The sequence below is a fragment of the Trichechus manatus genome, unplaced genomic scaffold (assembly GCF_000243295.1).
Source record: "Trichechus manatus latirostris isolate Lorelei unplaced genomic scaffold, TriManLat1.0 scaffold00122, whole genome shotgun sequence".
In the NCBI taxonomy this organism is placed as follows: domain Eukaryota; kingdom Metazoa; phylum Chordata; class Mammalia; order Sirenia; family Trichechidae; genus Trichechus; species Trichechus manatus.
In genome coordinates this window covers 3807856-3877387 of record NW_004444058.1, presented here as the reverse complement: position 1 = coordinate 3877387, position 69532 = coordinate 3807856, and the positions used below count along the sequence as shown (strand labels likewise).

At 51.8% G+C, this 69532-nt stretch overlaps 3 protein-coding genes across 3 annotated transcripts; 2 read left to right on the top strand and 1 right to left on the bottom strand.

Moving 5' to 3' along the window:
• The first annotated feature begins 5084 nt into the window (after positions 1 to 5084).
• On the top strand, positions 5085 to 9613 carry MEF2B (myocyte enhancer factor 2B). Its single transcript, XM_004384354.3, has 8 exons — positions 5085 to 5161; positions 5712 to 5915; positions 7593 to 7727; positions 8252 to 8399; positions 8523 to 8656; positions 8744 to 8837; positions 9005 to 9116; positions 9388 to 9613. The coding sequence occupies exons 1-8, from the start codon at positions 5108 to 5110 to the stop codon at positions 9611 to 9613; spliced, it is 1107 nt and encodes a 368-aa protein (XP_004384411.1). The 5' UTR covers positions 5085 to 5107.
• A 7979-nt stretch (positions 9614 to 17592) lies between these two features.
• Positions 17593 to 34736, top strand: TMEM161A (transmembrane protein 161A). Its single transcript, XM_023738734.1, has 12 exons — positions 17593 to 17620; positions 18298 to 18401; positions 18893 to 18973; positions 19310 to 19398; positions 19488 to 19644; positions 20425 to 20576; positions 33089 to 33149; positions 33269 to 33412; positions 33509 to 33622; positions 33728 to 33902; positions 34116 to 34212; positions 34323 to 34736. Exons 2-12 carry the CDS (start codon positions 18346 to 18348, stop codon positions 34574 to 34576), a joined length of 1380 nt encoding a protein of 459 aa, XP_023594502.1. The 5' UTR covers positions 17593 to 17620; positions 18298 to 18345; the 3' UTR covers positions 34577 to 34736.
• Positions 34737 to 42450: 7714 nt separating this feature from the next.
• Positions 42451 to 51752, bottom strand: SLC25A42 (solute carrier family 25 member 42). Its single transcript, XM_004384482.1, has 7 exons — positions 51672 to 51752; positions 47933 to 48038; positions 46970 to 46995; positions 46241 to 46407; positions 45672 to 45788; positions 45048 to 45199; positions 42451 to 42758 (listed from the first exon to the last, which is right to left on the bottom strand). The coding sequence occupies exons 1-7, from the start codon at positions 51750 to 51752 to the stop codon at positions 42451 to 42453; spliced, it is 957 nt and encodes a 318-aa protein (XP_004384539.1).
• Between the last annotated feature and the right edge of the window lie 17780 nt (positions 51753 to 69532).

Sequence of the window (69532 nt, the reverse complement as noted above, 5' to 3'; positions counted from 1 at the left end):
AGGCTTCACCCAGAGTTCCCCATGATGGCTCTTCCCTTGCTTGGCTGTCTCTCTCACGTGCTTCAGGTCTGAGTTCAAACGCCAGCTCTTCAGAGAGGTCTTCTTGACCACCCTGGCTAGTATAGTCTCTTTCATGATCAATACTTTCTGTTTTTGAACTATCTTCATCAGGTTTTGACATAAAGGAGTTTCATAAAAGTGACTTGGGGAGCTCCCCTCTATTTCAAAGGTCTGAGTTACTGTAGCACTGGGCTTTCCTGTTCTTTGAGGTTCAGTAAACACCCGTAAAATCATCTGGGCCTGTTGCCCTTTTTTTTTTGTTTGTTTGTTTTTTAATTTGGCTTGTAAGAACAGAAATTCATTTTCTTATGGTTCTGGAGGCTAGGAATCTGAATTCAGAGTGTGGGTAGAGCCATGTTCTCTCTGAAGGCCTTAGGGGAAGATCCTTTCTTGTCTCTCCCAGCTTCTATGCCTGGTAGCCCCAGGCATTCCTTGGCTTGCAGCTGCAGCATAACTGTCTTCATGTGGCTGGCTATCCTCCTTCTGTCTTGTCTTTTTTAATGACAAATCTTGAGTCACTTTTCTAATCTTCTATAATCATTGGTCTACTTAAGCTTTCTACTTCTTTTGAGGTCGGCTTAGCTCAGTGCTTAGCACACAATGGATGCCTAATAAATGCTAAGTATGAGGGTGCAAAGAAAGGGATAGAAAGTGCTGGACCCTTGGTTTCAAATGCTTAGGTTCCCAGCCAGCCTGTCCATCTCAGCCTAGTTACGTGCTCCTTCCCTTGAGATGCCCTGTGGGATTTCTCCTGACCCTTTCCTCCCTCCCTGCTCTTCTCTCTTCAGGTCAGTGGGTCCATCTCCCTGCCTCCATGCTCAGCAGATGCCTCAAGCTCTCTGCTTTCTGTCTGGATGTGGGGGAGGGACATAAAAGAGGCCTCCCCAAACCTCAGCCTCCCCATTTGTGCCCGTGCACGGCACATTCATGTGCACTACCCCATCCCCCAACAGTTCCGATCACGCCAACATCTGGAGAATGGGTCTCCAGGGTCTGTCTGCGGCTTGGGGCAGGGAATTTGCATGTGAGGACAAATATATATGCACACCCCAGCTCTACACCTCCGCATTCCTCAGCAGACCCCTTCACACCTGGGCCAAGATAGGTCAACCCTGGGTGGCTGGATTTGCATGCCCGTGTATTTCTGGGCTGGGGGTCGGCTGGGGGAGTCTAAGAGGAAGTTGTTGAGGGAAGCTGGGGTGTTTCAGTCCTCTCTCTCATGCCTGCTCAATTCACCAAGTCTTCCCAGTCACCCTCATGCCTGGTCCTGAGTGGCTCTCAGTCTGGGGAAAACTGAGCTGGACACACACCCCCAGCCCTGTAGGGGTAGGGCTGGAAGGGGAGGGCAGGAACTGTGGGAATTCAGAGGGAGGGCAGAGAAGGCTTCCTGGAGGAGTGGACTTTTTGAGCCAGGTTTTGAAGGGTAAATAGGAATTGGCCAGATAAAGAAGGGGCAGAAGGGCCTTTCAGGCAGAGACATTTATTGAAAGGAGAGAAAGGTGGGCAAGGGCTAGATTGAAAAAGGCCTCCAATGCCAGGCTGGAGGCTCGAACTTTCTCCTGAGGGCAATGAGGAGCCATGGAGGGTATGAGGGCAAGGAGGGGTGTGTTGGAGAGATTCCTTAGCGGCTAGAGTTGTGGTTCCCGGGTGATGAGGGTTCTAGGGTCAGATGCAGCCCTGTACCATTCCCAACCCCTGCTGTCTCCACCCCAGCCCCAACAGCTCTATTCCCCATGGCAGTCACGGATGATGTTTTAAGAATGATAAATCAAATTACTCCCCTTCTCTGCTCAGGACTCTCCTATGGCTCTCCCATGCTCTTAGACTAAAACTCACAGGTCAGAAAGCCCATTGTGGTCTGGTCCTGAGATTCCCCCCCTTGCCTCCCCACACCCTCACTACAGCCCCATTGGTTATTCCTGTGCCTCCTCAGGGCCCTTGCACAGGCTGTTCCTTGTGCTTGGAACTCCCTGTCTCAGTTCAGAGACCCTCCCTGCCCTCCCAGCTCCTGGGCCTCCCTGTCATCTGAAGCCTGCCCTGGCCACAGTGTCCTTGTCTGTGAACGGGACAGGCTGAGAGTCTTCCAGGACCAGAGCTCAGGCCAAGCCCCGCCTGGCCCTGCTCTCCGTGGGACCCTGGGCATGGGGGGCATTTCCGGAGTCATCTTGGCACCAGGGCCTCTGGGCCAGGGCCCCCCTCCAGGCCCCCAGGGACCCGTTGTGGCAGAGGCAACACATCCCAGCTGTGGGAACTCGGCTGATTCTGGCTGGGGTTTAAAATTAGCCCCAGAGGTTAAATTTAGCAGGCCAGGCAGGAGCTGGGGGAAACAAGGTGGGGGCTCCAATGGGCTGGGCTCTACATAGTTGTGACCACTTGAATATGGGCCCAGAGAGGAAGGAGGATGAGCCTGGGGTCACACAGTGGGCTACACATGGTGGGGGGACTCCTTCTACTGGGCCCTGGGACCATGGGGTCGTGCCCAGATCTCTTGGGCTGGGTCCCAGCAGACTGACCTGCATTTCCAGACACTTACCATGCCCACTGCGGGGATCTGTCATCTGCCCTGTCACAGAACAGCAGACTGAGGGGGGAGAACAGCAGAACCCAAGGGAGGGCGGGTTCCCTTGCTTAGGGCACCCCAGGGGTCAGAATTGGGGCCGGAACCATGCAGATCTGTGTGATCCTGGGCGCACGAGGGTCAGGTGACCACAGAGTGGGTGGGTGGGTGCCTGGGGGCCTGACAGCTGCCCTCTTTGGGGACCCCTGCCAAGGAGTTCCAAGAACCCCATGGGTTCCTCCCAGCCGCACAGCAGATCCCAGGTCCAAACCCTGTTTAAAGGCTCCAGGAACTCAGGCCTCAGGCGTTTCCATGCAGCTGCCGCCTCCTCTCAGAGTTGGGGTTTTCATTTGTTCTTTTCCAAAAATTAAAACGAAACATTTTAATAGAGATAATCTATAATCAGTGAGTGGAAGAGGGAGTTAGAAAATTTAGATAATCAAAAAGGAAAAAAGGCCACATATGATTCCATTTATATGAAATGTCCAGAACAGGCAAATCCATAGAGACAGAAAGCAGATTAGTGGTTGCCAGGTGCTTGGTAGGGGAATGGGGAGTGACTGCTAATGGGTACGGGGTCTCCTTTTGGGGTGATAAGAAAGTTCTGGAACTAGATAGAGGTGGTGGTTGCACATCCCTGTGAATGTACTAAAACCCGTTGTGGCCAAGTTGACTTCAACTCCTGGCGACCCCATGTGTGTCAGTGTAGAACTGTGCTTCATAAGGTTTTCAGTGGCTGATTTTTAGAGGTGAATTGCCAGGCCTTTCTTCCAAGTCACCTCTGGGTGGACTCAAAATTCCAGCCTTTCGGTTAGCAGCCAAGTGCAAACCGTTTCTGCCACCCAGGGACCTTGTGATTGTACTAAATGCCACTGAATTGTTTACTTTATAATGGTTGATTTTATGTTAGGTGAAGTGCACACCTCATAAAGGGAAAAAACTCACCCCAAACCCTCTACCCAGAGGTAACTGCTACCATGAGCATTTCCTTCTAGTCTTTTTTCCCTTCTCAGTGTATCTTGCTGAGGGGTGGGGTTGGATGGGATGAGGCACGTTGGTTTGTTGGTTATGTGTGCAGCCCCTTACGTGTCAGCTCCGTCAGCTCCCTGCGTGAGCGGGGTACTTGTTCTTGCTCCCCTCCAGCAGCCGGCGTTTCTGCTGGAGGCCGGCACTGGTGGCCTCCAAACCCTGGAATCAGCCGGGGTGCCGGTATTTATAATCGCAGAACTTTTATGGTGCCTGCTATATGCCCAGCAGATCTGAGTGCCTCGCGTGGGTGAGCTCGTTTTTAAGTTTTTAATTACAAAAACTGTTTTATTGTGATAAAATATTCATAACATAAAATTTACCATTTCAACCATTTTTGAGTGTACAGTCCAGTGACATTAAGCATATTCACAGTGTTGTGTGACCTCACTACCGTTTATCTCTGTATCTTTTTGATCATCTCAAACAGGAACTCTATACCCGTTAAACAATAAACTGGTTGCTGTCAAGTCAATTCAAACTCATGACGACCCCATGTGTATCAAAGTAGAACTGTATGCTCCATAGGGTTTTTAATGGCTGATTTTTTGGAAGTAGATTGCCAGGGCTTTCTTTCGAGGTGCCTCTGAGTGGACTCGAACCTCCAACCTTTTGGTTAGCAGTCGAGCACGTTTACCGTGTGCACCACCCGGGGATTCCCATTAAACAGTAACTCCTTTTTACCTCTTCTGGCCCCTGGTAACCACTAATCTACTTTCTGCCTGTATGAATTTGCCTATTCTAGGGACCTCATACAAATGGAATCACACAATATGTGGCCTGTTCTGTCTGACTTCTTTCACTCAACATGATGTTTTCAAGGTTCATCCAGGTTGTAACATGTATTAGAACTTCATTTCTCTTTACGGCTGAGTAATATTCCATTGTATGGACAGATCACATTGTGTTTATCCATTCATCTGTTGATGGACACTTGGGTTGTTTCCACCTTTTGGCTATTGTGAATAGTGCTGCAGTGAACACTGGTGGACATGAGTCTGTTTGAGTCCCTTCTTTTGGGATTAACTCATTTCATCTGTGGACAACACTGGGGAAATTAGGTACCATTATTGTCCCTACTGTACAGATGGGGAAACTGAGGCCCAGGGAGGTCAGGCGGCCTGAAGTCCGCGGTTTCCAGGGCGGGGCCTTCTGCACCCCTGCTCTTTCACCCCTGGTCAGCCTTTTCTTTATGTAGAATTGGTCCAATAGTGTTCATTGAGCATTTCTGCCCCCTCGGGCTGGTCTGGGGCAGGGGTGCCATGGCCCCCACAGCAGACCAGGGTGTGTGGAGGCCCAGCCTGCCCTGACTTCCCCCTTTATCTACCCCTTAGTGCCTGGCCAGGGTCTGGTGGGGCTAGAGGAGGATAGGAGGGTAGCTGGGGTTTCCGGCCCCACTCTCTACCCCCACACTGTCCTCTTTCCCTTTTACCCCACCAAGGTTGTACCACCCATCCTGGGACGATGGGGAGGAAAAAAATCCAGATCTCACGTATTCTCGACCAAAGGAACCGGCAGGTGAGTTCCCGGAGGGGGAGTGACAGGGGTTGGGGAAAAGGCATTCCTGGCAGGGGTCACCGCCTGGGCAAAGGCCTGGCCACTTTGGAGACCTTGAAGTAAAAGCTGTGGTTAGAACCCAGGGGCTGATGAGGGGGACGGGCCTGGATGTGCTGTCAGGAGTTTAAGATTTAGCATCTGCTCATTTTCATAATTTACTCATTTGTTCTTTCTGATGGCGGGAACCCCCAGTCATAGGTGAGATGGAGCTGGACACAGACACACCCAACCCCGGGGATCATGATGGGCCAGAGAGAGGTGCAGAGCTGGGGAAGCCCAGAGAGGCAGTGTGGGCCCTGCCTGGGAGGACAAGGAAAATGTCCCAAAGGAGTGGACATTTGGGCTGGGTTTTGCATGAATAGGAGTTCGCCAGGTTGAGCCGTGAGAAAGAGCAGTGCAGACAGAACAGTATAGCAGAGGCACATGCTTGTTTGGGCAACACTGAGACCCCTCCACCTCCCCCACCCCACCCCAAATGTGTGTCTTCTCCCACCCCTGCCTGTGGGTCCAGGTGACGTTCACGAAGCGGAAGTTTGGGCTAATGAAGAAGGCCTATGAGCTGAGCGTGCTTTGTGACTGTGAGATCGCCCTCATCATCTTCAATAGCGCCAACCGCCTCTTTCAGTATGCCAGCACAGACATGGACCGCGTGCTGCTGAAGTACACGGAGTACAGTGAGCCCCACGAGAGCCGCACCAACACTGACATCCTCGAGGTACCCAGGGCCCCACCTGCCCACAAGGCCCAGCACACACTGTGCTCCCAGCCCAGTGACTCCTGGTTTACAGTGGGCATTACATCTGGTAAAAGCAGGTTTAGGGGCATGGAGGGCCCTTCCGAAGGCAGCTGCCCGGACAGTAGACACAGTGTTGGCCGCTGTGCATCAAGGCTGACCATGGGCCCCACACACATTGTGCCAGTTTGGTGAGTGGTTGGTCAGCCACCTCTGCAGGCAGGGACACGAGGCTCAGAGGAGTTCTCGCCACCTGCTGAGGTCACATGGCAAGTATGTGGAGGAGGCAGAATAGAATCCAGGTCTGTCTGTCTGTCTGTCTCCAGGATGTGTGCTCTTAAACTCCTGTTGTGATAAATGGGGAGAGAGAGAGAAGGAGACAGACAGACACAGAGAGAGTCAGAGACAGAGGGGAAGAGACAAATACAGAGAAGGAAAGATGGAGAGAGAGAGAGATGGAGATGGAGAGACAGAGGCAGAGGCAGAGAGACAGGGAGAGATGGAGACTGAGAAAGAGACAGAGTCCAAGGTAGAGATGTGCGAAAGCAGAAACAGAGGAGAGGCAGAAAAACAAAGAGGGAGAGAGATTGAGACAGAGTCAGAGAGAGAAATAGAGACAGAGAGAGACACACACAGAGGGAGAGCCAGACAGAGAGGGAGAGACAGATGGAGAGGCAGAGCAAAGGCACAGGCATGCAGAGACAGGGAGAGGTGGCTTGGAGCGCATCGACATTGTGTCTCTTGGACTTGACTCTCCCATCTCTACACAGAGATAAAGAGAAGCAGGGAGAGACTGAGAGAGACAGAGGGAGAGACAGAGAAATAGGCCACCTAGGACCTCGGGAGCGTTTCTGTCCGAGTCCAGGCATCTTTGGGAGAAAGCGGCCCTGGCACCAGCTGGTTCAGTCCCGTACCACCCAGTGTGGGCGAGGTCATTTTCCTGTTAGTGGTGGAATCTCCACCCATCATGCAGAAGCTGGAACCAAACGGCTGGGGAGAGCAGCAGGGCTAGGACTGCACCCCAGGACTGCCGGTGTCTGGGAAGCACAGGAGGATGCAGGTCAGCGATCCCTGGGAGGCAGCTTGGGAGAGCCCATGAAGTTGTCCTCAGACCCTCATTCTGCCAACATTTATTAAGCGTCTACTGTGTGCAGGCTCTCAGACTGCACGTGTGGGTGGAATGGAGGTACCTGAGTCCAGGCCTGGGAGGACCACAGCCCCTGCTTGGTGGGTCCATTGTCCTCTCTGGTCCAGGAAGGGACAGCCCCTCCCTTGTTTTACAGCAGTGTCTGGCACACAGTTGGAATTCCATACATGGTAACTCACTGAGGTTTTTGGTCACTAGGGTTTGCGTGGAGCAAACTGTGCCTACACTCCACCCCCTACACAATTGGAACTTACTGGATGGTAACTCATGGGGATTTTGGTTAGTGGGTTTGCCAGGAGCAGGCCATGCCTGCACTTCACTCCACACACAGTTTGAACTTCCTAGATGGTAACTCACTGGGGTTTTGGTCAGTGGGGTTGGGCTAGAGCACGCTGTGCTTGCACTGCACCCAGCCCACAGATCTGTATGGAGAAGGTCTCTCGCTGCCCTCATAGAATCAGTTCCCTGGCTAAGGGGTTGAGGGTCTACTCCATTGTCTCCTGTCCCCACAGACACTGAAGCGGAGGGGTGTGGGCCTTGATGGGCCAGAACTGGAGCCAGACGAGGGATCTGAGGAGCCAGGAGAAAAGTTGCGGAGGCTGGCGAGTGATGGGGGCAACCCAGCTCTGCCCCGACCACGGCTTTATGTAAGTGACTTGTATCCCACTGTGAATGGGGTCCTCACCCCACCTCCTAGGCCCCAGTGGTTGAGGCTGAGGCTGAGGGAGGGACCTTGGGCCAGGGGAGCCTAGAGTTTGGGGGTGGGTTTCTGCCTGGGTTGGTAGGGAAGACTTCCTTGAAAAGTGGGCATTGCAGCTTGGTCTTTGAAGTATGATTAAGAGTTTTGTAGGAGGTCAGTTCCTTCCTTATTTGTTTCTTTGATTCGTCAAACACCCCGGGCAGCCCCCTCAGTGCCCACCCCACGCTGAATGAGAAGCCTCAGCCCTGGACCCAGCAGTTGAGACAGCCAAATGCAGGCTCCTCCAGCCCTGTGAGGTTCAGTCTGGAATGGAGGGAAGGGTGGGGGTAGCCCAGAGGAAGAAGCAACCAGACCTTCCTGATGGTATATGTTGGTCTCTGAGTTCCTTGGGATTTTCTTCCTAGGATTTGGTCCTCCCACCCATCCTTCCACCCACCTCAGCTGACCAGTCCTTCCTTCCTATGCCCATAGCCAGCAGCCCCCACTATGCCCAGCCCAGACATGGTATACGGGGCCCTGCCCCCACCAGCCTGTGACCCCAGTGGGCTCGGGGAGGCCCTGCCTGCTCAAAGCCGCCCGTCCCCCTTCCGGCCAGCAGTCCCGAAAGCCGGGCCCCCAGGTGAGTGTGGGGGCATGGGCCCTGGGGGGCAACAGGGTTTCAGGGGACTGTGCGGGTAGATCTTGGCACTCGCAGTCTGGTCGGACCTCACACTGCTGTCTCTGGGGGTTTCCTCTCCTCCAGGCCTGGTGCATCCTCTCTTCTCCCCAAGCCACCTCGCCAGCAAGACACCACCCCCGCTGTACCTGGCTGCGGAGAGCCGGAGGTCAGACCTGCCTGGGGGCTTGGCCGGAGGCTGCGGAGGGCTGAGCACCTCGGTGAGTCTGCGAAAAGGCAGATTGGGCAACCGGGGTGTATGGCCTGGGCGTGTGCCTCAGTTTCCTCTTCACCTACTCTCCCCACAGAGAGGCCTCTATGGCAGCCTGCAGAGCCCCTGCTCGGCCACAGCCTCGGGACCCCCGCTTGGGGGCTTCCCTTTCCTCCCCACTGGTCCCCCAGGTAGGCACCACCACCCTGCTCTGCCGCAGGAGTTGTCCACACAGCTGTTCTCTGGGGATCCGCGCTCCCCCACTCACTGGCGCTGAAAACTGACTCGTAGGGTGGGTTAGGCTTGGGCCGAGGTTTCCCAGAGGTCTAGGACTCAGTCCACTCCTTCTGTCCCCCAGAATATGGCCTAGGAGACCCTCCACCGCCCCCTGGCTTGCTGCAGCCTCCTGCCCTGGCACCCTGGCAAACTTCGAGGGGGGATGGACCCCCGACAGCCACCGCCCAGCCCAGGTAAGTGTCCCAGTTGTCCCCCTTCAAAGTCGGAGTCAGGGTGGGGCCCCCTCCCGGTCTTCTGAAATTCCAGCCTCTTCTGCCCCCCAGTGGCCATTCCTGGTATTGCACGCCCCTCCCACCTGCTCCTGGGAGGGTGGGCAGCTATTTTGGAGGCCCCAGGAGGGCCGCCACCCCCTCCTTTCCCAGGGTCCCCCCGCCAAGTCTGGGCTTCCTCCCTTCCCCCACCTCCCTGAGCTCATGCTCGCTCTCTCTCTCTCTCCCCCTGCAGCGGGGGCCGCGGCCTGGGTGAGGAGGGTCCGCCCGCCCGCAGCGCCTCCCCGCCGACCCCCCCAGTCAGCGTCAAGTCCGAGCGCGTCTCGCCGGCCCCCGGAGGCCCCGGCGACTTTCCCAAGACCTTCCCCTTCCCGCTGCTGCTGGCCCGGCCCCTGGCAGAACCGCTGCGGCCCGGGCCCCCCTTGCGCCGGTTGCCCTCGGGGGATGGCTGGCCTCGGTAGGGCCGGGTGGGCGTGGCCGGGCACCCAAGCGGGACGGGCGAAGGACATGGGACCCCTGCCTCCAGGCCTCCTCCCAGGTGACCCCAGCAATATGGCTCCCTCCGCGTGGGGGGTACGGGGCACTGGATTCATCTACCATTGCTGGCTTGCCTTACTCCCTCTGTGTGTGTGTCCGTCCACCAATAAAACACGCGCGGCGTTAGTCGAAGAGATGATGCCTGTCGCTGCTCCGAGCCCCGCCCTCTCTCCAGCACCTGTCTTGGTTTGCGTTCCCCCGCAGGCGACCCTGAGACTTGAGGGCCTGTGTGGTATCTGAGAGGTGACCTTAGGAAGGCCTGTGGGGGGTGGGGACATGGGACACGCAGAGGTCCTGCGCAGAGGACCACTCCTTGGACTGGCCGCCAGGGCATCTGGGGCACAGGCACAGCGGGGTGCTTCATTCTGAGAGGTGAGAGGCTGGGGGTTTATCCAGCACACCAGGCATTAGTTAACCCACTCACTCCGGCCTGCCCCGGGTGTGAGGGCCGAGTCAGGGGTCCAAGAGCCAGAGGGCTCCCCCAGCAAAGATCCATAGGTGCCAATGGCATCCACATGTCCATCCCTACCCCCCCCACCCAGTGGCCTCAATGGAACATCCATGGCTTCTCCTAGGGATAAAGCGGAGCTCCCCAGATACCACCCCACCCCAGCCCAGTGTGTCCGGGTCCCTGTCCTGCTCCCTGAGCCACTGCGAACTTCTTGCAGCTCTAACGTGAAGGCCGTGCTGTCTGTGGTCCTTCCTCCTGGACCACATCCCTCAACTCTAAACTCACCTCCTTTTTAAACTCCTACCCAACCCCTAGGGCCCAGCTCCATGCCCCCTTCTCCAGGAAACCCCTCGCACTTCTCTTTCCTCCAAGAAGCCCTCCAAACTGCCCCTGACGAAGAGGTGGCTCTGACTGCTAATGTAAGCAGAACAAGGAGTGGGTTGAGTAGATGTCACAGATCTGGACACGAAAATGGAAAATAAGGAGTTTGACGTCAGTGCTTGTAAGATCCTGACCCCACCCCCCATCATTCTGTACAGGATCCAAAAATGATTGGCCCAGCTCTGGATTAGCGGGTCATCTTAACTGTCAATTCCACCGAGAACCGAAAGGGGTGTGTCGGCCCATCCAACTCCAGGGGGCTGACTGGCAGCCCTTCAAGTCCCCACTTGTCACCCCTACACCCCACGGAGAAGTCACTTCAGGAAAACCAAAGCCTTGCATTCCACCATTAGCGTGCACAAACTAAGCAGTGGGTACATAGGGTAGGAGCATAAGGGGGCCTTGAAATCGGTCCGTCCCCCTGTAATTGAGCCTCTTCCCCACAGCCCTCTAGCCAAGGCTTCTGGGATGGACTCCTTGTGGGGAGGGGCGAAGTATTTAGAGTGACAAACTTTTTTTGCGCGGGGGCTGCTCACTTAGGCGACAGTGTATTGAGTGCAATCAATCTACAGATCCGTGCAATCCACGTAGTCTCTTGGGCCTCCCCCAAGAAAGTCGGGGCTTTGGGTCCTCAGTGTCCAGGACAGGGAGGGACATGGTTTGACATGGTTTGTAAAAGGCCCCCTTCCTCCTTGGGGCTCCCTGGGAAGGAGGGACTTGGGGGTACAGGTGTGGGAGTGGCAGGAGGCCCAGGGGAGGCAGAGGGGTGTCTGCCTGTGAAGTGGCTGCTTTGTGGGTGTGTTTGGAGGCAGATCTATGACGCCCCTGGGTGGCTCAAAGGTGGAAGGTATCCTGGGAGACTCCAGCTCTCTGACCTGTACCTGGGGAATGGGGAAGCCACTTACTACACTGGGGAAGCCTGCAGAATGAGGCTGTTTGGGGTTAAGCGAGGTCTCTGCGCATATGAATTAGAAGAGATATCTGTCACTCAGACAGCAGTCCTAAATCTTCCCCATGTTCCCTTCTGGCTTATTCGGAGAGGGGTGAGCCTCAGCCCCCCGTCAGTGGACAGCAGGGTTTGGCCGCGCACGTATCCACCGACACCTGCGGCGGCACCGTGGCAGCATTCACACGGCTGGTCACCCCACAGGTGCAAATTCTCCACCCAGGTCACCTTTCTCAGGGACGCCTGGTCACAAGGACCCTGGCCAGCAACACAGATGCACAGCTGCCCACTTGGTGGCCCCCACGGTTTCATGGCCACAGTGTCTCATGCACCCAGACACAGGCCCAGGGACTGGGGAGGAGGAGAGTGGCCAGGGTGGTTAGTCCCCCGAGGAAACTGAGGCATGGCTAAGGAGAGCCCTCTCTTAGCCCCAAGATCTCACCCCCACAGTAGACAGGAAGCAGAACCCTTCCTTGAAGTCAGTATCCACAGGCTATGTGCTCAGTATGTGGTTCGTAAAATGGGGGCCTGCTTTATAAGGCTAGGGGTGCCCAGGGCGGGTAGGTGTGGTTCCGCTTTCTCACCCCCAGGAGGCTGCACTTACACCACCTGCCACGAGGTGGCGCCCGACAATGTGCTTTGGATTGAGTGCTCCCCACCCAAAAGTAAAACAAAGTATCAGTAGTAATTAAGTAAGTAAAATCCATTTTGGCTTCCAGGGGACCCACCCCAGGTTTTCAGGCCCTCAGCCTGAAGACCTAAAGAATGTCAAGTATGGCTCCAGGTGTCCTGGGCCATGGGGGGACAGTGGGCTGGGACCCTGGGTTCCAGAAAGGCCTCTGGGATCAGACCCCATCTCTGCTCCCACTGGCTGTGTGGGTCTCCCCTTGAAGGAGAGAGAGGAGGGAGGGTTGGGTGGAAGCATCCTGCCGCCATGCCCTTCTAAGGACACCATGCCGGCGGTCAGGGAGATCCTGGGTCTGCCAGGAGCTGAGTTGCTGGTAGGAAGGAAGCCCCTGTGGAAAGCACGGCATCCACACAAATGTGATAACGGGGTCAGAGTGCAGCCACTGCGGTGTCCATCAGAGATCTGAGAGATGTGTTTTCAGAAAAAAAATAAACATTGCTGTTGAGTTGATTCTAACTCACAGCAACCCCCTGTGTTACAGAGTAGAACTGAGCTCCATAGAGTTTTCTTGGGTGTAACCTTAACGGAAGCAGGCCTTTCTTCTGCCACATCACTGGGTGGGTTTGAACCACCGACCTTTCTGTTAGCAGTCAAACACAAACGATTTGCACCACCTGGACCTTGTGTTTTCAGAACCACCACAAATAGAGATGGCCGAACAGTCCGTGTTGAATGAGTGATGTAGGTCAGAGAACGTGAGACATTTGATGTGGAACAAAGACGGGGAGCGTATAGTGAGGAGCAGGGGACCTGGAATAGCCAGTGTGGAATAGAGAACGTGGATTTGGCCAATGAAGAATAGAGAACAAGCCATGTCCAATGTAGAACATGCAATATGGTGTATCCAATGTAGAACAGAGTAGGAGGAACTTCAAATGTAGAACTGAGAAGGGGGATTCCAATGTAGAACAAAGAAGTTGGACAAACAGTGAGGGATAGAGTTCATGGAACTTCCAGTGTAGAACAGATGACTTCGGCTTTTGCTCTGAGCAAAGCAGGAGCCATGGAAGGTTCTGAGCGGGGAACAGGCGCCCTTAGCTGCTGGGGGTGGGGGTGGGGGACTGGAAGCCAGAGACCAAGGAGGAGGAGACTGCTGGCAGTGATAATGGTGGCTGGACGGGGGAAACCAGGTTGAACTCTTGTTACCCTTGGATGGAAGAGCCCTGAGGAGGTGCTGATGGATCAGATGTGAGGGTGAGGGGGTGGCTGAGCTGGCTTCAGAGTTCATGGCTGAGCTCTTGGAAGGATGGAGCTGCCGTTTTCTGAGGCAGGGGAGGCAGTGGAGGGTCTGGTTGGAGGGCAGAAGTGGGACCTGGACACATGTGAGTTGTCCATGGGACATCCATGTTGGGGTGCTATGGTGCAGCTGGAATCATGAGTTGGGGAGGTCAGGGTGTGAGGTGGAGATTTCAGCCTCTCAGAGCCTCAGTGGAGTCCCTGGGTGGTGCAAATGGTGAACATGCTTGGCTGCTAATTGTAAGGTTGGAGGTTCAAGTCCACCCAGAGGTGCCTCAGAAGAAAGACCTGGTAATCTACTTCTAAAAATCAGTCATTGGGTTTTAGAACCGTGGATTAGAACTACGGAGCACAATTCTACTCTGACATACATGCGGTAGACATGAATTGGAGATGACTCGATGGTATCTGGTTACTGGTGAGAGCCTCAGTATCTTCATCAATAAAATGGAAACAATTCCCCATCATCCATGTCTGCTAGAGGGAGCACATGAGCTCACGCCCCCCACCCCACCACATGCCCTGTGTACAGTGGGCGTGCAACAAATGCTCCCCCCAATCCTCCTTTCTTTCCTAGTCTCTTTTACGTGGCGTCCCACCCCCTTTTCTAAGAACCGCCCTCCCCAAATCCAAGTTTCCCTGGATCCCACCTGTATGCCCTATCCCTGAGGGGCATCTTGTGGTCCTTGACAATCCCAGTGACCATCATTGCTGGTCATCTCTCTCAAGGGGACACTCTGACCCAGAGGACCTATGTCTGGGTCTCCTGGGAGGCATGTCCATCTCCCAGACACACAGGAACTCAGACACAGTGAATCCCCTGCAAACAGAAACATCTGCACGGACTCATGAACAAAGACAAAAATACCCACAGAGACAAGGCAGTGCAATGACACAGGCCACACTCACAGGCACCTAACCCCATAAAGACCCTCAGACACCCAGCTACCCGAAACCCATTGCTGTCCAGTCGATTCAGACTCAGCAACCGTATAGAACAGAGTAGAGCTTCCCCATAGGGTTTCCAAGGCTGTAAATCTTTATGGAAGCTGACTGCCACATCTTTCTCCCTGGGAGTGGCTGGTGGGTTCAAACCACTGACCTTTTGGTTAGCAGCTGAGTGCTTAACCACTGCACCACTAGGGCGCCTTAGAAACCCAGCTACGCCCACATATATGTCCACATCCCTACAAACACAGATGGCAAAACTCAAGCATGTATAATAGAAGCCCTTTCCTCCAAGCTGTGAAATAGAGATCCTCAAATATCTGAGGCTGACATTTGGTCCTTGATCTAGCTGTGCCTGAAGGTGGCCCTACCCCTAGAATTTTTCCTGGAGCCCATTTGAGTTGGATGTTTTGTAGCCTACAGCTAGAGTCCTGGCTGGTGAAAGTGAATAAAGATTTTTCCAGGTGTGAAAGATTGAAAAAGGAAGCGTCCCAAGATTTAAGGGCAGCATGTTTACAAACGCCTGGAGGTATGAGATAGCATGGCCGGTGGCAAGATAGACTATAGTGTGTAGGATAGTACTGGCGGCAGATTGAAGTCAGTGGGGTTTGGTTTGAATTTAGTCTGAGCACTTAAGAGTCTAGTCCGTGGGAACCATTGATTGTTCTTGATCAGGGGAGTTCCAAGCTCAGAACTCTCAGACGGCAGACAGTGTGTGGCTGAATGAATGTTTTCGCTGTAGACCTGTGAGGTGGGTGTAGGTGAAGAAACCCAGCCTCAGAGACAGGCAGCTTTTGGCTCGGGGCCCCACAGCGCCTCCTAGGCACAGTCGGGACTCGAATCGCAGTCCGCACTTGCCGGGCGTCCGAGAACTACAGTTCCCGGCATGCGCCGCGCTGCGCCAGCGAGCCTGTGTCCCTCCTCACTGGCCCCGGTTGCCAGCCTGCTGATTGGTTTTACGGGCTGCTAGTCAGGGTGCAGTCGGGCGCAAAATGCTCCAAGCCCTGTGATACGCGGACTGTGCTCCCCGCCTGCGCCATGGTGAGCTGGGGGTCCCCGGCGCCCGGCCGCGCGGGGCTAGGGTCCCGCTGGCGGGATCCGGGGGGATGCCAAGGGCCAGGGTCCGTCTGTGATGGCTAGGGGAGCTGAGAGTCTGGGTCGCGTCGAGAGGTCGGGGCCCGTCTGGGTCTCGGGTCTCGCCGCCGGGACTGGAAGTCCCCGAGCGTCCTGGGGGTCCTGTCGAGTCTCCGGGGACACTTTAGGGGTCCTGGGGTCCTGCTGGGGGTCTTGGGGCCCCACGGGGGAACTAGGAACCCGAGCACTTTCGGATCCCCATAAGGGGGGCCCGAGATCCCCCAGGGGCTAGGGTCCCCCCTGAGGCCGGGGCCCCAAGGGAGAGTAGGAGCTGCTCCGGTGGGGTCCCTCGGGGCGCCCTGAAGGCTCTGGGAGGCCCTGCGGGTATCAGGGTGTGCTGAAGGGCCGGGGGAGCCCTAGGGGGAGCAGGCCGGGGGTCTTTGTGGCCCCAGGGGTGGGGTGGGGGGGCGGTCTCAAGTTCAGAGACAGCGCAGCCAGAACCCCCACGTCTCGGGCGGCTCTGGCTGGAACCCATAGTTTATTTTTCAAACTTGGCACCTGTGGTTCAGGCTGGTGCCGGGAGAGGGCGAGGAGACCCCAGCTCCGAGGGGTCCGGCCTGGGCCAGGGGAGGACGAAGACTGGGTGCCGGAAAGCGGGCCTGGCTCTTCCTTGGGGCTTCCCGAGGAGGAGCATTGATAGGGGTGTTAAAAGGGAGAAAGTCGTTCTGGGCCAGCAGTCCCGGGTACGAGACGGAGGGGCGGGAAAGGACCTTGGGAACCAAACGTGGGAACTTGGAGTTGATCTTAGCAGGTTCTCGGTTTGAGGCATGTAGGTGCATGGAAGGGCCTTGAGCAGTGGGGCGAACGTGGCTGTGAGGTCCCGAAAAATTCGGAGGGAAATGGAGACAGCTGGGGGGCGAGGCCGTGAGAAACGTCCCCGGAGGGACCTCTGACCTCGGAGCCTTAGGTAGAGGGAGGGATGCCTACCTTCCCTCCCTCCCGGTGCCTGGAGCCACAGTGTGAACCAGAAACAAGCCTCCTCCCTTTGCTTGGGAAGATTCCCGGCAGGTGGGGAGCCAGGCGGCAATGCTGAGATAAAGAACTCAGGAGGTGTTGGAGGGAGCCCGGGTCTTGGGAGACCTAAGTGGTCCATGTTGAGAGGGCCAGGAAGACAGTAGGGCAGTGAAGTGGGGCTGATGGCCAGCTGGCTGCAGAGCTGTTTACTGTGAGACTGGGAGGGCTGGGCTGCCTGAAGGGCACCAAGTTCGGTTTCTGAGGAAGTGATGGTAGATACTGGGAGGAAGCCTGGTCTGAGGGAAGACTGGCGTGGGCTGGCCAGGTTGCAGGTGAAACTTGGGGCTGGAGGTGCCCCTTTGGGGCAATGTAACGCTGAGTTGGTGGTTAAATCCTGGCAGGGGACAGGACCACAGGGAGGGGCTGCAGAGGGAGGAAAGCAGGCAGAGTCCCCCAGGCTTGATGTTTCAGAGGCAGGGGGAGAACTGAGCATGTGTGGGGGGCAGAGGAGGCAGGGTCTTAGGAAGGAGGGCACATGCCAGCACCCCTAGGGCAGGGCCATTAGTGCCAACCCTGTGTGGGTAAGTGAGAGTGAGGATGGGGAAACTAGGGAGATGCCCCCCCCCCCACTTTATTACTGAAAGAATATCTGTGGTCTCAGTTTACAACACACTAAAAAACCAAAGCCCTTCATAAGCGTAGAGAAAATGTCCTTTTAAGGACTCTTTTCTCCACAGCTGTTTTGAATTAGTATTGTGTTACACTACAGTATCTCCTGTTGGTTAGCTCACTTTTGCCTTGATTAAAAGGCCATTGCCGTGGAGTCGATTATGACTAATAGTGACCCTATAGGGTTTCCAAGGAGCAGCTGGTGGATTTGAACTGCAGACCTTTTCGGTAGCAGCCAAATGCTTAACCACTGTGCCACCAGGGCTCCTACCTTGGTTAAAGGAGTGTTTTAATAATATGAGTTAATCTTAAAATGATCTTTATTTCATTTCATTGGTGATTTTCCGTACCCAATCCATAACCCTAGTGGACAGTCTCGAGCAGAAAACTGTAACAATTACTGATAGATTAAGCAGGAACACCTGCCTTCAGTTCAGGCTGATTACTGGTAACGTTGTTTTTTTTTTTCCTAAGACGTTTAAAAATAACTACAGGAAAGCTTGGCCTGTATTATTGTTGAAAAGGTGAGAAAATTCCTAATGAAAATAAATCCATCACACTCAGTCATGTAACTCTATCTGAATCAGGTAATGAGGCTGGCTTTCAGAGAGGTTGACTGCAAAGGGAGGAGGGGGGCAGATGATGGGCTGGCAGGGCAAGTAAGGGGCTAAGAGGAATGTTGGCACTGAGAGCTTAAGGGAGACTCTGGGGGTCCTCCTGGGAGAGGGATGGCTCTGGACGTCTGCTGTGTGATGGGCGTGTTATGGCCCAAAGGTGGTCTTGACGAATAAATGAAACAAAATAGGAACTACCCCATTTCCAGATGAGGAAACTGAGGTTCAGAGAGATTAATACTGAAAACCCCTAGCAGAGGCCATAGGTGCGCCCCCTCTGGGCCCCAGCGGGTCAGGGTGAGCTCAGGGTGAGGTGAGATGGCCCAAGGCCCGGGAGGTAGGGCCCGGCTAGGTGGGGGTGTGCCCAGCAGGGTCTCCCAGGTGGGCTGGGGTGGGCCTGGGGTCATCCCGGCCCGCATTCCCCTCCCCGAGATGGCTGGCCGGGGCAGTCTGAGCATACAGGCCTCCCTCCCCCCAATCTGGCTTTTCTATAAATAGCCTGGGCATGGTGCGCACCCAGCTGGCGCAAGAGGGAGGGAGGAGGAAGCTGGTGACCGCTGGGACCATGCCCGTCTTGTCCTCCGCAGGCGGTGCTCGGAGTGCAGCTGGTGGTGACCCTACTCACGGCCACCCTTATGCACAGGCTGGCTGCGCACTGCTCATTCGCGCGCTGGCTGCTCTGCAATGGCAGGTGAAGGGGGGGCAGGAATGAGCCAGGGGGCGGGGCCGAAGAAAGAGGTGCAGGGTGAAGCCCGGGGTGGGCGGAGCCCTCAGACCCCGGAAAGCCCCGCCCACCAGTCTCCTCCCTCCCTCCCATCACCACAGATGTTAGCCCCTGCTGCTTTTTATTCTGGTTTGGGTCTCCGACCTGGACCGGTTCTGAGAACCTGGCAGAGACTATGACCTCTCTCTCCAGAGACAGGTGCCTGCCTGCTCCCCCAGGGGAGTTAGCAGGTTTGGGGTGTCCAGGACCCCAGCCCACAGGGCCTGGGTCAGCTGGAGACCTCTCCGCTCCCTTCCCAACCTACCGACACCCCGCCCCTAGCTGGGCTCCACCATCTCCCCACACCCCATCCTTGGGACCTTCCTCCTGACCCCTCCCTCTAACACCAGCCGCGAGCTTGGGGGTCACTTCCCGGGAGCCTCCATGCCTGAGCTTCTGTCTGTCCGTTTTGCCTTCAGTTTGTTCCGATACGTGCACCCATCTGAGGAGGAGCTCCGGGCCCTTGCAGGGAAGCAGAGACCCAGAGGCAAGAGGGAGCGGTGAGTGCACCGGTCCCTGGGACTCCTGGCGGCAGCTCACCAGGGCTGCGGGCCCTGACACGCCCAGGTGTGGCTCTGGGCACAGAGGCAAATCAGGGGATTCCTCATCCGTCATTCATCGTTGCCTCAAATTAACATCTAGCATTATTGGAAGCTCGTTGGGGCAGCCCTGTGGGCGGTGGTACCCACACGTTCTGGAGTGAAGTCCTTCCAGATCAGCCCCTTCCATGCTGAGGCGGCAAGAGAGCCTCCCAGGCTGGGGTGGGGTGAGGAGGGCAGCCCTTGTAGACCTGGTGGTGAGTGGGCGGAACCGCTCTGACCCTCCCCTCTCCCTAGGTGGGCCAGTGAGGAGAAGCCGCTGTCCGTGCCCCGAGACGCCCCCTTCCAGCTGGAGACCTGTCCCCTCACGGCAGTGGACGCCCTGGGTAACAGCCCTGCTTGTCCCCAGGTTCCCGCTCCTGCGCTGCGCTCCCTCCTCCCTAGCCCGTGCTGAGCCGTGTGCCCCCTCCCTTAGTCCTGCGCTTCTTCCTGGAGTACCAGTGGTTCGTGGACTTCGCTGTGTACACTGGCGGCGTGTACCTTTTCACAGAGGCCTACTACTACGCTACGTGCCCGGCTCGGGAGGCCAACATCGCAGTGTGCTGGTGCTTGCTGGCCGTCGCCTTCTCCATGTGTCCTTCCTCCTGCTCCCTGGGGTGGATCGTGGGGGCAGGATCCCTAGCTCCTGTACCCCTCCGTCGCTGGGGCCACAAACTTCCCCAAAATAACAGCCCTTGGATTTGCTCCCATGGGTCAGTGGTCTGGGCGAGGCTCGGCTGGGATGGGCGCGTCTCTGCTCCGTGGGGGTTCAGTCTCGGGGCCCTCGAACTCCGGACACCAAAGGAACAAGAGGACGCTTCGGGGCCTCCTCAAGACCAGCCCCCTCTTCCACCCTCCCATCACATTCTTCGGGTCAAAGCACTATCAGAGGTGGAGGAGGCACACAGAAAGAACGCCTGTGTTGGGTTGGCTTGTTAGGAGGGAGACTCGTCTGGAACCCACCCTGTTTCCTGAAAGACCCCCAATCTCTCTCAGGCCAGATTGGAGACAGCCCTTTCAACTATAGCAGCTCTGCAAAGGGCCTGTGAGAGGCTTGCTTGGGATGCCGCTCTAGGAACCCACCTATGATGGGTCAGGGGGCTGGAGGGCACCTAAAGATGCCCCTCAAGGGAGGGGCCACAGGGCTGGGAGGCCTTGTAGCCTAGGTGTCTGCCCACCTGATGCTGACCCGCCATCACACCTGTGCTGGCCCTGCCCCATCTGCCCATCTACTCTCCTCAGCCTCTCTCCTGCACCCCCAGCTCACTCTCCTGGGGCCCCAGCTCCCCAGGCCACTGCTAGGGCTGTCTTATGCTGGGAGTGAGGGGCGTGAGGCACCTTGGCTCTCGTGGCTTCCTTAGCTCTGCTACCAGCAAGGTGTTCCTGACAGTGACACGGCTCTACTTCAGCGCAGAAGAGGGCGGAGAGCGCTCTGTGTGCCTCACCTTTGCCTTCTTCTTTCTGCTCCTGGCTATGCTGGTGCAGGTGGTTCGGGAGGAGACCCTGGAGCTTGGCCTGGAGCCAGGTTAGTGCATCTGGGTGCGGAGGGGGCATGGAGTGGACTTGTTCCAGCATGTGCCGTCTCCACTAGCGACCCCAGTGGTTCCCAGCCCATGGGGCTCACCCAGGGTGCCCCGTGAGTTTTGAGTGTCAGCAGCCTGTGAGGCTTCAGGGACCAGAGGACCCCCACCTCTCCTGGTCTCTGACTGCCACCTGTAGCCACTGCTTCTCACGCAGGTGGTCCAGGTGACCCCTCCTGCCTGTGCTGTCCCCAGCAGCCATCATGATGTCTTCATTTATATACTTGTTGTTATTAGTTACCATCAGTCAATTCTGACTTATGATAATCCCATGTATGCAGAGTAGAACTGCTCCATAGGATTTTCAAGGCTGTGACCTTTTGGAAGCAGGTTGCCAGGCCTTTCTCCCCAGGCACCTCTGGGCAGGTTCAAACCACCAACCTTTTGGCTAGTAGTTGAGCACTTAACCGGTTGTGCCACCAAGGGATTCCTCTTTATTGTAATATCATTTTGAGGGAGCAGAGGTAAATGGTAAAAAATTCATAAAGTACAGGAGGGTGAACAGGAAAACCACCCTCCTACACCCATCCTCTTCCTCTGAGAAAACCGAGAGGATCACTTTCCTATTTTTACACAAAATGGTAATGTATAAGGCTCTACACGTTGCTTTTCTTTAACTTAAAAGCCATACATGTTGGAAGTTGTCCCTTGAGTCTATGTAGATTGTCTTTGGGAAAAAAAAAAAAAAGCTACACAGTATTTCATTGTATGGATGTTCCATGATTATTTAACCAGGCCCCGATTTATGGACATTTAAGTCTTTTGCAAGGAGCCCCTGGTGGCGCAGTGCTCTTCCGCTAACTGAAAGGTTGGGGGTTCCAACCCACCAGCTGATGGACGAGAGAAAAGACCTGGCATCTGCTCCTGTAAGGATTACAGCCTTGGCAACCTTTTGCTATTAAACAGTGTTGCACAAAACAATTTGTTTTACAACAATGTTTTACAGGAACAGCCTTGTGCATTTTGTCCCTGTGCAAGAAAGTGCATTTGTAATTTCCATAATATTGCAAATTGCCATCTAGAAAAAGATGTGGGTTTGGGCCCATTCCCCTATTTCCTCTCCAGGGGTGTTTCCGCAACTTTTTTGTCTTTGCTTACCTGATGGGTGAAAACACGAGGTTGAGCATCTTTTCACACGTTAGAGTCATTTGTGTTTCCCTTCGTGAAAAGGTCTGTTCCTTTGCCTGGTTTTCTATTGCATTGTTGGACTGTTTTTATTGATTTGTAGGAGCACTTTATCAACTAGATGGCAACTGGTTTTTTATATACTAAGAAAATTAACCTCTGTGTGGGGTAAGAATTGTGTGTATTTTTTTCTCAGTTTATTATTTATCTTTTCATTACTTGAATGATTTTTTAAAAAATTGTGGTAAATGTGTATAGAACCTAAAATTTGCCATTTTAACCATTTTTAAGTGTACAATTCAGTGACATTAATTGTGTTCACCATGTTGTGCAACCATTACCACTATCTAGTTCCAAAACTTTTTCATCAGCCCAAACAGAAACTCAGTGCCCCTTAAGCTATAACTTCCCATCCTCTTCCCCAGCCCCTGGGAATATCTAGTCTACTTTCTGTCTCTATGCATTTGCCTCCTGGGGACATTTCATGTAAGTGGAGTCGTACAGTATGTGGCCTTTTGTGACTGACTGCTTTCACACAGCAGAATGTTTTCAAGGTTCATCCATGTCATAGCCTGTATCAGTGCTTCATTCCTTTTTAGGGCTGAGTAATATTCCATTGTATGGATGGACCACATTGCGCTTATCCATTCATCTGCTGATGGACACTGGGGTTGTTTCTACCTTTTGGCTATTGTGAATAGTGCTGCAGTGAACATTGATGTGCAAGTGTCTGTTTGCATCCCTGCTTCCATTTCTTTTGGGTGTTGTAAAAAATGGTGAGGTGGCATCAGAGGTCCTGAAGCTTCACTAGGGGGAAGAATCACCATCAACAGCAGCCCAAGGCTGATTCCTATGAGGCTGAGGTCAAACATATTCCATCCTCCAACCTTTTTACCAATTCTAACACCAGCCGTCCCTTCCACGCTCTACATCTCTGCCAGGTGCAATAATTTGTTGCAGTGGCTACACAGAACTTACAGTTAAGTGGTTTATTAGGGAAGTAACAGGTTATAATTCACGATCAGTAATGACTCAGGATACAGTTCTTTGATCAGGACAGCTTCTTCTCAGCCATAACCACAGGCCGGCCTCTCTCTCTCTGTCTCTCAGGCCCCCGGCTCCTTGTCCCCGCCTCTGCCTGGCTCCGCCAAGTGTTACAAAACTCTTTAGCTCCACCAGTAAGTGCCTGGAAGCACCCCACTCCTCCAGCAAGCCTCCTGCTCAAAGGTGCTCAGCTCTCTCACTCCATGGGTTGGCTCCGTGGGCCGGGAAGCCCACCATACCTTCTCGTGCCAGTCTCCTGGTTCTGCTGCCATTTCTCTGCCACTTCTTCATGCTATCTCATGCTGTCTCTGGTTATAGCTCCCTCTCCTTCTGTCTCCTCGATCTAGGAGGTTCACAGCACAGGGACCCTGGGTCCAAAAGATGTACTCCACTTCTGGCTCTTTCTTGGTGGTAGTGAGGTCCCCCCTCTGCTCTAGAATTTGCTCTCTTTTTAAGCCTAGCAAGATGGCAAAACTGACCAATCTCATTAGGGTTCCATATACCTTATTTGCATTATTAGCAAGCTGTCCAATCCCCCTGGTGGGCCACAAGCATCTTATTTGCATAGTCCCACCCAATCACTGTGTGGAAGTTACAAGACCATGTATGGCTAAAAGGGCCATATTAAGTAATTCACTGCACCATAGGTGTATGCCTATGAGTGGAATTGCTGGGTCTAATGATAACTCTATTTTTAACTTTTTGAGGAACCACCCAATTTTTCCACATCCTCATCAATACTTATTTTCCATTTTTTTTAATTAATTTTTTTATGGCCATCCAAGTAGGTGTGAAGTGATAGTTCATTTTGGTTTTGATTTGCATGTCCCTAATGACTAAACAGGAGCCCTGGTGGCACAGTGGTTAAGAGCTATGGCTGCTAATCAAGAGGTCAGCAGTTTGAATACACCAGTAGCTCCTTGGAAACCCTATTAGGGCGGTTCTCCTCTGTCCTGTAGGGTTGCTATGAGTCGGAATCAACTCAATGGCAATAGGTTTGGTTTTACGGGTTTAATGACTAGACATTGACCATCTTTTCATGTGCTTATTGGCCATTTGTATATCTTATTTGGAGGAATGTCTAATCAAGTCCTTTGCTCACTTTTTAATTGAGTTGTTATTTTGTTGTTATCAGATATATGTTTCCCAAACATTTCCTCCCATTCTGTAGGTTGTCTTTTTACCTTATTGATAATGTCTTTTGATTCTCAAACATTTTTAAGTTTGATAAAGTTCAATTAATCAATTTTTTCTCTTGTTGCTTGTAATTTTGGTGTCATATCCAAGAATTCATGATCAAATTCAAGGTCATGAAGATTTACCCCTGTGTTTTCTTCTATAAGTTTTATGGTTTTTGCTCCTATATTTAGGTTGTTGATCCGTCTTGAGTTAATTTGTGTATATGGTGTGTGTTAGGGGTCCAACTTAATTATTTTACATGTAGAAATCCTGTTGTCCCAACAGCATTTTTTGAAGAGACTATTCTTACCCCATGGAATTTTCTTGGTACCCTTGTTGAAAGTCAATTACCCATAGATGTGTGGGTTTATTTCTGGACTCTCAATTCTATTTCATGGGTCTATATGTCTATTCTTATGCCAGTACCACATTGTTTTGCTTATTGTAGCTTTGTAGTAAGCTTTAAAATTGGGAAGTGTGAGTCCTCCTACTTTGTTCTTCTTTTTCAAGATTGTATTGGCTATTTGGAGCTCCTTGCAATTCCATATGAATTTGAGGATAGGCTTTTCTTCAAAAAAGGCTGTTGGAATTTTGATAGGGATTGTGGTGAATCTGTAGATGTCTTTGGGTAGTATAGACATCTTAACAATGTTAAGTCTTCAAATCCATGAACCACAGGATGGATGTCTTTCCATTTATTTAGGTCACCTTTATTTCAGCAGTGTTTTAAATTTATTCCTGAATATTTAAATTGTTAAATTTACTCCTGAGTATTTTATTCTTGTGGATGCTGCTGTAAATTTATTTGTTTTATTAATTTCCTTTTCATATTATTCACTGCTGGTGTATAGAAACACAACTAATTTTGTGTTTTGATCTTGTTCCCTGCAACTTTGCTGAATTTGTTTATTAGCTCTAGTAGCTTTCTTGTGAATTCTTTGGGATTTCAATATGTAGGATCATGCCATGCAAATAGAGATAGTTTGACTTATTCCTTTCCAATTTGGATGCCTTTTATATCTTTGTTTTGCCTAAATGCTCCAGCTAGAACTTCCAGTTGAATAGCAGTGATGAAAGCAGGCAGCCTTGTCTTGTTCCTGATCTTAGAGAGAAAGTTTTCAGTCTTTTCCCACTGGGTATGATGTTAGCTGTGGGTTTTTTCTATATGTCCTTTATCATACTGAGATAGTTCCCTTTTATTCCTAGTTTTCTGAGTATATTTTTCATTAGGTGTTGGATTTTGTCAAATGTCTTTTCTGCTTCAATTGAGATGAACGAATGGCTTTCTTCCTTCATTCTATTAATGTAGTGTATTACATTAATTGACTTCCTTATGTCGAACCACCCTTGCTTTCCTGGGATAAATCCCACTTGGTCATGGTGTATAATCATTTTAATATGCTATTGGGTTCTGTTTGATAGTATTTTGTTGAGGATTTTTGTACCTATATTCATAAAAGATATTGGTCTGTAATTTTCTTTTCTTGTGAAGTCTTTATCTGGCTTTTAGTATCAGGGTAATGCTGGCCTCATAGAATGCATTAGGAAGCATTCCTTCCTCTTCAGTTTTTTGCAAGAGTTTGTTAAGAATTGGTGTTAATTCTTTTTAAATGTTTGGTAGAATTCATCACTGAAGCCATCTGGTGCTGTACTTTTCTTTGTTGGGAGGTGTTTGATTCAATCTCTTTACTTGTTATAGGTTTGTTGAGGTATTCTATTTCTTCTTGCATCAGTTTAGGTAATTTGTGTGTTTCTATGATTTTTTTCGTTTCATCTAGGTTATCTAATTTGTTAGCACACATTGTTCATAGTGTTCTCTTATAATCTTTTTATTTCTGTGGGGTCGGTAGTAATGTCCCACTTTCGTTTCTGATTTTAGTTATGTGCATCTTCTCTTTTTTCTTTGTTAGTCTAGCTAAGAAAGAAGGAGTTCTTGATTTATTTATTTATTTTTAAAAAAAATCAACTTCTGGTTTTGGTATGTTGAATCTACATTTCACCCTAAGTCTTTTCCAATTTCTCTCTTGGTTTCTTCCTTGACCCATTGGTTATTTAGTAGTGTGTGTGATTTCCACATATTTGTGTATTTCCCAGTTTTCCTTCTGTTATTAATTTCTAGTTTCATTCCTTTGTGGTTAGAGAAAATACTTTGTATGATTTCATTCTTTTTAAATTTATTGAGATTTGTTTTGTGACCTAGCATATGGTCTACCTTGGAGAATGTCCCATGTGCACTGGAGAAAAATATGTATTATTCTGTTGTTGGATACCAAAAAAAAAAAAAGCCAAACCCATTGCTGTCGAGTTGATTCTGATTCATAGCAACCCTATAGGACAGCATAGAACTGCCCCATAGGGTTTCCAAGGAGCGGCTGGTAGATCCGAACTGCCAACCTTTTGGTTAGCATCCAGGCTCTTAACCATTGCACCACCAGGGCTCCAAATGGTGGGGTCTATATATGTCTTTTAGGTCTAATTGGTTTATAGTGTTGTTCAAGTCCTCCATTTGCTTATTAATCTTCTAGATGTTTGATTTTAGCCATTTTAAAGCCTACAATTCAGTGCCATTTAATACATTCACAGTGTTGTGGAACCGTGTTTTCTATCTAGTTCCAGAACATTCTTATCACCCCAAAAATGAAATTCCATGCCCACTAGCAGTCACTCCCCATTCCTCCCTTCCCTCAATTTTGGCGACCACTAATCTACTTTCTGTCTCTGTGGATTTGCCTATTCTGGACATTTCATATAAGTGGAATCATACAGTATGTGGCCTTTTGTGTCTGTCTGCTTTCACTGAGCATAATGTTTTTGAGGTGCATCCATATTGCAGCATGAATCTATTCCATTGTATATATAGATCACATTTTGTTTCTCCTTTCATCAGTTGATAGACATTTGAGTTTTTTCCATCTTTCGGCTATGAATATTTGTGTACAGGTTTTTGTTTGAACACCTGTTTTTGATTATCTTGGTTAGCTACCAAGGAGTGGAATTGCTGGGTCTTATGGTACTTCTGAGGAGCTCTAGTGGAGCAATGGTTCAGTGCTAGACTGCTAACTGAAAGGTTGACGGTTTGAATCCACCAGCTGCTCTGCGGGAGAAAAGACCTGATGATCTGCTCCCATAAAGATTTCAGCCTAGGAAACCCTATAGAGAAGTTCTACTCTGTCTATAGGGTCATTATGAGTTGGAATCGACTCGATGGCACACAAGAACAACATGTTAGTTCTATATTAATTATTTGAGGATTGCCAGTTTTCTACAGCAGCTGCACCATTTAATATTTCAACCAGCAATGCTCAAGGGTTCCAATTTTTCCACATCCTCATCCACACTAGTTATTTTCTTTCTTTCTTTCTTTTCCTTTTTTGCTAACAGCCATCCTGGTGGGTGTGAAGTGGTATCTCATTGTGGTTTTGATTTGCATTTCTCTAATGACTAGTGACATTGAGCATCTTTTCATGTGCTTGTTGGCTATTTATGTGTATTCTTTGGAGAAATGTCTATTCTATGTCTTTGTCTTCTTGTTGACTTGTAGGTTTTCTTTATATATTCTGGATACTGATTCTTTGTTACATATGCACATACTTTATTATATCAAATCTGATGCACCATTATTTTTTATGAAAAAAAAACACTATTATTTAAATTATTACATGCCATCAATTGTCATACGTATCCTGATTTCAGAGAAGTTAATATGTGAAAAAAATGTGTATTGGATTTGATTAAATTTCCAATTTGTGACGTGTCATCAGAGAAGTTGGAATAGTCTGATGAACACACCCATATGCCCTTGAGCTATTTTCACTGATCACCTTTGCATTATTTTCTCTTTCTACACCCAAACACACACACACATATTTTTGCTGAGCCATTAAACATAAATTGCAGCTACCTTCTCTGGTGTCTTTTGATGAAGAGAAGTTCATTATTTTAGTGTAGTTGATTTTTGTCTTGAAGAAATCCTTCCCTAAGGAACTTCTATATTGTCTTCTAAAAAATCTGCAATTTTGCCTTTCACCTAAGCCCTTAGGCCCCTGGGCATTAATTTTTTTTGTGTTACGAGGTATGGATCAAATTTGAGGTTTTTTTCCCATGGAATAACCTTGTCCAATGCTTGTATTTTTAGTGAATTGGGAATTCTTTTTGTTTTTCTTTCATCCTTTCCAATCTTTCCCCTTCTTTGTCTTTTCTGTAGCTGAGACCTCGTCAGCAATTGTTATTTCCTGTTTTTTTGCTAATAGCCATCTGGTGAGTGTGAAGTGATATCTCATTGTGGTTTTGATTTGCATTTCCCTAATGATTAATGGTGTTGAGTATCTTTTCATGTGCTTGTTGGCTATGTAAGTAATTCTTTGGAGAAATGTCCATTTGTATGTCTTTGTTTTCTTGTTGTTTGTAGGTTTTAGAGCAGTACTGATAGGCTTACTTTTCTTGTTTCTAGTTTCTTAGTTGGGTACTTAGCTCGTTAGCCTTTTCTAACATTTATAGCATCTGAGCTATAAATATTTTACTAGCCCCACTTTTGTTCCATACCTTAATTTTTTCCCTCATGTTTGTGGTAGAAATATATGTAACAAAACATTTGCCAATTCAACATTTTTTACACATACATAAGTGACATTATGTTCATCATGTTGTACAACTATGCAGTACAATGGATCACTTTTGTGTGGCCTTTCTAGCCATGGTCTTGTAACTGTGTGATAGGGTACTTGTTGTCCACCAGAAAGGATTAATCAGTTTTACTATCCTGCTGGGCTTGATATGAGCCACCCTAGAGGTGGGAAAGAAAAAAGATACCACCACCACCAAGGAAGAACAGCCAGGAGCAGAGAGCCCATCCTTTGGACCCAGGATCCCTACACTGAGAAGCTCCTGGAACCAGGGGACCGAGAGAGAATGAGCTGTAACGCTGAAGATGGTGAGAAGCGGTGGTAGGAGAGACTCAGCAGCAGAGACCTGGCAGCAGGAGATGGTGCAGTGGGCTTTCTGGCCCATGGAGAGAGAAAGCTGACTGCCTTTGGGCAGAGGCAGAGGGCCAGGGAGAGGCGTGCCTGCTGGGAAGCGGCTGTCCTGAAAGAACTGTATCCTTGAGAGTTCCTGAGCCTGAATTGTAACCTGTTAATTCCCTAATAAACCGCATAATCCTGGGTATTGACTGTGAGTTCTATGTGGCCATTGCAAAGAATTATTGAACCCAGTAGAGGTGCTGTGGGAGGGACAGTTGGTGTCAGAGTTGGTAAAGATGACAGAGAGAGGAGGCATGTCTGACCTCCGCCTCATAGGAATCAGCCTTGGGCTGTTGATCTTGATTCTCCTTCCCCCTTGTGAAGTTAGAGGAGGTCAGACTCTGCCCCCACACCATCACCATTCCACTATCCATTTTCAAATTATTCCACCACCATTAACAGAAACTCAGTGTCCCCTAAGCAGTGACTCCCTCTTTCACCTTCCTTCCCACCTCTGGTGGTAGTGACGTTAAGTGCCGTCGAGTTGGTTCCAACTCAGCAACCCTATTACAATAGAATGAAATACTGCCTGGTCCTGCGCCATCCTCGCAGTCGTTGCTGTGTTTGAGCCCATTGTTGCAGCCACTGTGTTAGTCCATCTCGCTGAAGGTCTTCCTCTTTTTCGCTCACCCTCTACCTTACCAAGCATGATGTCCTTCTCCAGGGACTGGTCGCTCCTGATAACCACCTCTGGTAACCAGTAATAAACTTTGGTCTCTATACATTTTCCTATTTCGTATAAATGGGATCATATAATATTTGTCCTTTGGTGACTGACTGATTTCACTGAGCATAATGTTTTCAAGGTTCATTCATTTCTTTACGGCTGAGTAATATTGCATTGTATGTACGTTCCACATTTTGTTTATCCATTCATTTGTTCATGGACATTTATGTTGTTTCCACCTTTTGGCTAGTGTGAATAGTGCTGCAATGAACAATGGTGTAGAGGTTTCTGTTTGTTTCTGCTTTCAATTCTTTTGGGTGTATACCTAGATTAGGGTTGCTGGGTCACATTGTAATTCTATGTTTAACTTTTTGAGGAACTGCCAAACTGTTTTCCACAGCAGCTGTACCATTTTACATTCCTACCAGCAATGGATGAGGGATACAATTTCTCCATCTCTTTGCCAACACCTGTTATTTTCTGTCTTTTTTTTCTGCCCCTCATAGCCATCCTACTGGGGATGAAGTGGTATCCTTTGTGGTTTTGATTTGCATCTCTCTAATGACGTGGAGCATCTTTTCATGTGCTTGTTGGCCATTTGTATGTCCTCTTTGGTGAATTGTCTATTCAATTCCTTTACTCATTTTTTGATTGAATTGTTTGTCTTTTTGTTGTTAAGTTGTGGGAGTTCTTTATATATGTTAGATATTAAACCCTTATCAGATAGATATAAAACCAAAACCAAACCCACTGCCACCAAGTCAATTCTGACTCATAGTGACACTATAGGACAGAGTAGAACTGCCCCATAAGGTTTCCAAGACTGTAAATCTTTACAAAAGCAGACTGCCACATCTTTCTTCCACGGAGTGGCTGGTGGGGTTTAACTGCCGACCTTTTGGTTCGCAGCTGAGCGCTTTAACCACTGCACCACCGGGGCTTCTTATCAGATAGATATATGGTTCCCAAAATCTTTCTTCCAATTGGTAGGTTGTCTCCTCACATTGTTGATAAACTATCCCTTAAGTTTTGACTTGTATTTTCATTATTATTCAGCTCTGGGTGTTCTAAAGTTTCTGTTTTCTTCTTTAACCTGTGAGTCATATATAAGTGTTTTAAAAATTTCAAACAGAATTAAAAAAAACTTTTCTAGTTTAACTGCACTGTGGTTATGGAAGATGATCTATTTTAATAGATTTCTTGGAAATTTGTTAAGATTTGCTTTTTGGCCTAGGATGTGATCAGTTTTTGTGAATAGTCCAGTGTTCTTTAAGAATATATATTCACTGATTGGTACAGGATTTTATATATCCAGTACATTCAAATCTCCTTACTTTCTTTTTATCTCTTTGACATATCAGTCCCTGAGGGGATAATCTCCCTCTGGGATGGTCGGGCTCGCAATGTCTTTTTTTGTTGTTGTTGTTGAGTGGACCCGATTCATGGTGACCCCACGTGTGTCAGAGTAGGACTGTGCTCCATAGGGTTTTTTCAAAATTGTACTTTAGATGGAGGTTTACAGAGAAAATTAGTTTCTCATTAAACAATTAATACAAATACTGTTTTGTGACGTTGGTTGCCAACCTCATGACATATCAGCATTCTCCCCTTCTCGACCTTGGGCTCCCCATTACCAGCTTTCTTTTCCCCTCCTGCCTTCTCGTCCTTGCCTCTGGGCAGGTGTGCCCATATAGTCTTGTTTTGTTTTATGTGCCTGTCTAATCTTTGGCTGAAGGGTGAACCTCAGGAGTGACTTCATTACTGAGCTAAAAGAGTGTCCGAGGGCTATACTCTCAAGGTTTCTACAGTCTCTGTCAGACCAGTGAGTTAGAGTTTTGTTCTATATTTTTCTCCAGCTCTGTCTGGGAGCCTCTATTGAGATCCCTGTCAGAGCAGTTGGTGGTGGTAGCCAGGCACCATCAAGTTGTGCTGGACTCAGACTGGTGGAGGCAGTGGTAGTTGTGGTCCATTAGTAGGGCTCTCAGTTTCTACAGATAGTTCTGTGTTTTGTTTATACATTTTGAGGCTATTTTACAAGGTGTTTACAAATTTATATTTGCTATATCTTCCTGGTGAATCAGCCCTTTTATTATTATGTATTGACTTCTTCTGTCCCTAACGATGCTTTTGTCCTAGTCTGTGTTGTATGTTATTAATATAGCCTTTCCAGCTTTCGTTTGATTAGTATTTATTATCTTTGTAACATCCCTTTTCTTTCAACCTACCAGGGACCTTATGTTAAGGTGTGTCTCCTTTAAACAACATGCAGCTGGATATTTTCAATTGTGTCTGACAGTCTTCATCATTTAACATCAAAGTTTAGTCCGCTTACATTTATTGTTGATTACTGACAGTGTTGGCCTTGTTTCTGCCTTCTTTTTGCTTTCTATTTATTCCTTTTCTATTTTGCTGTATGTATTGGCTGTCATCCTAATTGTTGTTCCTTTGTAGGCGATCTATCTTAACTCCCTGGCTGCTTTGTGATCTCTTGTTTTTGGTGTTCTATAGTTTCACTACAGTGTGTCTAGGTATGAATTTCTTTTTATTTATCCAGTTTGATATACTTTGTGTGTGTAATCCATTATAAACCTGTCAACCATTCTCTTCCAATAACTCCTCCCTTTTCATTCTCTCTCATCTCCCTCTGGGACTCCAATTTGACTTATGCTGGACCTTCTATTCTGACCTTTTTATCTATTAGCCCCCTGTCTCTGTTTTCTACCTTCTATCTTTCTGAGCTAGAATCTAAGTTATTTCTTCAGATCTATCTTCCAGTTCATTAACTGCCTCCTTTGGCTCTTTCTAATCTGCTTAACTACTTATTATTTCAATAATCATATTTTTCATTTATAAGAGCTTAATTTGGTTCCTTTTCATATCTGCCCAGTTATTTCAGGTAGTCTCGTGTTGCTCAGTCTATGATTCCAGCTTTTATTTCTTTAATCATTTCATATATAATTGATATCACCAATTTTTGAAATCCCTGGGGGACTACACTTGTCTTTTTTTTTTTCCCTCCCCAACTTTTGTGTCCTTGTATATTTGGTGATCTTTTGTTGTGAGCTCATGTTTGTTTGCTTTTAATGGCGGCCTAAATAGAGGATACTTTCCTCCATGGAAGACTTTGGTTTCTGCCTGGAGAAACTGGAGCCTTTCATGCTCTCCAGTTTCCTGGAATAATCCAGGAGGCTCAGGCCTTCAGTGGCCTCACCCACTGTCCCCCAGACACAGTCAAGGGTCTCTGTCAGGAGCACTCCCTCAATCTTGGAAATGAGCCCTGCTTAACTGGAGCATGATGTGGTCCTTGTGCCTGGCCACCACAGGCACGTTACTACCTGGGGAGCGAATGGATGTCTGGGAGTAAGACAGCATGGGCTCGGAGGTTCTGGAGGTTCCATTCCATACCACTGTCTTGTCTCCCCAGGCCTGGCCAGCATGACCGGGAACTTGGAGCCACTTCTAAAGAAGCAGGGCTGGGACTGGGCGTGAGTCTGGGGGACAAGGGTGGGGTGGGGGGCTGGGAGCCTCCCAGGATCCCACCGGCCTGGTAGGGGAGAGGGCACTGGAGGACTGTGGGCCCCTCTGACCCTGCTCTTCCCCCCAGGCTCCCTTTGGTCAAGCTGACTGTCCGTGTGGGACTGGCGGTTGTGGGTGCCATGCTGGGTGCCTTCCTTACCTTCCCAGGCCTGCGGCTGGCCCAGACCCACTGTGATGCACTGATGATGGCAGAGGACCGGCCTGGGCTGCAGTAACGTGGGCAGGGGCACGTGGAATGGGGGGATCTGGGGGTGGTGGTGGGGGTCTGGGCTTCACCTGCCCATCCCTCATCTGCTCACTCCCACAGGCTCCTCCTGCATGCCAGCTTCCTGTCACCTCTGTTTGTGTTGTGGCTCTGGACCAGGCCCATTGCCCGGGACTTCCTGCAGCAGGCACCTCTTGGGGGGACGTCCGTCTCCTTGTGCGTACAGGGAGATAGGGTGGGGAGAGGCAGTCTCTAAGGCTCAGGGAGGGGCTGGAAGTCCTAGGGGTCTGCCCTCACCAGCCCCCCGCCCTCCCCACGCAGGCTGTCAGACGAGGCCTTTGACTCGGTGCGCCTCTGGGTGCTGGTGGCACTGTGCCTGCTGAGGCTGGCAGTGACGCGGCCCCACCTGCAGGCCTATCTGGGGCTTGCCAAGGTGCGTGTGGAGCAGCTGCGGCGGGAGGCCGGCCGCATTGAGGCCTGTGAGATCCAGCGGCGGGTATGGCATCGGTGGGGTGTATGTGTGTGTGAAACCGAGGCAGAGGGGAAACTGAGGCTGGTGGGGAGGGAAACTGAGGTAGTGGGGGGAACTGAGGCTGGCCGCACTGAGGCCTGGGAGATCCAGTGGTGGGTATAGCACTGGCAGGGGCTGGGGGGTTTTCCTGGTCCCTGGGCGCAGAGCTGCCCTAAGCCCCCGTCCTCCTGTTCCCAGGTAGTCCGAGTGTACTGCTACGTGACGGTGGTCAGCCTGCAGTACCTGACGCCTCTCATCCTCACCCTCAACTGCACGTTGCTGCTCAAATCACTGGGTGAGGGGCCACAGGGAAGGATCTGGGAAGTTGCCTCTGGGTGAAGGGCTGCAGGGAGGCCTCTGGGGGTCCGGCTCCTCCTGAGCCTTTCTCACTTCCCCTTCTCACAGGCGGCTACTCCTGGGGCCTGGGCCTGGCCCCTACACTGCCCCCCGTCCCATCCTCAGCTGATGCTGCCTCTGCTGGCCCTGAGGGGGACTCGGCCCAGGAGACAGCAGCCCAGATTGTGGGCGCGCTGGGTGGCCTGCTCACACCCCTGTTCTGCCGTGGCATCCTCTCCTTCCTCGTCTGGTGGACAGCTGCCTGCCAGCTGCTCTCTAGCCTCTTTGGTCTCTACTTCCACCAGCACCTGGGGGGCTCCTAGCCATCCTGCGTGAGCCTCAGGGGTCCTGCTGCTACTGTGTGCCCCACACCACAGTGCCTGAGCTGGGGTCTGCCTTGGAACCTTGAAGCCATCTCCCCAGCCAACGGCCTCTGTTCTCTGAGCATGCATCCCCACAGGACAGCAGCGTGAGGGCCACACTCTGGACAAATAAAGGAGCAGACTGCTTCCTAAGAATGGGGTCTGAGTGGATTTGAGTGGTTTGGGAGGCAGCTTCCTGTGCCTCCATGTTGCTCAGGCCACTTGGGTGTGGGGGGGTGGGCTGAAAGGGGGGGCAGTGGGGAACCAGGGGGACAGAGGGAGAAGTACAGGAAGAGGAGGAGGAAATATGGAACAAGGGAGGGGAGGCTTTCGGGGGTGTGTGGGAGAGGTGAGCATGAGCGGGTGGAAAGGGTGGGAGGGAGGACGAGGGAAATGAGAACCTTATGTGGAAGAGAGGGGCAAGTACAGGGAGGGTGGGGAGGGAGGAGGAGCCCGTGGGGGATGTGGCTGGCTTCGCCCTCAGCCCCGGAGCTTGTGTTCATGTCAAGGTCACAGCTCACTGTGGACGCTGTGAGGTGGGGTGGTAGGAGCACCGTGTGGTTGCGTGCATCTGTTACGAGACACGGACTGTGTGGGAGCCTGTGAGTAAAACACTAGGCCATCTGCACACCCTGTGACACCACTGCCCTACATGCCCAGCCCCACCCTGGGCCTTGTGCCTTGCCAGAGCACTCCTATGGGACGCACCTGCTTATTCACAACCTCTTACCCTTCACCTGCTTCAGGTGTGCACACTGTCGGGGAGAAACCTCCCTTGCCACCCCCAGCTGTCCACCCCAGGGCCTTGAGATGGAACAAAGACAGCATTGTGCCACTCAGAAAAGGGGCTAACCAGAGACCTGCAGAATGCAGAGACCCATGCTGGGAACAGCTGGCATGCTGCCATCCTAAGACTACAGCGGAGGCGACTTGAAGAACAAGAGGTGCCTGCTGGGTCCAGGTGAATGACCCACAGGCATCCAGGTCTGGCCCTTCCCAAAACCCCAGTAAAAGTATAGAAAAGGGGTTAAAAATATACACACTCAGAAGGTCAAGGAGAAAGGGGCAGCAGAACATTCCAGAAGCTGGGAATGAGGAGAGGGGCTGAAACTGGCCACCAGACCTGCAAATGCCAAACCTCCAGCCCAGGAAACAGCCGATCTCCCCACAAAGCCTGGAGGTACTACCTGTGTGGGCCTGCTGGCCCCTGAGGATGGGTGAGACTTCAAGACACCCTCACAATAGCTGGGCTTGGAGAGGGAGTGTCCGTACAGAAAGCTGAACAGAGAAAGCCCCAGTCCTCACCCCCCTCATTCAGCTTCCAGAACCTTCCAGGCAGAAGATGAAAGACTTCTGGGGAATCCAACTGGCTTACAAAGACCTAAAGACACCAGCACTGCAGAGTTCCCCATCAGCCACCAGTTTAGCGGTGAGTCACACATCCCCCATCTCAGGTCCACCAACAGGCCATCTCAGTCCCCATTCTTAGTCATGGGGCAGATGCCAGGGGTCACCAGGGGTCTGAAGAGAACAGAGACCCAAACAGAAGAAGGCAGTTTGGGGAAACTGACACTTCAGGGCAATGAAAACTTATAAATAACAAACAATCCAGAATGTTTTTTAGGAAAAGACATTGCATCTGTGAAACAAGAACAGAATGCTACTAAACGAGAAGAACCTTTCTCTTTTTGAGCACTTGGAAATTAAGAGCAGATGGAAAATAAGTTGTGGAAATCTTGCAGAAGGAAAACACAAAGATAAAAATATGGGAAACAAGGGGGAAAAAAAGCAGGAAAGAAACATCCCATACAATGAGAGCTCTGGAAGGAGAGGTCCGAGGAAGTGGGAGGCACTCATGGAACAGCGCAAGGGAAGTTTCCAGGCTTCACACTGAAGGGGCTGACCAGCTACAAGAGCGCCCCACTCCAGCAGTCTGGAAAATTCCAGAACAAAGAGGATTGGACCAGCTCTCAGCAAGGACAGAACAGCCATATCCAGGGCTCAGGAATCAGAGGTTGATGGTGCATTGCCCCAGCTCGGTGGGTCTCGCACTATCCCCATGCATCCAGGACAGCGCCCAGGACTCTCCATAGGGAAGATGAGAGGGGCTGGTTGGGGTCTTTGGATGGTTCAGGGGGATAAGTGTGATAATTTGTGTTAATCAGCACTTCAGTGGTTACCATTACGACAATGACAGTGGTTGGGGGTGTGTGATTCTGTCCCCAGGGGACATGGGCAATGTCTGGGGACATTCTTGGTCATACCACTAGGGGGTGCTGCTGGCATCTTGTCGGTGGAGGCCAGGGATGCTGCTCAGCATTACACAGAGCCATTTGGAACCAAATGTTAGTGGTATTGAGGCTGAGAAACCTGCATCACAGGAGTCTAGATAGGATGTGAAACTTCCAAACCAGTTAAGGAAGAAAGGGAGAATGAAAAAACGAAGAAAGCAAGCCAGCAACAAATAAAACCGGCATTGATTCAGTAGAAGTCAGCAGATGGGAAAAGTGTTGAGAAGGGGCGTGGCCGGTGGGGAACAGAATGAGAGGCTGCATAAACAGCTGGTCAAGGCCCAGGGAGCCCCCTCATTGGCTCCAATAGTCCCTGCTGCCTTCCTGCCTTCCAGTCCCCACCTGCCCGACTTTCCTCCTCCCTCCCTGCCCTCGTTCATTCCCTTACAAGCCTGTTAGTCTCAGGGATTCAGGCACCAATAAACCCTGGTGTTATTTCTGTCCCCTCGATGTCTCCCTGCCTGTGGCCAAAACACCTGACCTTCCCCTCAAACCCACCCACCTGCACCACCACCCTCCTCCCGTACCCCCTAGTCACATTAGTGCTACCTATTCAGACCTCAGACCTCAGGGTCCTCCTGACCCCCTACCTCTCACTTTGACCCCTCGGGAATCCTGCCTGCTCCAGCTTTAGCCCCGGAGTCTGGGCCTTCTCGCCTGGACCCCACCCATGATCCTGCATGTGGCAGCCCAAGTCCTCACGAAGCACCTGCTCCCTGAGAAGATTTTGGAGCTGCTGCTTGCAGACACTGACCAGAGCAAAGCCAGGAGGCAAAGATGAAGTCAGCAGCAAAGAGGGTCATGAGGTAATGGGAAGAGGGGCAGTCTGCCAGAAAACACTGGCTCTAACACAGCAAGCACCATTAAAACCATGGTGTGGACGCGGGCATCGACAGGGAGTACGAGAGTAATTAGGAATGACCAGGAGGGGAAGGTTTTCTAGGACCACACAAAGTACAGACTCAGTTTGGGTCAGCATTGCCCAGCAAAGGTTGGGACCAGGATCACATGGAATCAAGGGGCAGTGGGCCGGGGAGACCACTCTTGCCCCACAGCCCATCCTGAGTCCTCTGGAACTTTCTGAGCACGCAGACCCTGTGTCCTGCCTCTCACCTGGATCCCATTCCAGTTCTTCCCTGTTACCCCCTCAAGTCCTCCCCTGCTCAAACATCTGCTGTGGCTCCCACTGCCAGGCTCCTGGGCTGCTGTCCAACACTCACGGTTGTCCCCCAGGAGTCCCTGATCTTCCCCAATGGGCACCACCCCCTCTCCTCAACTCCAGGTGCTTCTGTCCGACAACCAGAGCCTCATTCCTCATCCATGATGTTCTGAGGGGTCCTGCGTGAAGAAGCCAGGGCCCTGAGCTTCTCCAATTTACTGATGTCATACCCATTATCATCTCATAAGGGCTCAGCAGACCCATCACACAATAACCTGTCCATGTTACTCATGACCGTCTCTTACCTGTCCTGCCAGGACTGGGGTCCCAGGACCGAGACATCCTGAAGAGTGATGGCTCAGAGAGGCAAAATACACAGCAGTGATCATGGAGAAGTGCCAGCCTCACTGGAAATCACAGAAAGATGCCAACTAAAACTGCACCGTGATACCACATCACTCACCAACAGGCAGCAGTGGCAAAGTCGGGCCCCACCAGGTATCAGGCAGGAGGTGCTATCAAACCCTGCAGGCGCCTGCGCCAGTCATTCAGGAGAGTCGACAGGACCTCACTGAGGCGGCCCCATGGCCAGGCAGGACACGTTCCAGGGAAATTCTTACCCGGTAGGCAGCAACCACAGCATAATTTCTCACAGTTTAAGACTGGTAACAAGCCAAACGCCCAGCCATTGGGTAGTAAAGAAACTATGAACAATACACAACTGGTAAGAACAGGAACAATTTAACTGATCTTACAAGGACAGATCTCCAAGATGGAGACCAAAAAACAAAACACACCCCAGGTAGTTTAAAATTGTGAGACTACTTGTTGTCAGATTAGCAAAGATCAAAGGACGAGAATTGGTTGTTGCTGAAAGTGGGTGGAGTAAATCAGTAAGCTCTCTTGGCAGGAATAGCTGGTGTTTCTGTTCATCTATGGATCAACTCCCTGAGACGCTAACCTTGAGAAAAGGACTTGAGGGCATGTAGGGTATCTGGGAGGGACTCCAGGAAGCGCCAGTGGGGGCTGGGGACGTTAGGCAGGGAGAGAAGGAACCCTGCAGGGGGCGCCAAAGAGCAGGTGACACCGGGCAACCCTCCCGATGGGGACCTCCAGGAGACAGCATAGAGGCACACCTCCGAGTGGCCCCACCAAGGGGTGAGGCAGCCAGGGGTTCACCCTCCTACTCTTGACAGTGGAAACTCTGGTGGCGTAGTGGTTAAGAGCTACAGCTGCTAATCAAAAGGTCAGCAGTTTGACTCCACCAGGTGCTCCTTGGAAACCATATGAGGCAGCTCTACTCTGTCCTACAGGGTCGCTATGAGTTGGAATTGCCTTGAAGGCAATGGGTTTTTTTGGTTTACTCTTGACAGTCATTGGTGAAGGGCTGCTCTGGGGGTCTTGGGTTGTGCTCCTGAGGGGAACCCCACCAGGCTGGGTCGCAATTGCTTGAGCAAAAAGTGGGAGCTGTGAATGCTGAGCTACGGACAGGGCACTGGCAGTGTCAGCTACACTATTCACATCCCCCTTGATCCCTGAACCCAGTGATTCGTTTCTAGAAACTCACACCACAGACATCCCAGCACATGAACACACAGAGGCCTGTACAAGGATATTTGTTTCAAAAAGTGCTTGATCAACAACAAAAATCAACTCAACTGGCTTAAAAAAGAAGATAAAGTGACTCACATTAATGGACGTGGAGCTTCAGGTAAGGCCAGATCCAGCAGCCTAGAGATTGTCACCAGGAACCCAGCTTCTCTCCAATCTCTACACTACTTCCTGTCATGTCTGCCTCTCCCTGCTGTTACTCCTGCCTTGTGGTCACAGGACAGTCCTGATGACAGGCCCAGCTGCAGTTTCTTCCAGCAGAGCCAGCAAGGAGGAGAAAGGGTATGTGCCAAAGGATGCAGCTAGCAACCATCCTCTCCACCCCATACAGGGTCACACACCCACCTCCATACTATTAGGGGATGTGACAGTGGGGGTGGGGGGTGGCTCCCCGGAAGCTCAGGGGCTACAGTGTGGGAAGTGGACATGGGGCCAGCTCTTGAGCCCACAGTCACCACCAAGTTGTCGTAGCCACGGCTCACCAACACCCTAGATGCCAATCAATGAGCCGTCAGTGGACTCGATCATGGCCTTCCTCCCGAAATTGGGTTCTGACTCATAGTGACCCTATGTACAATGGGACAAAACACTGCCCTGTCCTGCACCATCCTCACAATCCTTATGCTTGAGCCCACTATTGCAACCACCGTGTCAATTCATCTCATTGAGCGTCTTCCTCTTTTTTGCTGACCCTCTACTTTACCAAGCATGATGTCTTTCTCCAGGGACTGATGCCTCCTGATAACATGTCCAAAGTATGTGAGGGAAATCCTCCTGAAATACAACTGCTAAGAATTGAGACAGGTCTACCTACAACAGGAAACTGTTTACCAGAAACATTGCCAGGTGAAGCACAGAGCAGTGCAGAGCAGAGCCCACCTAGCCTCCTTCGCTTCTGGGCACAGAGCATCTGCCTCCGCCTCTTGGCTGTGCGCTGCCACAAGTCCCTGTGGGGGCTGCAGGCAGGGAGCCTCATGCTCATCCTCAAGCCTCTGCCAGTAGGGGGCACTGAGGGTGGGGTGATGCTGTGGGTGAGGGTGGGGGGCGCAGAGACACAGGTGGGGAGTCTGGCAGCCCCACGGGCCATTGCAACCCTATGTACAACTAGCATCTTGAGAAAATCAAGGTCTGTGTAAACAATTCAAACAACAGAGGAATAGACTCCACAGAACCGATTCACCAATTTGTCAAGACATCAATGCTGGTTTTGGGGGGTGATGGTCAGAGCTAAAGAAGAGACGTGAGCAGTAGAAAAAGTCATTTTACTTTTTATTAAATATACTCTTTTGACAAATCTTTAAAATATATAAACATTATATATAAACAAAGTGTCTTCGTGGCATCAAAAGTATAACTCCAGACCAGGACGAGCAGCAGGGGATGGGGGGCTTGGCTATGGGGGAGGGGGTGGTGCTACCAGGACCTTGAGACACACTAGGGCCAACAGGCCCAGGGTATCACCCCTTCTCTCTTGCCCTGCTGGGTGCCTGTGGCTGGAGGGAGGCAGCGCTCCACCTGTTGATCCTGGTCTCCACATTTGCCTGGGGGCCTCAAGTCCTGGCCTCCAGGTGCTGGGCATGGTTTGGAAGTGGCGGAGGGTGGGGGGGTGAGGTGCTGACCCACTAGGATGCCCCTCTCAGCCACCTCAGGCTGCCAGAGCCCCTGGGGACTCATCTGGGGACCTATCTGGGGAAGAGCTGGCAAACACGTGTGAGGACAAGCAGGCCCTTCGCACCTGCAGGTGTGAGGAGAGAGTAGAGGTGAGGCCAGGTGACGGGAAAGAGAGTCACACACCACAGGCTGCTGTTGGGATACAAAATCAGCTCTCACATTCACTCCTGTTCTGGACTAGGTGGACTTGGTGTCCACCCCAACAGACTTTGGGTCACGAAGCTGTAAAACAAAACCAAATCAGAACCCCAAACATCATTAGGAAACAGGTTTGCCCCGGGTACCCGGACTCTATCACTCCTGACCCCAGGAGACAGCCCTTTCCGGGGGGCCCCCAGCAACGGATGCCTCGACCCCCAGAAGCCGTGGTGCTACACGACAGAGGGTCAGGCGCGGGCTCAGCTTCCAGCAGATGCCAATTGGATCTCAGAACCAAAGTGTCACGTTCGGGGTGATGGGTCCTCATGGGGATTTCAAAAATGACACAGGTGGGCAGCAGAGGGGACAAGAGGCATCCATACGGCTCTCAGGGGTTTCTCCTCTTTCAGGGGGGTTCCAACAACCACCACTGTGGAACCTGGGATCAGGCAAGGTGGCCCACTGGGACACATGCACTGGGGGCCAAGAAGTTATTGTCGTGCAGGGTTGAGGATGGGACAGTGGAAGAGCTGGGTGGGGTGAGGGGCTGCGTTTTCCTGGGCACCACTGATGGAGCAGCCAAAGCCGAGAACAGAGACCGCAGGGGTCCCATCCTGGGTAGTCCCATTTCAGGAAAGGCCCCACTGCTCGGGGGAAAAGTCCCATTGCTTGAGGCCAGGCCGCTCCCTGTACTCATCTCCGTCCGGTCCCACGGTCAGAACAAAAGGGGGCAGCAGGGTCTGGCTCCAAGCTTAGAGGGGTCACAGGTCCCCAAAACTAGTAGCGCCTCTGCCAAGGGCCCCTTTGGGCCACACTCTCGGGAACAGCACCCCTCTCCCCCCCCGTCCCGCTACTGCACTTCAGGGCCGGCGAGTGGGTCTCAGAGGCGCTGCACCCTTCCTCAGACAGCTCTCCGAGGGCTCAGGAAACAAGGGGTCAGGTTCCCCGTGCCCCGAGATGCCAGCCTAGCCCTGCAGGCGATGCAGCAAGATCTGCATGAGGTCGAAGGTGGTGAAGCTGATACCCACGGCGATGGGACCCTTGAGCCAGTTCATGCTCAGGCCCTTGTAGAGGCCGCGCACGGCGCCCTCCTTGCGCACGATGGTGCCCATTGTGCGCACGATGGAGGTGCGCGGGAAGCCCGTGACGCCTGCCGTCTGCATACGACGCCGCACTACATCCAACGGGTACGAGGCCGACTGTCCAATGATACCGGCGCAGGCCCCGAAGATCATGCGCTCCAAGGGGTAGGGTTGCCGGTGGCCGCTGTACTCTGCAGGAGCAAGCAGGGTGAGTGCTGAGCATGCAGCGCTCCAACACACAGAGCTCACGCACACACATGTGCACACGCGCACTCCCTCACACATGCACCTACACAAGCCCCCTGTGCCCATGCCCACCCCGCGCCTGCCCGTCAAATGTAACAGGGCAGGGCTGTGTGTCAACACCAAGCCCGCTCCCCCTCCTCCTCTCCACCAGGGCTCACACGTGCCGCCACTGCTCTCCTCCTAATTATGCCTTTTTAAACAAATTTGAGAAATACATACGCCAAAAAGCACAAAGAATCTTATAACAAAGTCCTAAGACCCAGAGGGAGGCGCTGTTCACATCTAGTCATGCCTGGATTGGTCTGGTAAAGAAAATACCTCCCTGTCTGCGTCCTCCTCGCCACTGCCTACTCCTCCCAGGGTGCCTTAGAAATGTTTCCGGAATGTTCATACCTCACTGTGAACAACACAGAGGCCCCAGGGCCCCGCGGGTTTTAAGGAAAGAGGCCCCTGTGAGGCACAATGGAGAAAGAAGCTGGCACCAGCCAATCAACAGGGATTCTTAAAGTTCAGCTGCAAAGAGTGAAGCCTAATGGGAACTATGAACTTTAGCTAATAATAATGTATTGATACTGGTTCATCAATGTTAACAAATGTACCACACAAACGCCAGGTGTTAATAATAGGAAAAACTGTGCAGGGGGGAAAGGGCATATAGAACTCTGGATGTTCTGAACAATCTGTCCATAAATTTAAAACTGCTCTAAAAAATAATCTATTAAAAAAAATCAGCTATGAATTTAGAACTAAGAATTAAAAACAATGAGAGAACATCATTTGCTCACCAGACTGGCAAAAACGTTAAGGGGTCTGACAATACCCGTGTGGCCCAGAATGTGGAGAAAGGGCGTGTCCAAGTGGCCAGAATGACTGCCGGGTGAGGGAAACTGAGACAGTCGACAGTGTGAGAAGACATGCTCCCGGGGTTGGCAGGTTACAGAGGAAAACTGGAAACAGCCTGCTGTGCACTGAATTGTGTCCTCCAAAAAGATACGTGGGAGCCCCTGGGTGGTGTAAACTGCAAACGCACTTGGCTGTTAACCAAAGGTTCAAGTCCACCCAGAGGCACCTAAGAAGAAAGGCCTGACAATCTACTTCCAAAAAATCTGCCATTGAAAACCCCATGGACCAGTTCTACTCTGACACACATGGAATTGCCCTGAGTCAGAATCAGCTCCATAGCAAATGATTAACCAAGCATTCCGAAATTAATATCAAAAAGATATGTGGAAGTTCTAACCCCTGTACCTGTGCAGGCGACCTTGTTTGGAAATAGGGTTTTTCTTTTGTTATCAGTAAATTAAATGAGGTCATACCAGAGTAGGATGGGTCCTAATCCTAATCCCTTTGGAGTGATGTTTTATAAAAGGGGAAACAGACACAGAGACAGAGTCACTCATGGGAAGATGCCACATGAAGATACATCTAAAGGCCAAGGGACACGTGGACCACCAGGAAGGGTCTTCCCCTAGAGCCAGCAGATACAGCATGGTCCTGCCGACACCCTTTCTGCCTCCAGACTGGGAGAGTAAATTTCTGTTCTTTAAAGCCTGAAATCTGTGGCTTTAAACTTGTGGTACTTTGTCAAGGCAACCACAGGAGACTAAGAGCCAGCCTAAACACCACCCCCAGCCCCAGTGAGGAACACCCACCACAGGGCACCCAGACACCAGCTCCAGGGGAAGATGTGCCAACGGAGCCTGTGTGAAGCGACCCTGCGTGTGTCACTTCTATAACCATGACATGTTACAATGTACTGCTAACAACATACATATGTGCATGCAGATGTATTTTTAAAACCAGCTTGAGGGATACCCTCCACATTTCTAATAATGAAGCCTGAGGAGGGGACAGCTGGGACTTACCTGCATCGTTTTCTTTAAAAAAAGCATCTTGAGGCAACATGGTAATAACTGTCCATGCTGGTATGAGCATTCTTGTAGTATTCTCTGTAGTTTTATGTATTCCTAGATTTTCTCAAAATTATCAAAACAAAAGGGCATTTCCTGACATCTTGGTTCTACCCGCATGCTACGCGTGCATGTGTGTGTGGGTGTATGAACCTGACCGTGTGTGAGCATGCATGTGGGTGTTAAGGTGTAGCCAGCGCTCAGGACAATACACTAGATACTGGGGGGTGTCTCTTAAAGGCCTTCAGTGCCAGTACCCAGGTTCCTCTGGTGGATACATGACCTCATGGGTGCCAGGGCCCAGCCCTGCCCCACACCCCTCACCTCTGTGCAGGCTCTTGAGTGTCTCGTAGGTGAAGAAGCTCAGCCCTGCGTATGGAATGACACCCAGCAGGGTCGGTGTGAAGCCGTGGTACAGGGTCTTCAGCCCCTCCTCACGGGAGATACGGATGAAGACATGAAAGATGTTGCTGTACCTGCAGGACAAAGCAGGCAGGCAGGCTGTGGGTGTGTCAGCCACCAGGGCAGGGGCCGAGGTTCACAACCACCTGCTCCTCCAGGCACTGGGTCTGTGTCTGCAGCATGGACACTCCACCATTAGGCCACAGAGCCACGGGCAGCAGCTTTGGAATCAGAGGGACATACACATGGAAGCTTCTGTTTCCTTGTCAACACTGGGATCGTCCCGTGGGCTGAACACTTATTTCTCATGCACACGCACTAAAGCATCTATGCTCAACTCCAGAGGAAGCCTGCAGACACTGAGCCTGTCCAAGAAAGCAATCAGAGGCTTTCTGGAACGGCTGCAGAGTCACGGCCCAGGCTAGGCAAGAGCCAGGGTTAGGATTCTCACAGAGCTTCCTCTGCAGTGGACACAGATGCCCAGATCCACCCCGGGGCCTTGGGAGTGGCTCTCACCCTTAGGGGACACGGCCCGTCAGGACTCACATCTCCTTTGGGGTCACAGCCATCCGTGCGCGGACCAGGTCCAATGGATAGGTCAGCGAGGCGGCCGTTGTTCCAGCCAGCGCGCCTGCGAGCAGCCGGGGCCAGGGAGGCAGGTCCCTGCAGGTGGGGTGGGGGTGGGGGCAACAAGGGTGAGAGCCCAAGGGAGAGAGAGAGACATAGATATAGAAAGATGGAGAGAGACAGAGAGGGAGAGACAGAGAATGAGAGACAGAGAAACAGAGAGAGAGCAAGACACAGAGAAAGAGAGGGAGATAGAGACAGATGGAGAGAGAGAGACAGATGGAGAGGCAGAGACAGAGAGAGCAAGGGAAACAAAGAGAGACAGAGAGAGAGGGAAACAGAGAAACAGTCAAGACAGAGAAACACAGAGCAAGAGAGAGAGAGACACAGAGGCCCGGCCCAGGGTGCTGACATATCTCAGTGGGGGTGCCTGGTCCTTCCCCAGCTCTGGGGCCCTGTGGGGCTATGGAGGGGTTGGGGAGTGGGGTTGGGGAGGGGCCCGAGAAGGGGGCCAGGGAGGGGACCAGGGAGGGGTCGGGGGGCCTCACTCTCCACAGAAGCCATAGTAGCGCCCCAGCACCCGCTTGTACTCCTCATGGGCGCTGAACTGGATGGCGGCGTAGGGCACCACGCGCACCATGGTGGCCGAGTTCCCACGCCACAGGCTGAAGAAGCCCTCATTGAGGTAGGTGTAGTAGAGCAGCCGGAGGGCTTCCTGGAGGTGGGGGTCAGAGGTCACCATCCTGCCATGAACCTATGCCCCTGTCCACCTTGTCCATGCATCCCACCCTGTACCTGGGGTCTACAGCGTCCACGAACATGCCTCCCTGCCCATCCCCCACCCGCGGGAATTCTGACATGCATAGGAGACCAGGTTTGCGAACAGGGCCCAGAGCCCCACAGGGCTGACTTTAAAAAATAGTCTTTATTGTTTCCTGTATTAAGAAGGTAATGCCTGGCACTGTTAAAAAATCACGCACAAAGATGTCGGATTCAGAAAGCCGAGCTCCCAGCCCCCCTCCCAGAGGCACACAGGGCACCTGAGCATTCCCGGTGGGGGGCAGGGGCGCATGTCCCGGCAGAGCTGGGGCACAGCGAGGACCCCATCCCCTCCTCATCCTGAGCAGCCCGGGACCCCCATGCCACCACCACCAAGGCTGGAGGGGGGGCGGTGCACAAGGAGAAAGCATCTTTCCTGCATCATTCCCCTCCTCCCCAACCCCATTGGGCAGGACAGCAGGTGTGAGGAGCCTGGGCTCAGTGACCTAGCACCTCACCTTGGCAGAGAATCTTTTTGAAGACACTGGAAGAAAACACACAGAGCCCGTCAGGACGCAAGGGACATGTCTGCATGACTCCCTCCTCATTGGCAAGCCCCCCCAGTCTGCATGTCTCCCCCATTAGCATGCCCCCTCACCCTGCGTGTCCCCCTCGACATCTGTGCTGTTCTTAGCACAGGAGTTCAGAAGTGGCTGCCAAAGAGTCCCCCTCCGTCCTTCCCCCTCTGCACATCCAGACTTATCCCTAAAAGGCAAGTAGCCCCTGTCCAACCCCTCCAGGATGGAGAGGGTCTCGGAGGGGTGTGGCTCCCAAGGGCAGCTGCAGGGCCCTGCAGAGTGATCCAGCGGCGCCCCCTTCTCCTTGCTCCGGAACATGGTGGGCCCAAGCAGGGCTTGTACAAGTGCTCATGGGAAAGACCCAGAAACCCAGGCCATGCAGGTCAGGGGTCCACCCAGATCCCCAAGACAAAGGTCTTATGGCCTGCAGTGCTCCTGCTGGCCTGAGGCCCTGCACATCTGTGTGTGTGCGTGCACACATGTACGCGTGTGTGCATGCACATGTAGGCGTGTGTGGGATTGCACTCTGCACACTTGTGTATGTGCGTGCATTTGTGCGTGTGCGTGTCCTGTCCTGTGTCTGTCACTGATTCCTCACACGTGAGGGAGATTGATATTAACACTCTCACATTACAGATGAGAAAACCGAGGCACCAAGAGGCTGAGACCAGCTGCAGTGGGAAGAGCCGGGTTCTCTCTCAACCACTGTAGGGTGGAGGGTCCCGGGTCATGACCTCAGCCCCCAGCATGGCCTGGAGAGAGTGTTTCAGGGGTGCAGCCATGGAAAGGGAAGGCCTCCTCTTCAGAGGCCCCTGAGAGGAGACTGAGGAGGAAGGGGAGCCCAGAGGCTTCTCTATCATGCTGACAGACAGACAGATGCACAGACAGGCAGGTGGCTTGTACCCTGGAAGATGATTTTGGTTCGGTCCAGGGGGGCTACCGCTGTCTTGGCAAGCGCACCAGCCAGGGCCCCAGACAGCAGGGAGTTGAACACGTCGTGGTGGTCTCTCTGAAAGGAAGTGCAGAACACCAGCATGAGGGGGGCATCGCTCAGAGGAGGAGTGGGACACGCGTGGGTGCTGGTGTGTCTTCTTACAGCCCAGGCCAGGCCCAGAGACCACAGGCCCCGCACTCGACAGTGAAGTGCGCAGCCCAGAGGACATCTGGGAGGGAGGGACATGCTTCTGGGCAGCTGTGGGCTCCGATTCTCGGGTTCAGATTGCAGGGCAACTGGCTCCACCCAAGCGTACACCCAGGCTCCTGGCCACATCAAGCCACTGCGGTGTCCTCAGGGCAATGCCACCAGGCACGCGTGTCATGTAGGGTAAGAGAGGGGGTAGGTCAGTGTAGCCCCTTCCACATCTCCGGTCAGCAGTTGGCGTCTCCAGAATGTTATCCAGTCAAGGTGAGGGCTGACGGTGATGGTGATGATGTTGGTGATGACAACAATACGGATGGTGATGATGGTGATGATGCTGACAGTGACAACAGTGAAGGTGATGGCAGTGGTGACAATGGTGATCCTGACAGTGACTATGATATAGTGGGGACAACAGTGGTGATAATGGTGGTGGTGGGGACGATGGCGGTGATGACAGTGACAACAGTGACTGTGATGATGGTGACAGGGATGTGGCCAGCCACAGCACCACTGCTCTCATGTATCGCCTTGCTGCCCCATCTCGGCAGTGACACTGTTTCTAGCATCCTCTCATGGATGGAAACAGTCCCCAAGGCCTTGTTCTCCTTGTCCCCTGGACGTCACAAGCCTTGGCCAGACCCTTCCCCATCTCCTTACCCAGCCCAACTCCCCAGTCTCCAGAGCCAGAATCCAAAACTGGGGTCTCATCTCTGGGAATCCACATTTCCGGCTCCTACGGTCACGCTTCCAGGCAACCAGAGGCAGCAGCTCCGAGAGGTGTGGTCAGACGCTGGCTCACCTCGTTCAAGGGGAAGCTCAGTGGGGTTTTTTGGGTGAGATGAGCAACCACCACCGCAGGACCTCTTCATGCAGAGGGGATGCTCCACAAGCAGTGCCTAGCACGTGACCATCACATCAACAAGACGGATCCCACGCGCCCCTTCTCCCTCAACAGTGCGTGGGCGGTGCCACCCATGGCTCTTAAAAGCTTAACGCCGCCCCTTCAATTACACACACTCACTCTCACACACACACACACAGATGCTCTGAGGGGGCCTGCTGCCTGGGTGGTGGCTTCCAGCTCCTTTCCTCATAACTCAAAGGGCCCAGCTAGGGCAGCACAGACAGACGCCACAGGGACCCCCACGAGTGGATGAGAACAGGCAGACAGCTCCACGGGATGTGGGTGAGCCACATGTGAAACATACAGTAGCATAAATCCCAAAAGAAGACTCTAGCTTCTTCATCAGAGAAACGTGGCTTCGAGCAGGGATCTCCTCATCGGACGGGTTGATCCTGGTGAGATTCTGGTTGGTACTGCATTGGTGCTCACAGAACCCCCAGTCTTCAAAGCGCTATGGCTCCCTCCAGCAAAATTCACTCCACGGAAACTCTTGCTGGTCGGCATATGATGGGTGACAGCATCTAGATGCTTCCAGTCTCGAGTTCCGAGCTCCGTAGTTGTTGCTAGTTGTCGTGGAGTCAGCTCCGACTCATGGTGATCCCAGGTACAACAGAATGAAACGTTGTCCCGTCCTGTGCCATCTTTATGATTGTTGGTATTATTTGAGTTCATTGTTGCAGCTATTGTGTCAATCCATCTCATGGAGGGTCTCCCTTGTTTTCGCTGACCCTCTTCTTTACCAAACACAATGTGCTTTTCTAGCAATTGGTCTTTCCTGATGACATGAAGTCTCACCATCCTCGTATCTAAGGAGCATTCTGGTAGGGTTTCTTCTAAGACTGACCTGTTCGTTCTTCTGGCAGTCTATGGTAGATTCAAGATTTTTGCCAACACCACAGTTCAAATACATCAATTCTTCTTCTGTTTCCTTTTTTCACTGTCCAGCTTTCACATGCATGTAATGTAGCAGAAAAGACCACAGCTTGGGTGAGGCATGCCTTAGTCCTCAAAGTGACATCTTTGTTTTTGAACACTTTGAAGAGGTCTTTTATAGCAGATTTGCCCAATGCAATACATTGATTTTTTTAAATATTTTTTTATTACAGCACTTTAGATAAAGGTTTACAGAGCACACTAGCTTCTCATTGAACAGTCAGTACACATATTGTTTTATGACATTGGTTACCAACCCCCCGACATGTCAACACTCTCCTTTCTCGATCTTGGGTTCCCTATTAGCAGCTTTCCTGTCCCCTCCTGCCTTCTAGTCCTTGCCCCTGGGCTGGTGTGCTCCTTTAGTCTCATTTTGTTTTATGGGCCTGTCTAATCTCTGGCTGAAGGGTGAACTTCATCACTGAGCTAAAAGGGTATCTGGGGGCCATACCCTCAGAGTTTCTGCAGTCTCTGTCAGGCCAGTAAGTCTGGTCTTTTTTTGGTGAATTAGAGTTCGTTCTACATTTTTCTCCAGCTCTGTCCAGGACCCTCAATTATGATCCCTGTCAGAGCAGTCGGTGGTGGTAGCCAGGCACCATCTAGCTGTACTGGACTCAGTCTGGTGGAGGGCGTGGTGGTTGTGCTCCATTAGTCCTTTGGACGACTCTTTCCTTGTGTCTTTAGTTTTCTTTGTCATCATTTGATTTCTTCACTGCTGCTTCCATGGGCGTTGATGGTTGAGACAAGTCAAATGAAATCTTCTGAATCTGAGAGTTCAGTAGGGAAGTTCACTAAACCACCAAGGAAGTGCCCACCTTGGGTCCCGCCCCCCACTGCCTCCCTCATACAGCACTAGGAGCAGTGACTCCCTGGGCGAGTGGGAACCTGCCTGCCCAGTGCTCAGCAGCGTGACCTGAAATCCGGCGATAGGTTGGAGGATGACACCAGTGCGGCCTCTGGCAGAGTGGACTCTGTGTCCTGCCCCAGCAAGCGTGGGGACGGGTTCCTGTAGTCAGGTCAGTCTGTGGCTCAGGTGGAGCCAGGGCTTCTGCTTCTAGGGTGAACAAATAGCACAGGCTGGACGACTCTTTTTGGAGGAACACCTCTTCAATTCATGTGCAGGAATCAGGGGTAGATGGCAGGGCTCAGGGAAAACCCCCCATGGCCATTCCAGCCCCCCCAAGCCCCCCCACAAAGCCATCTAGGCCCCCGATGGCCTCCTTCCCTGCCCCCCCTGTACCCCTGGTCATCCCAGCTTCCCCACGGTCATCCCTGCCCCCCCACCTGCAAATAAGACAAGTTGGGCAATCCCATGGGAAGGGCTCAGCCACTGCTTGGCTCGATCTTTAGTATCCACAAGTGAGGGAGGAAAAGTGGCTCTAAAGCCCTTCCTCATGCCAGCTTCCCAGACAAATCTGTGTCAGTGGGGTTCACATCAGGAGCCAGAGTCCCCTACCCACCACCCTGCCAGCCCCAAACCTCCCCCGAGCCATGCCAGGCCCATCACACGGGCTGTGGGTGCAAGAGCGGGTCCTGGGCAGTGGATGAATGATGACGGACCATGACTTGGTGACATCATGTAGAGAGAGGCAGAGGTTAGCTCTGAGGGAGTGCAAGACAGAGTCGGGGACTGGAGAGGGGGCATTGAGAGAGTGCATACTTGCCTTTTTGGAGACGGCTGAACGCAGGGTGGGCTCAGCATCCTCCGGCAGGTGTGCCGTGGCCTCCTTCACACCATTACCCATCCCAGGCCTGCTGGGCGGAGCCTTGGTCCTGGGGGACAGAGGGGTGGTAAGACGCGGCACCGCAATTCATCCCCAGTTATCTAGACACAGCTCCCTTCCTCCCCTTGCCTGGCCACTGTCTCCCGCAAGGGACGGCACCCGCCCCACATCCTGACCCTCACCCTGGCATTATGGTTTAATGATTGACGAGAGCCCTCTTGCTGTCTGAGCCTCACAAACTGACCTCTGAGTAGTTTGTTTTTTAACCCGGTGCCATAGCAGAGCCCACAGGCTCAGAGAGGCTAAGCTGTTTCCCTGAGGTTGCAGGAGGGACAGGCTGGGGGTATGGGCAGGGAGGGGGAGCACCCACACTTCCTCGTCACCAGCACAGATAAGCATGGAGCCAAGAGAGCTCATCTACCCGGCCCCTCAACGTACCCCCTCACTGGGCTGTGTGGACAAGGGCCCTAGTTCATTCACATAAATACTTCCAGAAAATTGATTTTTCACTATGAAATGGCGCCTTGCTCTTTGACATCTCAGGGCTCCTTCCAGGAGGTGCACATTGCGCTCACCTTGAGGTGCAGGCAAAGCTCAGCAAAGCACAACAAGTGTCCCACTGTCCAGGCCAAACGGTCTAAAGGACAGAGGGCAGAGGACAGGGAACAGGCATGACTGAGACGCTGCCAGCTTCAGTTCCCGCATTTGTAATCATACAATAAATTGATATGATTTACTGTAAATAACACAGAGGCCCCAGAGCAGATGGTGAGCGTCCTGCCAGCCTCTGGATGTCCCTTAGCCATCTCCCCATGCTAATGCCCACGCATAACACTGAGTTATGTGTTAAAAGAGTATCAATGGGATTATGCTGAACATGTTCTCTGGGACTAGCTTTTTCCTACTTAAAAATAGGCCCTGAACAGTTAGCAGTTCCTCAGAAAGTTAAAGGTAGAGTTACCCTATGGCTCAGCAATTCTGCTCCTAGGCATATACCCAAGAGACTTGAAAGCAGAATGCAAATAGATACTTGTAAACCAACATTCAGTGCAGCACTATTCACAATAGCCAAAAAGTGGAAACAATTCAAAGGTCCCTCAAGAGATGAATGGATAAATAAAATGTAGTCCATCCATTCAATGGAATATTACTCTGCCATAAAGAGAAATGAAGTCCTGACACATGTCACAACAACAATTGTCTTAGTCATCTAGTGCTGCTGTAACAGAAATACCACAAGTGGATGGCTTTAACAAAGAGAAATTTATTCTCTCATAGTCCAGTAGGCTACAAGTCCAAATTCAGGGTGTCAGCTCCAGGGGAATGCTCTCTCTGTCGGTTCTGGAGGAAGGTCCATGTCATTAATCTTCCCTTAGTCTAGGAGCTTCTCTGCGTAGGAACCTCAGGTTCAAAGGACACACTCTGCTCCCAGCACTGCTTTCTTGGTGGTATGAGGTTCCAGTGTGTCTCTGCTCGCTTCTCTCTTTCATATCTCAAAAAAGACTGGCTTAAGACACTATCTAATCTTGTAGACCTCATCGGTATAACTGCCGTTAATCCATTTTATTACAACATAGTGACAGAGTTTACAATACATAAGGAGATCACATCAGATTACAAAATGGTACACGATCATGTAATACTGGGAATGATGACCCAGCCAAGTTGACAGATAGTTTATAGGAACACAATTCAATCCATGACATCAATGAACCTCAAAAACATGCTGAGTGAAAGAAGTCAGACACAAAACCCAGGTCTCCTGCTGAGAGAGAGTTTTACCACTCAACCACCACTGTTCCCATGCTTGTAGTACTACATCAATGCTCATTTTCAGGTTTAGATCATGGTACCATGATCATATAAGGTCCCTAGGTGGTACAATCTGCTTCCGTAAAGATTAAAGCCAAGAAAACCCTACAGAGCGTAGCGCTTCTCGGACACACATGGGGCTACCATGCATTGGAGTCCACTAGATGGAGCAGGTTTGGGTTTTATTTTTACCATACTCATGTAACACGCTAACACTGGGGAAAGCCAGGACAATGGTGGATGGGAACTTTCCATTACTTTTGTACCTTTTCTTGTAAGTCTAAAATTATTTGAAAATAAAGTTTTTTAAAATGATTTGAGGAAACCAGGACAAAGGACTCCCCAGGGTAAGAATGGGGTCAAGACAGATGCTCACAGCCTATGGCCTGGTCTTGGCACACTGGCAAGTATTGTCCATTAAATTCCTTGACCCCAGTCCTTTAATCTGCCCAGCCTTGACCCATGTTAGCTGTGCTTTACAGATGCGGAAGCTGAAGGTCAGGCAGCTTAAGTACTTGCCCAAGGCCACGTGGAGGGCTGAGCTGGGCCAAGAACACAGGTACTTATTGCAGCAGGGAGCAGAGCAATGGGGAGGCCGAGGAATCTATTCCTCACCAAGACCCCCATCAATACCAGTGTCCCTGAATCGACCCTAACTCATGGCAACCCCTTGCGTGTCAAAGTAGAATTGTGCTCCATAGGGTTTTCAATGGATAATTTTTCGGGAGTAAATCGCCAGATCTTTCTTACAAGCATCTCTGGGTGGACTTGAATTGCCAACCTTATGGTTAGCAGGGCTTCCCTTAACCCAAAGGAAGCACTCATCAGGGAAAGGCTGAGGACCCTTGCAGACAGCACAATCAGGAACAGCCTCTTTGTAAAAGTGTCTGGGGGCAGTAGTAGGGACCCCTGGGCTGGCCGGGGTGGAGCAGGAGCCCTGAGGGTCAAGTCATCCCCCTAGGAACCTGAGCCAGTACAGAAGAGGCAGCCCCAAGGGCAGGGGACGGAAGTCAGGTTTGGGACCATGGAGGGGGCCCAGGGTTAGCCAGCCCTGCTGTGGGCTGGATGCCGTAGGGCTGCCAGGGAGAAGGTGCTGGGAGGAACCACCCTGAGACTGCGGCTTGGCTGCTGGGGGCCTTCAGCTTGGAGGATGGGGGGCCCAGAGATGCCCATGGGAATCAAGTTTGGGAGAAGGGGATAGCTGGGCCTCGCAGAGTTCTGTAAGTAATTATAGGTAAAAGCTGGAGACCCTGGGGTCAGCCTAAATAATCAGGCATGCAGGGACTGGATGCCATATGCAGGAGAGAGGAGCCAGCTGGCCAAGGATGGGACACCTGGCACCCAATTCCAGTGGTGCACATACAGTTGTATTGGCGGGAGGGCCTGAGGCCCTTGCCCCTCTGTCCGGGGCACTCGGCCTCCCGTGGACACTTCCCAGCGTCCCTGAGGCTCTGGGTCCCCACAGTGAGCAATGAGTTAGTAAAGTGGCACTAGGGCCAGTGGTACCTAATAAAAATGAAAACAGGGTGGCTAAAACCCCAAAATGTCACCACCACAGGTTCAAGAAGGGGCCCTGTGGGGCATTGGCTGCCAGGTGGCTCCTGGGGACTCCAGCAGGTGGGGGCAGAACATTATTGTTGCTGTTATCTGTGGTTGAGTGGACTCCAACTCAGGGTGACCCCATGCGTGCAGAGCAGAACTGTGCTCTATAGGGTTTTCAAGGCTGTGACCTTTCAGAATTAGATTGCCAGGGCTTTCTTCCAAGGCACCTCTGAGAAGGTTTGAACTGACAACCTTTCAGTTAGTAGTCCAGTGCTTAACTGTGCCACCCAGGGACTCCTGGTGGAACATTATCCTTATCCATATCCTCACGTGACTGTTAACTAAATCCCTGACTACCTGGACTTCACCAGCTTTCCCACTCATTTCTCTCTGTCCGGGGTCCCATTCAGGGCACCTCTCTGTCCCCTCTGTCTGTGACAGCCCCTCTGCCTCTCCTTGTTGTGACCTTGGCAGTTGTGAGGATGGGCTGCGGGTCCTTGAACATAACCCAGTCAGGGTCTGTCAGCTGTTTCTGTCATGGTCAGACTGGGGTTGTAGGTTTTGGGGGAGGGATTCCCTCCTGTGTTGAATTGGGGTACCTGACGTCACGTGACTCACCACGGTGAAGAAGTCACCCGGGTCACTTGGGCACCCTGGTGTCTGTCAGGTGTCTCCACAGGAAAGTTAATATTTCCCCTGGAAAGGGGGCCTTCAGAATCACCATTGCCCAATGTTTAAAGGGCCATGTGGTCAGCTGAATAATGGCCCTCCAAGATGTCCCCGTCCTAATCCTCAGAACGTGAGAACATGTGATCTCACACAGCCAAAGGGAATTTGCAGATGAAGTCAAGGGAAGGATCCTGAGATGAGGGTTATGTTGGATTACCTGGTGGGCCCCACGTAATCACCCTTATTGGGGGGAGGCAGAAGTGAGAGTCGGAGGCAATCACATGATGACGGAAGCAGGGGACAGAGAGATAGGAAGGTTCAGATTTGGGGAAGGAGGAGGGGGCCACCAGCTGAAGGGTGTGAGTGGCTTCCGGAAGCTGAAAAAGGCAAGAGAAGAGATTTTCCCCTGGGAGAATTGGTCCTGGGATCCATTTTAGAATCTGACCTCCAGAACTATAGGAGAACAAACATGTGGTTTTAAGCCTCTGGAGTCCCGGGGTGGTGCAAACGGTTATGCGCTTGGCTACTAACCAAAAGGTTAAAGGTTCAAGTGTATCCAGGGGTGCCTTGAAAGAATGGCCTGGTGAAAAATCAGTCACTGAAATCCCTGTGGAGCACAGTTGTACTCTGACACACACAGGATCGCCAAGGCCAAGATTGACTTGATGGCAATTAGTTCCTTTTTTTTTTTTAAGGCACAGTGGTTAAGCATTCAGCTGCTAAGCAAAAGGTTGGCAGTTCAAACCTACTAGCCACTCTGCAGGAGAAAGATGTGGCAGTCTGCTTCTGTAAAGATTTCAGCCTAGGAAATCCTATGGGGCAGTTCTACTCTGTCCTGTGGGGTCGCTATGAATCGGAATTGACTCTACAGCAACAGGTTTTTTTGTTTTAAGCCTCTAAGTTGTGGTTACTTGTTACAGCCGCAACAGGAGACTCATCCAGGCTGCTGTGGGGACCAGGGTGGATCACAGTAGGCTGATCGCAGGTCAATGGGGGTAACGACGATGTGAGAACAGCCAGTCTTGCCACCGTGGACCTCCACCCCGGTAAGGACGGGAGCTGAGGAGTGGATCCTTCATGTATGAATGTTTACTGAGGGCTCCACTGTGCCAGGCACAGGGCCCACCCTCATGGCACCACATTCCATGCAGCGAGGAGGGACACACGCCGGAAGAAAACAAATGCAATGGATGGTGGCCAGCAGGTCTTCCCGAAGGGCGGCATCTGAACGGAGGCAGGATAAACAGATGGCTCACTGGTGCAGCATTCTAGGCAGCTGGATGGGAAGTGCAAAAGTCCTGGGGCAGAAAGGAGCTGGCCAGGCCAATGAGGGAAGCAAGGGTCACTCCGGCTGCAGTGGGGGCGAGGTGGAAGCAGGAAGACTGTTAAGGACACCCATGTGGTTACTGAGGAAAGAGGGAGAGGCCTAGACTTGGGATCTTTGGGGCTGTGGGGGGAGGAGGTAGGGTTTGGGGAAGAGTTGGGGTGACAGGGCGTAGTGAGGAGGTGGGGGGGGGGACCCAGGAGTCAGCCCAGGCCTGAGCACCAAGAGGGTTGGGGGTGGAGCGGCAGGAACACACACAGGGCTGCTGGCCCCTATTCTTGTGAAGAGGATGACCTCCGAGGACAAACCCCAGCTCCCCAGGTGATCAAAGGTCGTCAGGACTTCTATCACCTGGCCCCATTAAACCACCAGTGATGCTATGAAGGCAAAAAATAAAAACAAACCTACTGCCGTCAAGTTGATTCTAACTCACAGTGACCCTACAGGACAGAACAGAACTGCTCCATAGAGTTCCGAGGCTATAATCTTTATGGAAGCAGACTGCTACATCTTTTTCCTGCAGAGTAGCTGGTGGGTTCAAACTGCCAACATTTTGGTTAGCAGCCGAGTGCTTAACCACTGCACCACCAAGGGCTCCTTTATGAAAGCAAAGCACCCAGGTTTAATTAAATAAAACAGCCCAGCCATCTGGCCCTGTAATGCCCATGCCAGCCTCACTGCTGCGGGGACACTTCTCTCCCTTATCTGATTTGTCTGGATAAGCCCGGCAGATCCCTCCTTCTATCCCCACACAGGTCTCCCCTCACAGGTCACCCTACCAAAGCTGGCCAGTCCAGGAAACCCTGCTGTTATTGGGAAGCCCAGAATCTCCAATTGTCCAAAGGAAGGCAGACAGACTTCCCACCTTTGGGCAAGACCCGCTCTGTCCTGGGTCCTCCTGAGGCACCCGGTGAACTAGGGCGTGAAACTGCTGTCGTCTCTAAACCAGCGTTCTTTGGACACGAGGACCCTTCTCCCCCTCAGCCTATAGGACACTGCACCATCCCCCTCTCGTCACCTGTTGTGTGAGCTCAACGGCAGACCCTGGGTTCAGGCTCAGTTCTGCCTTTTACAGGTGAGCTGCCAGGTGAGAGACCCCACTCCTGTGGCCTTGGCTTGCTCATCTGTGAGCTGGGCTCATGGTGCCAACCAGGTGCTGTGTGGTTCAGTGGGTGGTGCGCAGAAGCACTTTCTTCCTGGCTCTACTCACCCTGCAGGGCCGCATCCCTCCTCAACCCCAGCGGGACACGCGCAGTTGGGGCCTCCGGGCTGGGCCAGGCACCCGCCCCACACTCTGGACCCCAGCTAGATCTGGTACCCGGCCAAGGTCTGTGCTCTGCACATACTTGCCTCTTCCCACCTGTGAGAAGACTTGCTGCCTGCTCCACCAATGACTGACTGAGCCAAGTCACATGTGTGGGAAGTGATCCAGGCAACCGCTGTACTCGCTCTCTGCAGGGTACCCCATCAGGGAATGAGAGCTCACTCCCCTGGAGGCTGGGACAAGACCAAGGCCCCTTCCTTTAGGGGAGTGGGGAGGATAGGGGGAGGCTCCAGGGCGTGTGGACCCAGCAACATGGTTGCAGGGGAGGCAGTTCCTGTGGATTCGGGTGAGTGCCTGTCCCCTGCACCTCCCAGGCCCTGACCACATGCACTGCAGCACCTATTCCAACCACAATGACAGCGTCTGCAGCACCAGGAAGCCCAGGCCCCTAGCTCCTTCTCAGCACCTATGACATGTACTCCTCCTGACGGCACTTTCTGGAATGGGAATCCAGGCGCCAGAGTCTCCCTGGGTGGGGAGGGGGCAATATCCAGGGCTGGAGGCTGGGGCCCAGGGCCATCTTAGCCTGTGATGGTGGCATTTGTAGACCAGCCCCAAATAACACGTTGTTCACATTTTGTTTGTTTAGCAACCTCTCCACATACCAAAGAAAAAACAAAAAGGGCTGGGGGTGGGGGAGGTGAACCAGAGTAACACAGCAATGGATCGTTGACCCCACACACAACAGAAGGAAACACTGCCCGGTCCTGGGCCAATCCCATGATCAGTTGCAGATAGGACCGTTGTGATCCACAGGTTTTCAGTGGCTGATTTTCAGAAGTAGATCACCAGGACTTTCTTCCTAGTCCATCTTAGTCTGGAAACTCTGCTGAAGCCTAGTTTCAGCATCCTAGCAACACACAAGCCTCCACACTGACATATGGGTGGTGGCTGTGCATTGCTGGATATCAAACCAGGGTCCCCCTCATGGAAGGAGAGAATTCTATACTGAACCATCACTGCCTCTAACACGGCAATAAAACTTACTAAATGCCACTATCTAGGGAATGTTAACCTGAAATCTCAGAACCTCAAGGTTGGGTGGGACTTTAAAAGTCATAGTGTGATTCTGTTTATACAAAATGTCCAGAACAGGCAAATCTATAGAGACAGAAAACAGATTAGTGGTTGCCAGGGGCTGGAGGAGGGTGGATGGGGAGTGACTGCGTCTTAGTTGTCTAGTGCTGCTACAACAGAAATACCACAAGTGGATAGCTTCAACAGAAATTTATTCTCTCACAGTGTAGGACGTTAGAAGTCCGAATTCAGGGTGCCGGCGCTAGGGGAAGGCTTTTTCGCTGTGTTGGCTCTAGGGGTAAGTCCTTGTTACCAATCTTCCCCTGGGTCTAGGAGTTTCTCGGCACAGGGTCCCCAGGTCCAAAGGATGCCCTCTTCTGGCTCTTCTTTCTTGGTGCTAGGAGGTCCCTCTCCTCTATGCTCGCTTCTCTCTTTTATATCTCAGAAGAGATTGACTCAAGATATAACCTAATCTTGTTGATTCTGTCCTGCTTCATTAACATAACTGCCTCTAACCCTGCCTCATTAACATCATAGAGGTTACGATTTACAACACATAGGATAATCACATCAGATGACAAAATGGTGGACAATCACACAATACTAGGAATCATGGCCTAGCCAAGTTGGCACACATTTTCGGGGGGACACAATTCAATCCATAACAGACTGCTAATGGGTACAGGGTTTTCTTTTGGGGTGAAGAGAATGTTCTGGAACTAGACAGAAGGGGCGGTTGCACGATTCTGTGAATATACTAAATGCCACTGAACTGTATGCTTCAGAATGGTTAAAAGGGTAAATTTTATGTTGTATGTGTTTTACCATGAGTTCCTGGGTGGTGCAATTGCTTAAGTGCCCCACTATTAGCAAACAGGTTGGAGGTTTGACCCACCCAGAAGCACCATGGAAGGCCTGGCAATCTGCTTCTGAAAGGTCACAGGCATGAAAACCCTATGGAGCAGTTCTACTCTGTACAGATAGGATTACCATGAGTCAGGGTCGACTGGACAGCAACTAACATCAACAACATGGATTTTAACACAATAAAAAATAAGTCAATTTAACCACAATAGCAACAGCTCTGGCCTGAAACCTCCCCAGAGATGAGGAGCATGGGTTCAAGTGCGTGGACTGTCTTTTTAGGGGTGGGATGAGGGCTGGTTCTAGCTGTGAGGCAGTGACCATAGAAGCCTAGGCCACAGACGCCTAAGCCCTCACCAGGCTGCTCCACCCCTGGAGCCTGGGAAAAGTGTGAGCAGGAGGGCGTTTCTAGTTAATGGAGCTCCAAGCGCTGTGAAAGAGATCTGTAATCACTGGTAAATGGAAGCCAATTAACATCCTCTCTGATCGTTGATAAGAGCTGTTTTCTTTCCTGGTTAATAAGCATTATCTCTGCCTAAGTGGCCCCAAGCGTTTTACATAGCAGTTGTCCCTTGTTAACCCTGACAGACCAGCTGCCAGGTGGGAATGCCTCTGTATGGGCTTCCGGACAAACTTCGGAGGCGGTGATCTGGGGCTGCGGTGTCTATGGTTAGACACACAGACATCCAAGCCCTGGAAAATGCCAGAAAGTTCCATGGTGAATTGCAGCTCTCCTTACTCACAGACACTGCTGAGGACACCTGTCCCCACCCACCCTGGGACGTGACTTAAAAAACACAAACACTAAAAACAAACTAAGGCACTCAAGAGTACTCATTCCGCTCAGAAGGTACCTTTGTGTAAGTGGCCCTCACCACAAAAGCCCCGTGTTTTTACCATGGGGAACTTGGCAAAGTGCTCTGCTCCCAGCCAGACTTCAATGATTGTTTGCTGGAGGCATGAATTAACTCCCCGAAACACCAAGTTCTACTGGAATCTTCCTCGCCTCCCACCATGCCTGGAAAACTCCTATGCATCTGTCAAAGCCCATCCTAAATGTGCCAGCCTCTCCTCTCCAAGAGTTAGCGGCTATCCATCTCACCTGCTGTCTGTCTCTGGAAGGGCGGGGGCAGGGGTGGTGGTGCGCATGCTCAGCTCACAGGCGTTTTTGCTTTCCTCTTCCTGACCTTCAGGGAATCCTTCACGAAGCTCAGGAACATACCACTGCAATCACTGTCTGCCTCACTCCCCAAACTGGCAGGTGCACAGGCTCCCTGCAACACCAGCACGTGCTGTGGGAAGCCAGGTCCAGCCTGTGACTTTGAACTCCAGCCTGTGACCCTGACACCTAATTAAACCTCCATGGCCTCATTTTCCTCACCTGTCACTATCTTCTCGGCCAACCAGATAAAGTAAATACCATGCTCCCTAATAAGGAGCAGACGGGGCACGGTGGGCCAGGGAAAGGTAGGTCCCACCATCACCACCGCAGTCCCCTGAAGCATGCCAGTGACCAGCCCAGCTCTCACAGCCCCAGGACCCATGCTTACTGTATTGTCTCCCGCCAGGGCTCTGTGAGGGTCAAACTACTGTCTCCAGTGCCCACTTCTCCACCCTCTCCGGGTTCATCTCTCCAAAGTGCCACCCTCAGTTCTCAATCATCACCAGAGCCTCTCAGATCGGCACATTTTGGAAATGCCAACTCCCCACCATGCATGGTTCTGGCATCTCCCAGAAAGGCTGTTCCACTGGATGGTCCAGGCTGCCACATTTGGCTCCAACTGACCAGAGGTCCACCCTGCTGTGTGGCCTCTGTCCTCTTGGCCTCTGTTCTCTCGGCTGGGGATGCCTTCTTACTCCACACCTGTTGGTTCTCAAGGCACAGTTCTGATGCACCCTTCCCTTTATTGTGGCAGCCCCGTGAAGGGATGACGCTTCACAGGACAGGTATGCCTACTGCCAAGAAGGGTAGGGCTGCTCATTTCTGCTCCGTCAGGTGTCTCCAGTACCACCTGCAAGGGCTCCTGGGTGCACCCCAGACCTGTGAAGTCAGAGCCACCAAGAGTGAGGAGGTCTTGTGGACAGGTGTACCAACAGGCACTATAGGCTGGGCGTCCCTGCCAGCATGGCTGAAATCCATGCCTAGCTAATGCCAAACCCTCACGCCTACTCAGGAGGTGGGCCATCACCCAGTCTTATGCACGGGGAGCACAGAATGTGGGTGACAGGGGCTTGCCCGGCCACAGCTGGGCCTAAGTTCAGGTGTCTGAGCTGCGTTGTGCCCACGGCTGTCTTGGGGTAAGCTGCTCTCTGCGGTCACCACTGGCTATTCCTGCCATCCAAGCCAGCACTGTGGGCTAGGCCCTCACTCCCACTCATCAGTGCCAACAGCTGACTTCAATTCCGCGGTGCCGGGCTTGCTCTCCCGTGCGATGTCCCCTCTGCTCAGAGGCTGTGCCATCTAGTCTGCTCTTCCTGAGCTTCAGACCTCAGGGAGCCTCCCCACCCGCAGGATTGAACAGCAGCCCCTGTGGCTCCTCTTAGGACTGAGCAGTTACAGGACCTGACCACGCGGGGGAGGTGTGACCACCTGACGCTCTCCAGCCTTAACACATCTCCCAGGTCTGGGTCCGGCTCACAGGAGGTACGTGCGTGTTTACAGCACCTGGCATGACACTGTCCTAAGGCTTCACACTCGCTCCTCTCGACACTGTGAGCCCCGAGGCACCCAGGGTGATTTACGAATGTCTGTGTCTACGGTTGCATGTGGAGGAGGGCTGGGGTCTGGAAGCAGGCAGACCAAGTCTGCCTGGCTCCCCATGCGCTCTGAGTGTCCTTGGACAAAGGCCTCCTCAGCCTCCTTATCCTTCTGTTGTTAGCTACCGTCAAGTCTGACCCTGACTCATGGCGACCCCATGTACAATAGAATAAAACACTGCCTAGTTCTGTGCTATCTCCATGATCGGCTGCAGATCAGCCCATTGTGATTCATAGGATTTTCACTGGCTGATTTTCAGAAGTAGATCTCCAGGACTTTCTTCCTAGTCCGTTTAGTCTGGAAGCTCTGCTGAAACCTGTTCAGCATCATAGCAACATGTAAGCCTCTGCTGACAGATGGTGGCTGTGCATGAGGTGCAATGGCCGGGAACTGAACCCAGGCCTCCCACATGGAAGGTGAGGCTTCTACCACTGATCCACCGCTGCCCTCACTACTCTCTGTAAACACAGGGATAATCGCAGGACTGATCTCACAGCCCAGTAGGCACTCACCCAGGGGCAACGAAAAGCATAAATTAAAACACACATATTCACTTTCTCCAGGTCCTTCCCATCTGGGAGGGCAGGTGAATAAGTAGGCTCACAGGGGCTGCCACCACCCTTCTGTCAGTTTGTCCGTACTGTGGTCGCTTGCACGTTGCTACGATGGTGAAAGCTATACCATTTGAACTACTATGCTGGCAAAGAATGTTGAATATACTATGGACTGTAAGAATGAACAAATCAGTCTTAGAAGAAACACAATGAGAAGGCTCCTTAGAAGCAAGGATGGTAAGACTGTGTCTTGCTTACTTTGGACGTGTCATTAGGAAAGACCAATCACTACAAAAGGACATCATGCTTGGTAAAGCAGAGGGTCAGTGAAAACGAGAGATCCTCCATGAGATGGACTGACACAAAAACAAAATGATGGGCTCAAACACACCAACTATCATGAAGATGGCACAGGACTGGGCAACATTTTGTTCTGTTGTACACAGGGTCGAATGAGTTGGAGCTGTAACAACCACCACCACCACCCAGGGGCTGCATACACACCAGCCATTCTGGACGCCGGGGAGCATGCTCTGACCCCTTACCCTGCCAGCCTCTCAATCTTCAATATGACCCCGTCAGCCTTCTTCTTCTTGATCAAAACAGAGGCACCTGGGTGCCCAGCTATCATTACTGAACATTTTGATCATAGATTCTACAGAAGGATTCTGATCACTGTTGTTGTTACTGTGTGCTGTCAAGTCAATTTTGACTCATAGCAACCCCATGTGACAGAGCAGAACTGCCCCATAGGGATTTTTTGGCTGTAACCTTTCAGTTAGCAGCCGAATGCTTAACTGTTGTGCCACCAGGGCTTCTTGAATCCTGATCAAAAGGGGAAAAATGCAGAAAAGAATTTCAAATGCTCCTGGAATCCAGACTTTCTGGAGCAACTGAGGCTGGATAAACCCCTGAAACTATTGTCCTGAGATAATCTTTAAACCTTAAACTAAAATTATCTCTTGAAGTCTTCTTAAAACCAAACAACAGTTTAGCTTAAGGAGTAAGAAAGGTCTGCCTTGAGCATTGTGTTGTTTTAAGAACTATCTACATGGGATCAAACTGACAACAGCAACTGGAAAGATCAGATAGGAAACTTAAGGGGCATGAGTTTGTTAATGGGGGAAGAACAATGTGGAAAAGGAGGGTCAGAATTGTTGCACAACTTGAAGAACATAATCAATGTCACTGAATTGTACATGTAGAAATTGTTGAATTGGTGTTATGTTTTGCTATGTATATTTTCACAATTAAGGAAAAAAACAAAACACAACAGAGGCACCCGGACAAGCACTTACTTGAATAGTGCCCCTTGAATGGCTTAGCAGAGTCTTCAGGCAGCGAGTGTCAGGGCATGGGCCTGCCCCTGGTAGGGACCTGCCACCTGGCCCTGGGGCCATTCCCCCCCCTCTGGACAGTGGCCCTGCTGGCCAAGCTCTTGGCAGATGGAAATCCTGGTTCCTGTAGGAGCTTGCCGAGGCTCTGGGATCTAAGCCCTAGGCCCAAGGCAGTCACAGAAAAAGGTGCTTGGTGAAGACAACAAATGTTGAACACATTTTAAAAACAGCACTGGGGCCAGGGCAGGGCTGCAGGGGACTGTTCTATTTCCTGAGCTGGGTGTTAGTTTTATTACTTGGAGTGCCTTTTTTGTTTATACACGAACATTACATACTTTTTATCAAGAAATATTTCACAATTAAAGTAAAAAAGGCAATGCATTTTATGTTAGCTCTTACAAAACCCAAACAAATGAACAATTCTGATAATCTCAATAACTCCATCCTCATTTCCAATTGGGAGTCCCTGAGTGGTGCAAATGGTGAATATGCTTGGTTGCTAACTCTAAGGTTGGTGGTTTGGAAGAAAGGCCTGGTGATCTACTTCCTACACATTAGCCCTTGCAAACCTTATGGAGGACAGTTCTACTCTGACACACATGGGGTCACCATGAACCAGAATCGACTAGACAGCAACTGTTTTTTTAATTTCCAATTGCTCAAATAGGAAACAAGAGAAACACACACAAAAAATGGATGACTTGTTGAAATAGACCTTACCAGCCCCCTCAGTCTGACGATCCTCCCTCTAAACCTGGAACCAATAGTGAGAAATTGTGGACGCCAGAGAACAATTTCCCAAATAGATCTAACGTCAGACTTGTCTCCATGTCATGTGACATCTTAGTCTTTTCATTTGCTAGACCCACAAGAAAAAAAAAATAGGAACAGCTGAACAGTTCTTTCAGCCGACTGTTCTCCCCGAGGTACCTCGTTTGAGTGCCCCCTCCCGCCTGCTCCTGCAGGACTTTGGGGGTGCCTGAGTCCCCCTCTCTGCAAGGATGCCCCAAGCCCAGGGCTGCACTCAGAGCTCCGTGGAGGAGGGACCAAACTGCACTTCAGTCTCGGACTGAACTTCAGTCTGACTGCGGAAGAGAAACATGTAGCAAAACAAATCTGATGTTTAATTGCCACCACACTAGCCAGAACACCCAAGACATGGGCAGTACACAGGGAAGCAGTTTTTGAAAGGATCCTTGTGCTGTTTTCTGCCCATCAGAATGAAGATCAGCAGGCTTGGTAATGACCTTTTTGGGTGCAGGGAGGGGTACAATGGCACTTTCCAACTTCACAGAGGACATAAGGCGGAGTGATGGTTATAACCTCGAGGGAAGGGCGGGAACAAAGGAAAGGAATGTGCCCTTTGACTGCAGACAAAGCCACAAGACAGGGAGGCTTTGAACTTTCTTAGGCACTGCAAGGGGTGGGGGTGGGGTGCGGCAACCACGGCAACCACTCACTCCCCGTTTGATGAATGCACAAGCCAATCTATCGCAGCTGTCTGCAAAAGCAAAATACAAGCAGCAACTCAGCTATCCCTAAGGGACTGGTTAAATAATCGATACTTCCGTCCAGTGAAATTTGATGCAGATTTACCACTGGATAAAAGGGATGGAAGGAGCCCCAGTGGTGCAGTGGTTAAAGCGCTCGGCTGCCAACCAAAATGTCAGCGGTTCGAACTCACCTAGCAGTACTGCGAACGGCCTGGAGATCTGCTCCCATAACAATTACACCCAAGAAAACCCTCTGGAGCAGTTCTAATCTGTAACACACGAGACTGCCATGAATCAGGATTGACTCAATGGCAGGCAACAACATATAGGTGTATATACGTGCATATCCATCCTTGGGTGGTGCAAATGGCCATGCACTCCAGTACTAGCTGAAAGGTTGGTGGTTTGAACTCACCCAGAGGCGTCCAGGAAGAAAGGCCTGGTGATCTGCTTCTGAATGGTCACAGCCTTGCAAACACTTTGCAGCAGTTCCACTCTGATACACATGGGGTCACCATGAGTTGAAATCAATCCAACGGCAGCTAACAACAATGTGCGTGTATATATATGTGCACAAAACCCAAAACCAAACTCATTGCCACCAGGTCGTACCGACCCTATAGGACAGAGTAGAACTGCTCCATAGGGATTCCAAGGAGTGGTTTGTGGATTCGAACTGCTGATGTTTTGGTTAGCAGCCAAGTTCTTAACCACTGCGCCACCAGGGCTCCATATGTGTACAGTTGTATGTATTTACATATAAGCATATGTGTACAAGTACGTGTATGCACATGTATACGTTTGTCTTTATGTATGTGTGCACATGTATACACGTGCACAAGTACGTATGTATATATACTCACACAGAAGTGCATGTATGTGTATGTGTGTTGGATATATGTGCGTGTATATATGTGTGCGTTTTAATGCATACATGAGTGTATGTATGTAAGTACACAGACACAAACATTTTAAATGACTCCTTATGAAGCTGGACAGAAAAACCCCAATGGCTTCAGTTTCCACAGAAGCTGAAGGTGACATGACCCTTTGGAACATTCTGACCTCATCTTTGCAAGTGAGATGGGAGGACGTTAAGAAGTACTGTGCCAGCCTCACAGGAAGCAGTCCTTTACCACTTTTAAACAACAAAGTCACCTGCCTTCTTATCCACTGTACACTTAAATTACACTCTTGGAAACTTGCAAAGTTCCAGAAAAATCACTTCTCCAGCACAACAGGCGCCAATTCTGCAGTTCAGCCTGAGCAGTAAAACACTAGCTCCCTCATCTGGGGTGTTTCCTTACTCTCTCAGGTTTAGCAGCTTTCTGGACCCCAAATGTTCCCACAGGTCAGTGAATCGCCCAGGTCTGCCTGGCTAGAACCAAAACCAACTTGAGCAAGAGCCTGGAGCCCGAGGGCCTGGCAACACCCTCAGGTGCACCCTGCCCCCTCCCCACCCCAGGGATAAAGGCTCAGGCTCCAAAAGCCACAGGGCCACCCCTTTCCGCTCAACCCTTCCAGACCAGTTAAAGTCATACCTGGGAGTGGTGGGGCACAGAGAACAGCAAGGCTCCCCCACAGCTGATCCCTCAGAGAGAAACACCACATGTGGGTAACAGACTGGGGAGGACCACAGGAGAGAGTGGGCTTTGCGTACAGCTTTGGGCTTGTGGTTGGCAGACTGGGGACAATTCTGATTTTGTCTACCTGAGGGGATCATTCTAAGGCATGGGAATCACTTTTAGAGCCCGTCAAGCACTGTTATCATTAAGAGATAACACCTGGGTGGCTATTGTTTGTGTGTGTGTGTGGGGGGGGTGTTTGGGGGATGTAGTGACCCTAAGATACAAAGTTTGGGTGAATGTTAGAGGACCTGGGAGGTGGGGAGGACTACAGAGGGGCCCACAGAGGTACAAGACGGGGGCACAGATGTGAACAGGGGTGATAACAGAAGGGCAGAGACCCCACAATGTGGGAGACCAGTGAGGGGCACCGACAGGGTAGTGGAGGTGATGGGGTGAGGGGGCTGCTGGGAGACAGAGCAGGTGGCTTGGGGTGGGGGGGTTCCTGAGGGCACTGACCTAGGCTGTTGAAGGAGGGGGTCGGTGTGAAGGGCACAGACCTGGATGTGAGGAAGGTCAGTGAAGCGTAGAACAGGCCCAGGTGTGCATGGGGGTGTGTGGGCGGTGTCACATGCTCAGGTGTGAGTGTGTAGGGTGCAGGCTCAGCTGTGGGGGCTGGGAGGGTGTCAGGGGACAGACAGGCTCAGGTGATGGGGGGGTATCCATGAGTGGGGATGCAGTGTCAGGTGTGTGAGGGGGCTACCAGGGAGGGCAGATACAGACTCAGGTGCATGTGGCGGTGCAGGCCCAGCTGTGAGGGACCCCAGGGGACACGAGGCTGGAAGTGTGGGGGGTGAGAGTGAAGAGGGTGGTCTCAGGTGTACAGAGGTGCCACGAGAGGGGATGTGATGTCAGGTGTGCGTGGGTGCGGGTGAGGCCCTCAGACCGGCTGTGAAGTCCTCAGTGGGCACAGACGCGGGTGTCAGGGTCCCAGTGAGGGTGTCAGAATGCGGGGGTGGGGCTTTAACCTCTCCCTGCCCCCTGACGACGCTGTCAGGCCCCGCCTTGCTGCCCCCGCCTCGGGGCCTGTGACAGGGCCCAGGCCGCTCCCGCCCCGGGCCCCTCCCGCCCCGGGCCCAAGACCGCAGCCCTGCCCGCCCCGCGCCTCTCACCGGCCGGGACGCGCCGCCGCCGCCACCTCCTGCCTCTTCGGCCCCGCCTCGCGCAACCCCAGCGCGCGCCAGGGGAGGGGGCCCCGCCGCTCCCCGATTGGCAGTACCCCGGCCAATCAGCGCGGGGGAGGGCAGGAATTGGCGGGCACGAAGCAGAGGGGCAGCCTTTGCGGCCAATCGCTATAGGGTGGAGGCGGGGCCGTTGTGAGAGGCCGTGGGTGCCCCGGGAGGTCCCAGAAGGTGGAAGGCGCTGGGAGGCAAGGGCCTGGAGGGGGACGAGGATTGGAGGTCTCAATGGCGACGGGCAGCCCCGGCGGCCACTCGCTGGGGAGTGGGGGCGGGGCTCCGAGCACCTTGGTTCCCCCTGCAG

Excerpts from the sequence above, each read along its gene's own strand:
- MEF2B (XM_004384354.3), top strand. The coding sequence starts at position 5,108 with ATGGGGAGGAAAAAAATCCAGATCTCACGTATTCTCGACCAAAGGAAC. Across the intron at positions 5,916-7,592 it reads CCAACACTGACATCCTCGAG|ACACTGAAGCGGAGGGGTGT; the intron begins GTACCCAGGGCC and ends CTGTCCCCACAG. Across the intron at positions 9,117-9,387 it reads ACAGCCACCGCCCAGCCCAG|CGGGGGCCGCGGCCTGGGTG; the intron begins GTAAGTGTCCCA and ends CTCCCCCTGCAG.
- SLC25A42 (XM_004384482.1), bottom strand. The coding sequence starts at position 51,752 with ATGGGTAATGGTGTGAAGGAGGCCACGGCACACCTGCCGGAGGATGCT. Across the intron at positions 48,039-51,671 it reads GTTCAGCCGTCTCCAAAAAG|AGAGACCACCACGACGTGTT; the intron begins GCAAGTATGCAC and ends ACTTCCTTTCAG. Across the intron at positions 45,200-45,671 it reads GCTGTGACCCCAAAGGAGAT|GTACAGCAACATCTTTCATG; the intron begins GTGAGTCCTGAC and ends TTTGTCCTGCAG.
- TMEM161A (XM_023738734.1), top strand. The coding sequence starts at position 18,346 with ATGCACAGGCTGGCTGCGCACTGCTCATTCGCGCGCTGGCTGCTCTGC. Across the intron at positions 33,150-33,268 it reads AAGCAGGGCTGGGACTGGGC|GCTCCCTTTGGTCAAGCTGA; the intron begins GTGAGTCTGGGG and ends TCTTCCCCCCAG. Across the intron at positions 34,213-34,322 it reads GTTGCTGCTCAAATCACTGG|GCGGCTACTCCTGGGGCCTG; the intron begins GTGAGGGGCCAC and ends CCCTTCTCACAG.